The sequence below is a fragment of the Carassius carassius genome, chromosome 19, assembly GCF_963082965.1.
Source record: "Carassius carassius chromosome 19, fCarCar2.1, whole genome shotgun sequence".
Lineage (NCBI taxonomy): Eukaryota > Metazoa > Chordata > Actinopteri > Cypriniformes > Cyprinidae > Carassius > Carassius carassius.
In genome coordinates, this window is record NC_081773.1 from 15,284,716 (window position 1) to 15,356,804 (window position 72,089).

The window sequence follows — 72,089 nt, forward strand, 5'->3', positions numbered from 1 at the left end:
TGTCACTTTGGCCCAGGTCACTCAGGTAATCTCTAGTCACCTTTAGTCTCTGAGACAGTCACACTCAACAACCTTAAGCCTCTGCACTTAAAACAAATCTGTTTCACATACACGTTAATCTCTACTCTTTCACAGCAGCATGCAGTAACAGTGCTCCTTTTATCTAGTAAATGCTGTTCAATTAAATATGCCATTGCTTTGAGTTTGCCATATATATTTTTGTGTTTATAGCATAACATTAAAGATGCATAAAAGAGAGCCACTGATGTGAAATGGTCCAGCTGTAAAGAGCCATGTGATCATCAGTATTTTTTTTGGTGGTGCGGTAAAACTGCAGTAAATTGTTTTCTTAATCGGTCTTGATTCCTGAGTCTTTAAAACAACATTTACTTGAACTTTAAAGTATATCACATATTAAGCCTTGTTTACTGATAATATATAGGAATAGTTTGCACAAAAATTAACATTCTGTCATCGTTTACTCACCCTGGTGTTGTTCCAAACCGGTATGACTTACTTTCTTCTATGGAACATAAAAGAAGGTATTTTGAAGAATATTTCAACAGTTTTTAATACATACAGTGAAAGTCACTGGGATCCAAAACAACACCCCATTACTTATTTATTTAATAAGCAAACATATTGCTCAATGTTAGTTCATGTTACAGTATTTATTTATCTTTGTAAATGTTAGTTAGAATAAATGTTCATATTAGCGCAAGTCCATTAAATAATATCAACAGATACAACTTTTATTTTAAATAATGTATTGGCTGAAATTAACATTAGAGGTATTTTTTATAGTTAGTTCATGTAAACTAATGTAGTTAACTAATTGAAAGGTTACTCAAAAAACCTAAGAAACTTTTGTGTAACTCAAATTAAATTAAAAGTTAATAAACTTAATTTTAACAAAAAAAAAAAAAAGGAAAAACCATACAAGCTAAAACTGATGTGTGCATTTTCATAAAACTGAAATTATACATTGCATCATTTAATGCAATCAATTCTAGATGTTCTTCAAAGCAAGTTCATCTAAGATGCATGCATTTTTTAAAGGCAACTGTATAATACAGAGGTACAGAGGTGGGGACATAATATATGCTTTCAGAGTCTTATCCTCTGATGCTGTTGTGCACAATGCATTCACTACAGTATCATATGCATGGTTAAATCAACATCACCGTGGATATCTCAAGCATATATCATACGTATAGTGTTTTCCTCCAGAATACATTTCTGGTCTGTTTTCAGATCTTTGCTCTATTATCGCTGAACACCGATCAGCAAAATAGCTGTAATTTAGCATTTGAGACTTGATTAAAGCTTTCAGAGGTAAATGATAGGGCCTCATTACGGCTGCCATAAAATAATTACATCCAGAAATGAAAGGAAACTGCAAGATGATGCCTTGATTTGCTGTTATGGTGAATGAATAGGGGTATTCTTGCCACGTGTCAAGGCTCAGCATTAATGTGCTTTAAGAGAACAGGATGTAATGTGATTTGCCCGTGCTTAGGCCGTGCGCTTAGCCATGAGCAGGAAGAGGAAATATAAGACGTAAGAATGTGGCTTAGTTTTTGTGAGCTCATTTTCCAAGCAGGGGTCATGTTTGCATCAACGACCCAATCTGGCTGATTTCATCTTTGACACAGTAATTCATTGATTTAGCCTGATGCCGGTACAAACACACCCACCCAGGTCCATTGTGACTGGGATTTCGCACCTGATGGTAGGTTGTGCATAATTATTGTGCAGCAGTGGCAGACAAAGCACCATGGGAAATGTTAATTAGCCACACAGAAGAGCTACATGTCCATCTGCCCAAGGACGCCCGGTTCGACAGGGATGACAAGCACTGACAGATGCATTGCCATCTCACATGCTCCCTTTGAAATCTATCAGGATAATTTCCGGCACGTTTAGAACTTTGATTAAAAGTTAATGAACTTACAGGACAAGATATGTTAGGCATCTGTAGAATTCCGGCATGGCAAAATATTCTTCATGGTCCAGTAGAGAGAATGCATGCTTGCTGTGAGACAGAGTGCTGACAACGTGTCAGTTGAAGTATGTGATAAGTATCCGCTTGAGCATTGTGCGGTATGGGTGATTGACTTAGCAAAGTGGCTCCTGTGTGTCACAAGGCCGATAAAATGGCACGTGAGGGAATGTCATTTAAATGGGTTATTGGAATGACCTTCAGAGGGAGCACACACGGCTGCTGTAGATAAATTCCGATTTCCTAGCTCTTAATTACAATATGCTAGAGGAAAGATAAACACTTAACAGCCTCTCATGGTTAAGTTGACAATCCCTCAAAGGCCACAAAAGAGAAATTCCATTCTAGATTATAAACCACAAGTCCAAAATCATTAGCTGCACAATATGGACCAACAAGGTTTCTTGGTAATGACAATGGCAAGGATTCTTTGTAATTGCTTGACAATACTGCTCTGGCCTTGAGCAATTGAGAAGTAATTCCTGTTGATCAGCACAGAGCAGATATGGCGAGATGGTAGGAAAGATGCTCTGTGGTTTGAACATGCTGTAAATTTATTTTTCACAATTGCAAGAAAAATTTAAACCATGGCCAAAAATGTTTGTATTATTCTGAACAAAACCCCACAAAATAATAATAATAATAATGTATTATTTTTATTACAACTATAATCTACAATTTATATATCCATCAATCCATCCATCTATCTGGAACTGCATTGGTTCACTTTTAAAAAGAAAAGAAGAGGTTGTGGAGGTTGGTAGAAAAGAGCGTTCTTCAGCATTCTCTCAGGTTTGAAATATCAGGAGAGGGAGACAAAGTGTGGTGGGCACTGTCATTGATCACATGTCTTTGACCTTCACAGTAGCTTAGTTTGGAGATTTCCAAAGTCAAATTGACATTTCATTCTGAAATATGCTCCAGAGTGCTCTTTTCATACATTCAGTTCCAAAACTTTCAGCTTTTTCATTCCAGACACTGAATGTGGAAACTGAAGGACTTTAACAAAGGTTCAGATCACTGCAGCAATGGGAAAAAAATGCTTATAGTTGAATAGGGCATCAGGATTATGTGTGAATATTTGTGGATCAGATTACATAGGCTGCATTGGGCCAGGTTGGGAGTTGCTATTATGTTACAATGAGAGCAGAACACAAATCACTAAGAACATTCCTCTGTGGAGATCTTGTGATGTGAATTTATGATGGATTTCATTTTTTTAATGGTCTGGTTAGTAATTATCTTATGCTACTAATTATTTATTTTTCATAATATTTATACCTGAATTTATGTCTGAGTTAATGTCTGAATTTAAAAAAAAACATGTTTTGCATGATATTAGACAATTAGTTGCTACTGATCATGACAAAAGCATAATAAAATAATTTACTGTATAGCACAGAGGTGTTCAAATTAGTATTACCACTCATGCCAAGAAGAATCCACTTTATAATGCAAGTTCAAACTATTAGTGCATTGCACTTATTATAAATTCAGAAGTGCCTGTCAAAATGCCTGACCTATAAATGACAAAAAAAAAAAAGATTAATTGGGTTTATACTTTGATGAATCAAAAATAATAATGAATGATATTTTTTTTAAAGGCAAATCAATATTAAGGTGAAACGTCCAGCTGTCGTTCTTTCATCAAATGCTGACAACAACAATAGCGAATGATTTCTCATTAACCATGCAGGCATTTAATATTTTTATTAAGAATAAAACTATACATCACTCACTGGCTCTTGATCTTTCACAAAACTGTTATGTTTCTCTCTCATGACTCCTGTTCATGAATTACAAATATTTCTATGGTAGGTTTATTTCTGAACATGAATTACTGTATATGCAGATATCTTAAAATCTTGAGAGAGAGAGAGAGAGAGAGAGAGAGAGAGAGAAAATTATAATTTAACATCATCATTGTTATTGACCAGGGGAAAGGGGTATTGCTATTGAACACATATCAATAGCAGGGCATGTTATTAAATTATGGCTCAGGTTGTTACAGTGGAACATGCCATTAAAACAACCTATCCGACTGTTACCAAGTCCTCTTTCTCTGCTTCAAGGGTTAATACTATCTCAAAAGCAGTTTAAGAACCTTATTCATTTTAAGCTAAACTTTTAAAATCTGGCAGTACATGTCTCCGAACTCACTGTGTCGTGGACACCAATGTGTTAATGATTCAGAAAAGATTAATCACTGTCTGGCCAACTGAGATTTCGTTATGGAGATAAAAGTTAGGATCGTGATTGTTCAGTAGCACTACAGCACACAGTAAGTATATATTAGCACCATTTGTTTGTTTTTTTTGCTTTAAGCATCTGGTTTTGTTTGTACCTGGTGACGTGTGACATCAGACCTAACAACCAGATTATATGGTTTTCAGCTACATTTAAAACTGTATAACAACTATGGAACAATTCATAACACAGCATAAATGTTCAAAAGCTAAATTAATTAATTAAATGAATGGTATAAACAGCTAACAATGACAGCTTACCACAACCTGGCATTTATGGATAATACATTTCTGTTAAAATCCACCAATTTAGTTAGTGGTTTACTGTGTTCACTTGATTACAAAAATATAATTTTGTAAATAATGCTGACCAGGTTGATTTGGGTAAAACCAACATATAAAATCCTTACTAGAGAAAACAAACACTTTTGTAATTGGAGTAGCTTGGTCTACCCAATATGTAAGTGCAACATAACTACACAAATCCTAAACCCCCGTCACTCTACTAGCACACACAAACCCCTCATAGAGAGGGCTGGGTTTATGTGTAACCAGCTCTATGGTTGTTTTCAATTAATTACATATATTGTTCTGATTCGGTAACACGCCTGTCAATCAATACGGTGCCGCGCTTACGTAAAGAAATGGGCGGGTAAAGGCAGCGGCGGACAGAAAAAAAAACAAAAACAATCCATCCAGGCGTCCATCTTGAATACTGTAAGCCAACGGCGACTGACAGCAACGGAGAGGGAAATCGCGATAAATTGAGTTCCGACCACTCTAAAAAGTCAAACGACCGCGAACACCGGGGCAATACATATTAAAGGATTACATTTAGTGACGTTCTCTGCTAATTCCGTCTCATTTTTGGCGTCATATTGGCTGATTAAGTTATTTCGGAGGCTGTAACGTTAACGTTACGTGCTAAGCTTTATTCTGCCGTCGACATGTCTTAGTTTAAAACGACTGTTTGTTTCAACGACATACCTTAACAGTTCTGGAGAAGCTTTGTGAGGTCGTGAATTGCAGGTTTGAATCATTAACACCAGAAGGGAGTGTGGATATAGCGCGTTTGGCCATATTTAAGTCCTCCACTGTCGACTTGAGCTCGCGCGTGCGCGTGACCCCATTTATTTCACTTATCTATGATATGTAGTACATATTTTATATTTAAGCATAAAGCGAAGTGAGCGTGATGTGGAAACACCGTTTAGGGATGTTAATTCCATTTTTATCCCCGTAAATGTGCATGCATTTAATGTACTGCCATATACTTCCAAGGTGATTTGGAGGCATTGCCCTGCTTACAATTTTAGTTCCCTTGCATTAACAATAATATTTTTATCTATATATTTGATGGCGGGTTCTATGCATCGATTGTCCAGTGGTGCTGATCACTGGGTATGGGAGCTGGCCCATTTGCTGAACGAGTTTATTGAACGAGCTCGGTTATTCTAAACGCGCGGCGGGGCAACATTTGTGTAGATACAGTATTCGTACGCATTGGAATTTCCTCGATATTGATATGGGTTTTAAAGCGAACTGCATGGACAGTCATAGATCACTTTTTTTCTAAAAGCTCGACTGCTTTGAATAAACTACCATCAGTGGACACCGCAGTGTAAAGCCATTTCTAAATCGCCGAGGACTATAAGCTGGCATTGGATATTTGCACTGCCATAAATCACTGACTCGGTGACATGGTTGTGTTTCACTGACTGCTGATCAGTGGATCGAGGAGAAACTTGAATGCAAAGAGTTTTGGATTTTTTAGGACAAGAAAAATAGTTTTTGATTGTTTTTTTTTTTTTTTTTTGAAAAATGGGACCTGCAACAAAGCTGGCTTTTGGAGTGTTCCTCATTTCCTGCTCCTCAGGTGGGTGTTAATACGCGTTGACCCCTTTAAATGTAATATGCATATGCAGAGTGTACATTTGTATCATGACATGTTTCTTTCTGTGTGTATGTATGTGCCACCGGAGGCTGTTTCTCGTGTTACTCCGCATTGAGATCGAATTCATCGGTTTCTCGTAAAATAGCTACATAATACCATCTGAATATAATCCGAGCATGTACCATACAGGAGCAGCGTTTGCTGCCAGGATTTTGCAGCTTATTTCCTCAGTAGCTGGTCTCACGAGTCCCCAACATGAAGACTTGTGGTTATTGTTCGGTGGAGTTGAGAAAACTACTGTTAGTGCCAATAATATTAACCAATAACATTTTGCAGGCTGCTGCTGCTCATGTATGCATGCTTTTTTGTAATGCATGTAAACCCCCTCTACTGGTAGCTCTTTTTTTCATAGATGGGGACTGTTACATGTTTCTATATGAGTGATAAAAAATAAAAATTAAAACTTTGATGAGGCTGGCAAGGCCAAAGGTCATATTTGCATGTGAGAAGATTAGATAAGATATGGGTGAGTGCTGGAGTTACATGATCATGAACCTTAATGGTATATTTATTCAGGGATATTTAAGGAGCTGCAAGGCAAACATCGGCTGTTTCTTAACAGACTTTGTGATCAAGGTTTTAATTTTGCTTTTGTTGAAAAGTGCACAAGAGGCACAGTCTGTGCCTGTACTCAGTGTTCCCACTACACCCCTTATCTTGGATCGTACTTGCCTACACATCCCTGCGCTCTTTTGGCTACAGAGACAATTAATCAATACAATGTTATATTTGAGCACATCACTTCGGTATTTATATCAGTCTAAAGGCAGGAGTATTCAGGAGCATCTGGGTAACATAAGAAACCATATCTTTTGGGTCACATTGCACATGCTCTTTCAGAGAGTAATTGGTGTAAACTAATGGGATGAGCATAAACCATTGTAGATCTCTGCACAAAGACACTTTCACCCTTTTTTTGTAGTTGTGTTTTTTAGATACACTGTTTAGATTGTAGTCACTGAGTTGTGTTGTATTGCATCTAAGCTATCACAGATGTTTTACCCAGGCGTGAGTTTATGACTGCTGAGAGAATCAAGGCTGAGCGCTTGCCCAGTCAAATGTAAATTATGCCTTAAACGTCATAAATCTTAAAATAAATCACAACTGGCAACATCTCACCAAAGCACAAAGAAAAATAGGAAGCATAGAGAAGAATTTATTTAAGGGAAATTCTTTAGCTTTTTCAATGCTGAATGACGGAAAAAGATATAGGCCTAGATATAGATATATATTTATTTTAGTTGGTGTTGTATTATTTTGTAATTCTTTTTTATGTCCCTTTGACAAGATAACATGAATTGTATATTTTTTTTATGTTTCCCCCTCTCCAAATTCTAATCTAATCCTTTTAGAAGTGATTAGATTAAACTTTATTTTTTTTTTCAATTAAAGCATTAGAGTGAATAGCCTACGATTTTGTCCATTGATGCATTACAAATCTACACTGTAGTGTAGATAGAAATTAAATAGAAATTTGTAAACCGATACAAGATACATTTATTATTATTGTCATGATTTTGTGAACACTTTGTGAGTGTTATACAGTACCTCAGATGCAATGGATGATATAGAAGTTGGACGTAATGTGCTATATTTGACCTTAGATTGTTGACCGCAAACATCTTAGTTGAACTTACGAACTTTGTTCAGTGGCTTCGCTTGCTGTGTCTGTTTTTGATGTAAATATTTACCAGCTATTAAAAGTACATGCCATGGTCAGCTGTTTTTCATGAGAACTTTGGTGGAACTCGTGTCTTGTCATGCAAGATTAGCATTTAAAGAAAGGAAAAATCAGTTCATGTTCCTCAATCCTCACATAACGAATTATCATTTGGCAATCTGCATTAAAGGGATAGTACACCCAAAAATGAAAATGTGATGTTTATCTGCTTACCCCCAGGGCATCCAAGATGTAGGTGACTTTTTTCAGTAGAACACAAACAAAGATTTTTAACACAAACCGTTGCAGTCTGTCAGTCTTCTAATGGATGTGAATGGGAATCACGGCTAAAACTTACACAAACAAAACCAAATTAAAACCTGCGGTTTTACAATGATGCATATATGCACAGTGTTTTGTGCGTTTGTTATTGTGTTAGTGTTTTAGACTACAGAGTGCAGAATGGAAGTAATGGTGGTTCCTCTTCCAGTGTCTTATTCACTTTAATCTATCAACACAGCTGTTGTGGGTACATTTTATTTCCCTTGTACAACACCCAGACAGCTTTGCTGGGTCATTGTACAAAACCAAAACAAAGAACTTTTTGTGACAATAATATATATTTACTCTAGAAATCTTCTTTTATACAGTCGCAGCAGGGTTGCTGATGGGCAAATCGATTTATGTGCTTTTGGATTATACAGTAGCTTATTGCATCCCTTTTTAGGCTACAGACAGTAGCTCGTACATCACTCGCAGATCGTGCACACACAGAATCATTCAGTAACTTGGCGCAGCACAGAAATGTATTCCCAAAACTTTTCTCGGATTTCTCAAAAAAGAGAAAAAAATAGCTTAGAAAACTGAAAAGTTCTAGCATGTATTTGTTAGGAACTAAAACAGACACACTTCACTATTAGAAGAGAGATGCTGACAGGTTAAATTAATTCACACAAGCAATTGCTCTCACACTAATGCATTCATATAAATATAATCTTTACTGTGCTGCTTTATCTGTATCTGATTTAGAATGAGCAGAAATCCGTGAGAAACATAACGACCAAAAGACAAAAGAACTTATAAAAATGAGCTGTTACAGCAGCAATACCCCCCCCCCCCATGCACATTTTGTATGTCTCTGTTATCGCTTCAGATGTTTGTTCTATTTGACCGTAAGTGCCCTGTGCAGTGGACATCACAGGATATTCCGCCATGATTCCAGTTCGAAGCGAACGTATATATCCCATTCAAAGTGCATTGAAGTGTGCGAGACGCAAATTTAAATAGTATTTATTTACAGAGGTATATCTCACACTAGTGCGTGTGTGAAGACGTTGCGCAGCGCAAATCCGTGAATGAATGTTCTGAAGTGATGTAAACTTCAAAAGAAATCCCCTGCTCAGAGAGTACTGAGCAATGAACACTGTGTAGGGACCATGTCAACGGGAACACAGTTCATGCACGGAGCTCACTTCTAATGACCTGATTATGTGAATCAGGTGTGTTAACAGAGAGAGACATACAAAATGTGCAGAGCAGGGGTCGCGAGGACTGGATTTGAGAACAACTGATCTAGTCGACTCAACTTTCATCACATAAATTTAGACTTTTAAAAATCTGAAGTCATTCAACCCCTACTAAATGGATTCATTTGGATCAACAAAATAAGTTCATAGCCTGAAGTGTATTACATTTTCAGGTTGAATAGTTAGCCTAAGGTCAGTTCACTATTTATTTCTATGCTGCAGCTAATCATATCTATGTATTGTGTGTGCTGTAGTGCTTTTATAGTTTATGATCTGTTATCTGTATGCCTGGAAATCCTGAGGGTTTATTGCGCAGAACTGATGATCAGGAACAGATTGTAACACTTATCGTATTGTATTGTAATTTTAAATAAGCATGTTTTCATGTTTACTTGTACGTGAAGTGTACCAGGGATTTTCCATATTTTCTTAAGACAGCATTATTTGCCAGTTGGTGTGATTTATGAAAGGCTTTAATTATTAAAATATATAGTCTGATGAACTGTGTGTTTTAGAGTGAAGCATAGCCTCTGAGAGGCTTGGTTCACAGTAAATGCTCCTCCACATGAATTCTGCAAGTGCTGTGAGTTTGACTCACTTATAGCATGCATTATAGAGGCAGCACATTCTTGTTGCGCAAGGAAGACCGCATAAACAAGTAGTGTCAGAACTTATGCCTTACTGTACTTGACCTTAGGCTTGCTTAGTTTATTTGGTTTATCTCAGTAAAGTATCTTTACGCAGATGTAATCAGTGTTCTCGGCTCCACCATGTTTCTTTAATGCCAATCGGATGGAAGTTTTCGCCCCAGTATCAAATGTCGGTAGGAACCCATGTGCTCAGTTTGTCACACTGTTATAAAACAATACTTATTCACCCTGTTAAGTAAAGTCACATCGCTAATATTTAAACGGCATACACAGGAGGAGCAGCTCAAAAATGGCAAGTCCTTCAATTAAAAGTTATTTTGTATTGATCTCTGTGATCCTGATGATACAGACACATTATAATTTGATTCTTCCAATATTTTTTATTTTGCCTAAAGCACTAATGTGTGACTGATAGCTTGACCTTGAGTTGCTTTGCAGTGTATTTTGATCCTCGCCAACTGGACTTCCATGACATAGGCAGGTTGCAGCCACTGGTGCCCAAGATGCAGATGCCTCTGTGAATAATTTACAACCACGGTTGGCCACTGCTGACGGAAGGGCTATTTGAAATAAAATGTGCTGCCTTTGTCCTCTAACGGTCTGCTTTGACCTGTGCCATAGTTTTCCTGTTTCTTTGTGACAGATGTTTGTGTGGATAAATCGTGTTCGAGTGTGTGTGTGTATATATCTGTTTCTCACTGTAACTGTAGCTGTGTTTAAGGCTTTTAACTCTAAGAGCTGCTTGGCCTAAATATTCTGTATATGAATGATTTTTCAAAGAATGGCAGATTTAACCTGTCATCCCTGGATGTGTTGTCAAACCCTGAACAAGATTTCCAAGTGTCTTCCAAAATGTTGTTTCATTACGCATCTGTATATGAATTTCAATGTGTTTGCAAACAACTTTGACTTTTAAAGTCACGTTGCCTACTGACAGAGACACAGGAACAAATGCTGATCCAGCTCGTTTTCTTGAATGTGATCGTTCATTTCATGCATCATAGATCTGTGATCTTGTGCACACCAGATCTTTCATAGTCCTGTGGTGGTGTTTGGTTGAGGGGTGGAGGGAAATCAAAGTAGATTAAAAGGATTTGCAGCCAAAAAGTGTGTTAAATATGATTGACAGCTGATAGACTTGACTTATAAATTGTAAACATTGGCGAGTCAGTGGTTTGTCCAGATTTATTTGCACAAATGTAATTCATACAGACAGAGTAGACTTATAGCTTAGTATAAAAATATTAATATTTGAAAGTTTTTGCTGTCAAATCAAAGTCTGTGTGGAAGCCATAAGCTTTATGTTAAACATCACTGGAAAGCTGGTCTTCACTCATCCGGTTGTCAGAGAAGCTGGTAACACCAGATTAACTGACCTCGAAAGCTTTCTAAAGTTTTAGCTAACCTAATTAATGCTTTTTATTGTGTCTGTTTATTCGACTATCTGGATATTAGTGAAAAGAACAAAAATACAAAATAAAGTTCCAGAAGTGAGATAATCCTAACAGTGATTTCTGCTGTGTAGATTAGTGTTGTCAAAATACCCGGTACTTCGGTACCAAGTCGGTACTAAAAAAATGAAAATGTCACGGTACCATGTTTCTGTAAGTACCGTTGGTACCGAGGACCTGTTCAAACCCGGTTCTGGATGCATACAGCGCTATGATTTCCGCGAAGCAGAAATCTCAAATTCCACGCCTGGAATCTCAAAATCCAGTCATGAAAATGAAACTTACATTTTAATATGGACAGTCATGGAATTTGTCAAAGTTAGCATAAATTAATCAAATTAAATCTCCATATGGACCAGTATCTGTAAATGTTAAGCCGCAAAAGTTGGTTGAAATCTGCATCCTGCATGTTCTGCGTGCATGTCTCTGTGTGAATGACTGAATGGTTTGTTTACTACATAGACTGAATCGCATGACGCTTGCAATAATGAGGACATAAATACACAAACAACATCACCAGAACTGTTCTGAGTCACCTCACAAGCATTTTACTGTTTCATTTGAGTAAAACCAGTGTCAATTTAAAGGTATTCACGGAAAACCGTCAAAACAGCCTCTACATTGCGAGTAAATCACTGGCATATGTGAATAAATTTTACTCAGGGTGACTAAATTATTGTGAAATTATAATTATACAAATTATTGTATAATATCGATTGTTAGCCATTGGCTAATAAATTCTTAGATTTTACTCGCTAGTGTGTGTGTGTTCGAGGCTATTATAAGATTGGCGCAGATATATTTTCACTCGCTGAACACTGAGCGCTTCAGAGTTCTCTCTCCATTAGTGTTGTCACAGTACCAAAATTTCAGTATTCGGTACCGATACCAGTGAAAATCCATGGTTCTCGGTACCAATTTCGGTACCAAAGCAAAGCACAAAAATATGCTAATTAAAAAAACCAATGTCATTCTTTATACTTATTTACAATTGTGTTTAAAGTTTTTCTACAAGTTATATAATTATGAAAAACAGTAAACAAGTTTCACCCAAATTTAATTTGTCTTTTAATTTATGAAATTTAAACACATTTTATTTTTGGTAAATAAAGGGGATTTGCTATTCAAATTAAAACATGGAAGAAATATTGTGATTTATTTCTTTAAAAAATAGATTTATAAATTTTTTCAACAGTAGTAGCAGTATCACATACATTTTACTAAATAATAGTAATATTTCTAGCACAATGCCTTTATGTAAAAATTAACTTTTAGGCCTAATGAATGCATATTTGTCATTTTAACTGAACTTAAGACTGGTGGTGATGCTTAAGATATTTTTGGTCATTGAGGGTTTTCTGTAAAAACAATAGTAATAGATCATATTAATTATTATTAAAAGATAATACTACTACTAATTCTACTATCATACTAATGTATATACAATGCACTATGAATTGATTAGCTGCTGGGTTCATGAATATTAATCATGTTGTCTGCAATCGGTCAAACTGATTTGCTGAAATCAAAACAGGGACGGTAAAAGATCAGCGCCAGCCAATGAAATTGCCATTTGCGCATTAGCTCCGCCCACTACCGGAGAAACCGGTATGTCTTCTGCTTGTTCAAAAATAAATATTAATAATTCTAAATGAACTCCATTATTTTGACAGAAGACAACAAAGAATAGTTTACATGTAGCGTGTCGGTTCAGCGTGGTAAGACTCTCGCTCTCTCTCTCTTTGCATGTGTGAGAAACAGCGCTATCAGTAAAGCGACGGTGAGTCGTGCGCCTTCACTAAGAGTTTACAGAGCATCAATTACAGGTGCGCTGTGCGTCCGTTGAGATGTACTGAAAAGTTCAGATCGCTCGATGGAGAGAGAACTCTGAAGCTCAGATGCTGAAATTAATGCAAGCATCATGCGCTTCAGTCTATGTAGTAAACAAACCCGCACGTCTCTGCCATTCATTAATTCACACAGAGACGCGCAGAACACGGATACATATTTCAAACAACTTTTGCGGCTTAACATTTATAGATACTGGTCCATATGGAGATTTGATTTGATTAATTTATGCTTTGACAAATTCCACGACTGTCCATATTAAAATGTAAGTTTCATTTTCATGACTGGATTTTGAGATTCCGTCCTCGTTTTCTGCTTCGCGGAAATCATAGTGCTGAACCGGGTTTGAACGGGACCTCGGTACTACCGGTACTTAAAGAAACCTGGTACCGTCACATTTACATTTTTTTAGTACCGACTTGGTACCGAAGTACCGGGTCTTTTGACAACACTACTCTCCATCAAGCGATCTGTACTTTTCAATTCATCTCAATGGACGCACAGTACACCTGTATTTGCCTCTTTTACTGTCTATGGTATTTGCCAAACTGTAAACTCTGTGTGAAGGAGCACGACTCGCCGTCGCTTTGCTGATAGCTCTGTTTTTCACACATGCAAAGAGAGAGAGCGAGAGTCTTACCACGCTGAATCGACATGCTACATGTAAACTATATTCTTTGTTGTCTTCTCCTGTCAAAATAATGTAGTTAATTTAGAATTATTCATATTTTCGAACAAGCAGAAGATATGCCGGTTTCTCCGGTAGTGGGCGGAGCTAATGCGCAAATGGCAATTTCATTGGCTGGCGCTCATCTATTAACGTCCCTGTTTTGATTTCAGCAAATCAGTTCGACTGAACGCAGATAACGTGATTTAATATTCATGAACCAGTAGCTCATCAATCCATAGTGCATTGTATATTGTTAGTATGGTAGTAGAATTAGTAGTATTATTATCTTTTAATAATAATTATTATGATCTATTACTTTTTTTTTTTACAGAAACCCTCAATGAACAAAAATATCTTAAGCATCACCACCAGTCTTAAGTTCAGATAAATGACAAATATGCATTAATTACAAATTCATTTTTGCATAAAGGCATTGTGCTAGAAATATTACTATTGTGTAAAATGTATGTGATACTGCTACTACTGTTAATTAAAAATTAATCACACAATATTTCTTCCATCTTTTAATTTTAATAGCAAATCCCCTTTATTTACCAAAAATAAAATGTTTAAATTTCATAAATTAAAAGACAAATTAAATTTGGGTGAAACTTTACAGCTCGTACCTGCTAAAAAAGCATCTGTTTTGGTTCTGATTATCATGTTTATCACACTGAAATTATGAAACATATTAGTCTAAACTTCTGAAATATAGTTTTCTGGGACTTGTGTTCTGTGCTTGTATGTTCAGCCAAAGTTCAGAACAATTAGCATGTTTTGCTCAAACTTGCCATGGCATTAGAGCTGGTACACCATTTTTGTAATCAAATGACTACACCATGGGTGGAAACGTGTAGATTAAGAGGCAGTAATATTATAATGAGATCCCTTTGCAACGTCACTAGGGGAGCGAAATCAGAAGCGCTCGTTTTCTCAGACACTTGCAGAAAAAGGCTTACTAAAACAAAGTTACTGGGTTAATCTTTTTCACGTTTTCTTGGTTGTTCGATGCAATGGGGACCTGATTATAGCACTTAAAACCTGGAAAAGTCAGATTTTCATGATACGTTTCATGATATTTCATGATATGTTTCCTGTAAATAATCGTTTGATCTGGATTAATGTATTTTCATAATCGTTGGAGGCCAAAATTGAAATCAAACTTTTTTTTTTTTTTATTAATTGCACAGCCTTACCAGTAAGTGTGTTTGTAATGGTAACGTGCAACGTCTCACACTGCTGAGAGGGCTTTTGTCTGAGCTTCTCACTAGCATAGCCTAAGATGCTCAATTATGCAGTGAAAAGTTCTTTAAAATATGTTTTGTTGGAGTTATTTGAGTGTTTATATCTGATGTTCAGCATTTATATGCAACATTACATATGTATTGATATATTTTATTCATATCATTACATTTAAAGTTTAATCATTTGAACTGTACAAAACTGGTTTTCAATGTGCAGTGTGCACAGACTCTGTAATACTCTGTTTCGAGTGGCAGTGCAATTCCGTTCTTGAATATCTCAGACAAATATTTATTTGAATGTGGTCAGAATAGCAAACATGAAATGTATGGAATCAGATTTGCAACTTCACATTAGTAGATGAGTGTAATCTAGATTTCCAGAGATTGCAAAGCAAAATATTAAAGACTATGAAATCTCTAAAGCTCTGTATCAATAAGACTGACGATTTACAAAATTGTCCATGCAGTTTCTTTTATTCTGACCATTCATGAATTGGTGCATTGACATTTCTACTTTTATTGATGCCAGTTTTGAGGGTGGCCTGAAACAGAGGGCCTCATGCCACCCTCCTCCATTGTTTGGGTCTTGTTTGCTCTTGCCGTTAATCTGCATCTTAAGTAATTAGACTGCTATCTGATTGCAGTTCAATTGTCCTAAACCGCATAAAGGCACTTTGGTTTGTTTACATGGACAATTTTATGTGCTTTAAACCAATAGAATGGCAATTGTATAACTAGCTGATTACCCGACACTTTTTAATGCCAAATGTAATGAGGCTCATTGGTGGCCAGTGCACTATGTGAGTTCATCTAGTCACTATGTGCAAACTTTATTCATTCTGCAGCGAATTCAAACACTTCTCACTGGATCAATCAGCACTGTGCAGTAACAGTGTCACGAAATCAACTTTTGTTCCCGATGAGGGGTGTAAGAAAATATTAATAAATGTGAGTATCGGCAAACAAAATATTGCGATACTGTATCGGTTCTCAAAAACAGAATATCGATATAAAAAATAAAAAAAAGTTTTTATCCCGATTGCTAGATAGGATTCTTCATCTCTGAACTTAAACAGTGACAGGAAATAACTAGCATTAAGGCACACTATCATTAGTGTTAATATAGTTCGCTGCCAGTAAGGGAGAATTGTTCCAGTTCCAGCCTCGGTTTACAAAGCTGAAGTGTGACGTCATTTGGGCTTCTGTGGTAACGTCCACTGCGGGACCGCGTCGCAGGTGGCACCTCGGTTCTGCCGTTTGCCGCATCCTTTGTGAAGAGCCTTCATGTGGGGGACGGTGGGCGGTAGGATCATCGTGCGGCTGCAGCTTTCTCTAGTAATGGGGGCAATTTGTGTAGGTCTCTGTGATTCCACACGGAACATAAATACAAACTGAAAAACCTGTGAAATCCAAGTTGAAATGTTCTCAGAATGTTCAACATCTGTATTAATTTTATTGTTTTACAATAGTTTTGTTTTCTTTATGAATCCTGCAAGAGCTTTATTTTTCATTGATATTAAGCAAATGTAATTTTTTGTTCAGATCAAAATGTTATGACATGTCACAATTGTAAACTTATTAGGGGTGTGGACGGATAGTCGAACATTTGAATATTCGTTCTGCTCTAATTATTCAATAAATAAAAATGATATTCGAATTTCGCTATATTTTTGCTTGCCATAAAAAAATAAATAAATAAAAGTCCGCAATAAAGCCTAATTCGGTCACTTTCTGTGATTCTCCACGGCATATTTGAAGATGTATGCAAGCAAAAAATAATTAATTAATGAATAAGACCTGTGGTCTTCTACAGTACTTCAAATATGCCATGGAGAATCACAGAAAGTGACCGAATTGAAGAACATTGTTGGGGCATCTCTCAAGCAATGAATAAACACTGCTAACTTGGAGAATGCAGTGAAAACTCCTCTTCTCGCGTCCGCCCTAGACCCTCGACAGAAACATCTCAGGTTTCTCGATGAAAACATGAGAGAAGTAAGAAAAAAAAAAACTTTTTTGAACATTATCAGAACATTTTCCTTGATGCGAGTGGTGCAGATGCAGCCGCCGCCACCAACGATGAAGAGGATGCAATGCCCACTCGTCGGAAAAGGCTGAGCCAGTTCTTCAGCGCTGATTACAGAGAGTCCAGCCGAGACGAGTGGGAACAGTTCTTGCTGGAGCCATGTATTCCACCAGATGAGGATCCCATTCAGTGGTGAAACGAAAACACGAAGCGCTTCACAAAACTTATTCGCTTAGCACACCGTTATTTGTGAGTTCCGCCAACGTCTGTGCCATCAGAGCACGTTTCTCTGCGGCCGGCCTTATTGTTAACAGACAAGCCGACTTTCCCCCGATCACGTTTACATGCCAGTGTTTCTTAACAAGAACATGTAAAACAATAGAAAAAAAAAGCAAAAAAGATTTGCTGACAGTTTCAAAGTTAAGTGTAAGCATTCTGTACAATAGCCTAATTGCTGCAGGCTGCTTTACGTTTTTTCTTTGTTCACTTTTTTTTTTATTTTTTTTTTTTATCTGTACTTTTGTTTGTTTGCACGCAATGTTAAAGGTTTTCAGCTACAAAACACGATGTGTAAAGTTCAAGCTTATTGTGTGTAAGCTTGTTAAAAAATGACGGAAACAATAAATGTTGCTGAAAAATAACGTCCGTCTTATTAAACTTAATTTAAATAAAAGAATATTTGAATATTCGTTTTTTGTGAGCTCAAATATTCGAATGTGATATTTGCGGAAAACGTCCATCCCTAAAACTTATACTGTGAACCGTTAAAACCGGGTCTAAAAATATATATGGTCTCGTTATAAAATACATTTTATACATATACATTTAACTGTACATTTAATCCTGCAAGCACTTGAATTTTCCCGCCTTTACTCGTACTGCACAAAAAGTGTTTCAATAACGTTGAATGTTATAGGATATGATTGCAAATGCAGGTCCCAATGTATTCTGGTGAAACCATTTGTATTTATTTTTTGCTAAGGTTTGCATATTGTGATGTGTTCTTAACCCTCTGAAGTCGATTAACGCGGATACCCGTTATGAGTCATTTTCTCCTGATAACCCCGAAAAGAACTTAAATTACACTTTCAATTTTAATCGTACAGATAAGAGCAATACATCAATCGAATCTGTAAAGAGTCTACTTTTTTTTGGATACAGACATAACAAAACATTGTGCACTTATAAAATAAAGATAACAAACAAGGTGTGCTGTCTGAAGCCTTTGTCTGCGCTGATCTTCATTTACAAACACGTCATTAAAATGAACTGTAACTCCGTGAATACTCAACGAAGAGACATGAGAAAGATATCTATAGAAAGCTTGACATGTCTACTTTTAAACTAAACAAGTGCTGTAATCCATATGAAAACAACACGATGTCCGTTTTTCACGTCTCCCTTCATTATATCTAATGTGACCACACCCCCGTGTTGAACGCGCTATTCAGATTCAAACTGAAGCGCGCGGCTTGAATACGCCCACACAGAAGAAAAAGCAGCCAGACTGTTCTTCAAGTTTTTTTATTTTACTGTTTGCTTCGCGATGAGAGGAATAAGACATAATTCACCCCAAAGAGATGTGATGTGGTTGAGGATTTGAGAAATGGATTTCCTCAGAAAAAAAAGAATGAAGCACTTTATTCAGCAGAGATCATAAACATGAGTAAGTCTCTTTTTATTTATTTGTATACTTGTACGAGTTTTCACATAACATGTAAACATTTCACTAGTTAGACTTTTTCCAAATACTTTTTCCAAACTATAATTCCGCTCTATGCTGCTCAGTGCTCCTGTAGTCTACACTGAAGAGATGGAGCGCCCTCTCGCAGCTGTAGACAGTAATGTTTTCTCTTGGTTCTAAATAAATGCGACTGATAGTCTAGTGCGACTTTTGTTTTTTTCCTCATCATGACGTATTTTTGGACTGATGCGACTTATACTCAGGTGCGACTTATAGTCCGAAAAAATACGGTAATTAATAACATTTGCCTTTGCCTTGATTGTGTTATCAAACAGCTAATACTGTGTTGCTTACATTACACAAACCATGTTCCAGCAAATTGACAGGACTGGTATGTGTTTGTGATGGTAGAAAATGGGGCTTTTTCAAACCACATTATTGAAACTGTCTTCGGTGCACTGCAGTTTTAAGGAAAAATACTTAACAATAGTGTTGACTGGTGATTTTGATCATGGTTTGTCTTTATGCCTATTAAAAACACCAGATAGAGACAAGTAAACAACATTTAAAAACTTGATTTTCACCCCAGGGTGGAAACGGATGCATTATAGAAGTATGTTCGTTATTGGTCACAGATATTACTTCCCTATTGTATGTATGTATGTGTGTGTGTATATATATATATATATTACAAATGTACCTGAATCCAAATGTATAATAATGTAGTTATTTGTAATCTGTAATCTCTTTCTATCTATGCTAAGTGTTTAAATGTGTCAGAGATGGAAAATGCAAGCATGAGGAACTTCAAATATGCCATCAGCGGCCCTCTTCTAAACCTTTCAAAAAACGTTTGTTTCTAATGTGGAGGCAAAGTGTTGGTCATCAAGTTTATTTTGTGTAGGAAATCACCATAAGTGGTCCATTAACATTACGGCATACGGTCTGTTCACTCACTGTGTTGGCTGTCATTCATGGGCTGTGTTCAGAGTGTTTTTAAGCTGCCTCTTCTACCAGCTCTATATATTTACCCTGTCGTTTTACCTCGTATAACCCTGCTGACTCAGAGGAGTCTGTGTATCCCAGCGTCTCATATTAAAAACCGAGAGCAGCTCAGCGGAGGGGCAAGAGCTGGTGTCAGGAAGCGCAATTTTAGAATATGGGTCAAAGATTTATCGAGGCTTCTCCTTGTTAGTGTAGAGGGCAGGTGAGTAATCCCCTTATGTTTGCCATTTGTAATTAGTTTTTAATATATTCTTAATGTTTCTCAACAGATGCTGAAGGCATTTGAGCAATTTGGGGTGCTCCATTTGTTATTTAAAATGAGTAAATGTAATTTTTCCTCTGGTGATCATTGATGTGCCTCCTGTGCACCGCCGTTCTTCTCTACCCTGATGTGACAGTAATTCTAGCAGATTTCCTTTTAATCCCAATAACAGTGACTTGTGTCTCTGGAACAAATCCTGAGGATTTATCCCCACTAAGGGCAATTAGCAAATTAATTCCCACCAAAATAATTTTCCTCCAGGATTTAGTTTTTGTAGTGCGATAAACCGTAACAATACCCATTGTTTCCAACAAATTGTTTCATTTTATTAAATTGCTAGTGAATAAAACAAAACTTGTTGCAGGTTTATTTAATTATACATTGTTATATGCACAGCCATTTAGTATAGGCTGATTTACATTTTGTCAAATGTAAAAATTACACAACAGTAACTGTTCAATAACATATATTTTCAAATCAGACACATTAACCTAGTTCAGTTGTAGTAATAGGAAAATCTGTCATCCATGCTTTGACTGAAGATGCCATATGTGGTCACGGAATGCAAAAACTTAATTGTTTTTCTTAAAAGAAGTGGCTTAAGAATTTTTGTGAGCATACCGTGTGTGACGTGAAGAATGTTCCTGTAATTGCTTTATTGCAGTGTACTGTATTGTTTTCTTTTCCATTTAACTGTACCCAGGATGGTGCCGCCACTAAACCTGTGCAACCAGTCCTCAAATACCTGGCCCAAAGCATAAACTGTTCCTTGTGCTACAATATAACATCAGCTCAAGCGTTGCAAAATGTCTGAATCACAAAGGTTCCCGTAGATGCAAGATTGCCCCCAAAAACTAATGTTTCAAACTCTTGACTTTCTCATCTATTCTGTTACGCTCCGTCAAAATGTTTTTGAGTGCAAGAGCACATATTTTGTAAACGTTCAAATGGAGACCAAGTCTGCTCAACCTGCACAAGATTCCTAGTGTCTTTGAACAAGCTTAGCAAGTGAAGTAAAAATCTGATTCTAGGACTGTGACGGTGTGAGATTTTTATCACCGTGGTGGGAATGGACCAACTAAGTCCGGTGGCACTGTGTTGATCTATACATATTTTCCTGCGCTCAAACCTGCCAATCTAAAGGTAATGCTGTGTGTGGAGTTTGAGGTAATGTGTGAATTACCATAGACTTATAGTCTAAATAAAACCGTTTGCAACTGTTACTGTTATTACACTTGTATACAAAACTTTGTATTATGCATGTTACAGAGTGTGTGACATCACGTGCACTACGGCAAGTGGCAGTAGACAACTGCGGAGGCAACAGACCACCGCTTTGACGCGGTTGTCACAGCCCTATCTGATTCCACTGTTTGCTTTGTTTTGTTCATTATATTTTTTTTAGTCTTTTCTTTTAAGTAATGGTGATGTTTTGATTTGAATAATTTCACAACACTCATCACATCACTTCAGTACCATACTCAAACACAATCTGAGTTGTGGTTGTTGCAGGAAGAAGTCGGGAAACCGCCCTCCACCACATCCCGTTTTAGAGCCCCTCTGTGTTAATCAAGTTCACTACTTTACGGTTGTTGTCTTGGTTAACCACACCTCTTTCTAGGGTTTAATTTTTTTTTTTTTTTTTTTTTTAACCATATGGTTGCCTGTGAATTGGCTTCTGAAAACAATATGAAGTCCTATCTGTGGATCTCACTTTTTTGGGTCATATTAAACCACTTTTATATCGGTTATAAACCTCCGATATCTATCATCTTCAATTGATATTCAGCTGCCGATCTGTGACTGTTGGTTGTGGTTTGGGTTGAGTGTAAAGTCTTGTGAGTGATCAATGAAGCTGGTCTCCGCTCTCACTGCAGGCAGTCCATGTCTTAACCAGCCTCCCCTGTGCTTTTCTTTTCCAGGTGCCATTCTCGGCCGATCAGAGACACAAGAGTGTGTGTTCTACAACTACAACCCCAGTTTGGAGAACCGAGGAAATCGCAGTGGTATTGAGTCTTGCGTGGGAGAGAAGGACAAGAGGCTTCATTGCTTCGCAACTTGGCGAAACGTGTCAGGATCGGTTGAAATAGTAAAGCAAGGCTGCTGGCTTGATGACGTCAACTGCTATGACAGGTAATCTCTAGTGGTTTAACGCCTGTTTGACATTACCAAGAAATCAAGATAGTCTGAAACCAATAACTGAAGTGGGGAGGAAAAAAGGCCCATTTCTGTTTAATTGACTGGGAGTTTTCAAAATAGATATGAGGCTTTTTGACCTCTGTCACTGTTAATCAACATCATCTTAAGTGTCAGATTCTGTAGTCACATCATAGATTTCCTTCTGAATATTGATTGTTTTAATTTCACTTATAGAGGCTGTGTTTGAACCTTTCAGCAGCGCACATACGATCAGCATTTATTCTTGACTGTATCGTTGTTTCTCAAGCTGTAACTGTAGTGAAGATGTTTTTGCTGCTGAGATTTTTCACTTGTTTTGACATCTGTAACATTTGTGCAATTATTGTCAAATTAGATAAATGTATTAACTAAAGGACTAAAAATATTGCATTGTGAGGTACACTACCGTTCACAGTATGTGCATTTATTATATAGAAAATATGCATTTCATGGAGCAAAAGTCACAGTAAAGACATTCATAATTTGCCAAATGATTTCAGTTTCAAAAATTATTTTAAGCTCTGTTCTTCAATACCTGAAAAAACAAAACTCAGCTACTGTTTTTAATTTTAAGATGTTTTTTTGAGCAGCAAATCAGCATATTAGAATAATTTCTAATCAATAATTTATCACTGAAGATTTAAAATTATAATATTATTTCACAATATTTCCGTTTTTATGGTAATTTTGTTCAAATAAATTCAGCCTTTGTGAGACTTATTTAAAAAATAAATAAATAAATTTGTACCAACCCCGAATGTTTTATTTTTTATTTTAATTTTTTTATTTTTAAGCTTTATTTAACTTCAAAATTGCCTAAATGGTTTAAATTGTCCGTGGTGAATGCTACGTTCAAACATTACAGAGAGATTATTCCACACATAAATTTAACCAAATACTTCCTTCTCAAGATTTCACAGTATTTCAGATAAAGGCTTGTGTAAACATGTTTCCATGTCGAGGATTGGTTGTGAACCTTGTAACCTCCATCCATGATAGGGGAGATATTAAAAACTGTTTTATCAGCGCGTCTGCCCCTATGCAACAGGTAGCACTGCTGGCAGTTCAGGAAGTGTTTCTCCTGAACAGAGGTGTTTTGATAGCGTGCAAAGGCAGCAGCACTTCTCTTGTCCTAACATGCTGCTGAACCTGTTTACCTCATTTGTTGGAAGGATTTATGTTTTTTTTTTTTTTTTCATGCACATTTCACTGCCATGTCAAGTCCTTAGGTAGCTAAGCAAGCATTGCAAACGCTTAATGGCGCGTGTGCGTCGCAAGCAGGAACGGACTTACTTTTCTGACTAAATGCCTCTGGAATGTCATCATTGCCCTCTTATTTGTTCATTTCCACCCATGTGTATGTATCTTAAGGATTATTGGTGTGCTGCTAAGCTTTGTTTATCTTCTTTAAGCCATCCTTAGTGCTCTGCTTTGATGTGGGCTGCCAGATTTAAAAAAAAAAGTATATTTTTGGCACAGGCTTTTTCCGCCCATGTGTTTTTATCCGTTTGTTTGCACTCTAACCCGAGCAAAATCCAAATAAACCTTGCCGCATGCATATCTTTATAATCTCCAAATGTGATGCCATCTTTGTTTTATTGGCACAAAAAAAAAAAATTTTATGATTCAGAAAAAATAGTGCTGCCGATCTTTTTTTTTTTTTTTTTTTTTTTTTTTTTTTTAAATCAAATTAATTACATCACATATATAATTAATCAAATTTAATTAATCAAATAATGTTCACCTTCGTTGTGTTTTTTCGTGAACTGCTGAAACATTGAAACATGTTGTCCTCTACATGTTTCAGTGGTTGAAAAACTTACTGTTGTATATTGATGTATTCGTATGTAAAAACTGAAATCTGCAAGTGTCCATAAAAGAACAACAGTTGTGAGCTGACAGATCTGCTTGATCTTTATCTTACAGCACTGAGTGTGTTGAGAAGAAGGAGGACCCGGATGTGTTCTTCTGCTGCTGCGAGGGCAACATGTGCAACGAGAAATTCTTCTATAACCCTGACACACAGCCAGTTCAGAGTAAGGCTCCCCTCAGCGACACAAACAGCAAAGTCTTTAAGGGTATTGGAAGTTCTTTAGTTATACCCCTTCCTTTGATGTAATTGTGCTGTCGGTGTGAAACCCTCCTTTATGTCTTTGTCTCCTCATAACCAGTATTTCCTCATAACCTCGTTATCAAAATCATCAATTAGGGCTGGGCGATATGATGATATTTTCATATATTGACGATGTCTCATAAGTATAGCGATGTCAGCAGTTAGGTAACAGACGATTATCAACATTATTGGGGGAAAAAAAGACATATGATAAACCTAGTAAGTTAGAAAAAATATTTTACGTAGCCCCATAGTCACTACAGAGGTCTTTTTGCGTGCAAGAATGAAATAATTAGAAAATCAAAAAGCTATTCCAATTTTCTGAAATCAGCTCAGATGCTTAAGGTCAGGAGTCAAATGACTTGTTATAAAACTACGTTTCGATTCTGCTTCTCGATTTCTGTATGCACATTTATTGTGATTTCAAAAGATTCAACTTCAAGAAGATGAAATAGAAAACAGCGCACAAGTACAGAAGTGAGCTCTGTTTTCACACACACACACACAACACACACAGCGCATGCCTCATATAGATGAACACTGGACTGAGCTCTCTTTCACATTCTACACATTTAAATGAACAAATACACACAGAAACATCCCTTAAAAACAATCGGTTATGTCTTTAGTGAACGTAAAGAGTTAAGAAAACAAGGGTGTATAGGATCCGTGCGTTGACAGCAGCCGCTGCCGTCAGTCATTAATGTTAATCAAACAACAAAAGAAAAGAAAATCCTCACTGATCTTAATCACTTTTGTAACCTTAATTTACATGTTGTTTGGCACTGACTACTGTAATGGCAACGTGCATCTCTGTATGCGATTTATTTTGGAAATGCGTTCCAATATAATTTATCCTTATTTATATAGGTATAGGCCCATTCTATTATGATCTGCAGTTGAAAATGAAAAAAGACATAGTAGCACTGCACGTGTTTCTGAAAATGTATTAAAACAGACTTGAAAAACCACAAACATGACAGGTTTAATTGAAATATGCAAATTCCTTCAGCACATTTCAGTGCGATATTTTTAGTTTTTTTTTATACCATGTAATTGTTAATCGAAATATAATCGAAATTTTCTGCACTATAAGGTGCACTTAAAAGCCTTTAATTTTCTCAAAAATCGACAGTGTGTCTTATAAATCCGGAGCGCTTTATATATGGATCAAGGCACTCTGTCATAATGTTGACATTCCCCTTAGCACAGCTCCATCTAGTGGATGCATAACGCAAACCCAGTCAAACGTTTGACTGCAGTATCTTCTATTCTATGCGCCTTATAATCCGGTGCGCCCTATATATGAAAACAGTTCTAAAATAGGCCATTAATTGAAGGTGTGCCTATAATCCGGTGCGCCTAATAGTGCGGAAAATACGGTAGTTTTTAACCCCTGCATGATTTTAGTCATAAATGATAAATATCGAAATACATTATAGCTTGATTACAAGTTTAAAAACCGCGCTGCTATTGTTATAATTAAGGAAATGAAACTTACCATAGTGAAATGTGTCTATACGGGCGATAATGCCAAAAAGAAAGCAAAACATCAGAAAATAGGCATATTTTATTCAAGACATTATATGACATCAGCATGCGTTTATCATTCTTACAATCACTGCCAGAATGTACAACTTCTAGGGCTACCTAGAATACCTAGATACCATTTTTATTTAGCTTTGAAACTTCTGTAGTAATCAACACCGAATATTCGAGCTTCGGAAGGAGGGGGCTAAACATATTCTTCTATCAACACCGTGTCTACACCGGATGCCGTGCCATGACAAAATGTGTGTAGACACTGTGTAATAAATGCAGGTATCTCTCTGTGTCTGTCTGTCTGTTTCAATTTTTATTATGTCGAGAACCGCTATCCAATCGACTTCTCGCATAGCAGTTGAGTTGAGTGCAGTGTTGCATATGGTGCAATATGGACACCCGTCACGTTCAGAATTAATAAAATTTTAATAAACTACGGAACAGCGCGAGCTGAAAGCATCGTACCTCATGCAGGTAGGGCTTATGTTCCGAAAACGGACACTGCACTTGTGATACAAAACACACAGGTCTGTTAAGAGCAATACTTTTAATATAGACAAATTATTATTAGGCTGGGCTACTAGTTAGTTTTTTTATGACTGCCGTATTCGCAAGTATTTTTCAAGCAAATTAAGTGCACGTTTTTATTACGTGTAAAATTACTGATTAACATGGCAATATACAACACTATACTAAAGGCATGCTACTTACAGAACTTGTTTTTTCAAACTTAATGTGCTGTTGTTATAGGCCAGGCATCTTTGGCACACTGCCTTTGTCTTGTCCTCACTTAATTTAAAGTGCTCCCACACAGCTGAGGTCTTCGGCATTTTTTTCTTCTTTTCCAGATGAAATGAATCATGTCATACACGACGTTCATATTCAAGTGTGAATGAGAACTGTTTCGCAGGGGATGCCAGGTGTTGAAAAAAAAAAAATCTAAATTGAAAATCAAATGCCAACCCACCGAATAATCTAATAATCTGGTCCAGCCCTACCAACTATTCCATGATGAATTAGGGCTGGACGATTATGGCGTAAAATCAAAACCTCGATTAATTGAAAATTTTACCACGATTACGATTAATGAACGATTATTTTGTTTCTGTTTTGTTTTTTTTGCCCTCATAGTTCACTGACAAGGTTTGTACTGTAAATATGATTGACTATTAAAGGTGAGACATTTTTCCTATTGAAAGAGCGATCTGACATCATAGCTCACTATCAGCAGTTATTTTATCTATGTTTGTAACATTTCTTACAGATTATTGCTCGGTGTAAGAAATAAAGATCAGATAAAGATAAATTAGCACAGTACCAGTAAGAGTGATTGCATGTGTGAATTAGTCATACCGTCTCTATTATTGTGAAGCTGTGGGTAGTAAATAGCCTAGTTCCTTCAAAAGTAGAAAAATATGCTATAATAAGTTTTGAGATTCTAAGCTATTTTAGTGATAAATCACAGGACAGCGCTGACAACTAGCGGCTGTCCGCGAGCCCTCTTGATGACGAAAATTACATAATGCGGACGGTGCGCGGATGGTCAAATTATACGTTAAATTATACACGAGATGCGATGACAATATAAGTGTCATTGTTTTTATTAACAGGATTAAAAAAACGAAATAACCGACATGGGAAAATTACGTCGGTTAGAGGTTCTGGATTTCGGTTTTGATTACTTTTCGATTAATCGTCCAGCCCTATGATGAATTTATAATTGGGTTGTATTATTTATCCTCAACAGTTCTCCTCATAAAACTAACTTCATTTCAAACACAAATTTGATAAGAACAGAGTGGAAATTATTAGCAACACCAAAAATAACAGCAAAGCTCTTTTTTCTGTTGGTTTAAACACAAACTAAGAAAAGTAAAACCAAACATGGTGGCAATAATTAAGACCAAACTGAACATTGCATGTCAGCAATGTTGTCTCAGCGGGGGCGGGGCGTGGTGGAGGTGGAACTAAGGTAGACAATATTATTGGATATCGCATTATTTTTAGAGCTGATTATCGATGAGACATTTTTGACATATCGCCCAGCCCTATCATCAATTACCTCAAAGAACCTCTTGGATGTTTTTCTTGACTGTTCATGTCAAAAATCATAACAGGCTCACTGCTTTTTCCTCTCCATTGTATTGTTGTTTTTGTTGTTGTTGTTTATGCGTTTCCTTTCCTGAATTATTTGTATAGCAACTTTTATGCATATTTGTTATGTAACTGTTCAGTGCATGTAGTGTCTGTACATCAGTGTTGTGTGCATGTTATTTATGAACTTAAATCTTTAATGAAAAACTTTAATTTAAACATGCACATTAGGAAGACCACTTTCAGTGTATGCACTTTCTCTATTACTGAGTGTTATGATATTTAACATCCTTTATGCATTTAGCAAAACATCATAACATATCAATGTTATGATGTTTGTATTAAATAAACTGGGTGTTTAGGTACTGGTTTTCTAAAGTGTTATGGTGTAAATTTTTATTATTATTATTATACATTTTTATACATTATTATTTCCTGGTGGAATATTGCAGCTGAAATTGGTTCTGCTTGTTTTCAGTATCCTTCTAAGAAAGTGACATTGATAAGGTATAGTTTCTGTGAGCTATTGAGTTTGATAGTATCTCACGGGTGTGCAATTTAGCTTTTGAATAGATGTTCCTGTTAGATCATTGTGCCTTCTTTCTATAGTTTTACCTTGAATTTAACAATTGATTCAGAAATATCAAACTACAGATTGATTTTAAGCAAAAAATGTTAGGGACTTGGAGTTTTTCATTCATTTTGTTCAGATAATTCTGTATTTCTTCTTATCTTGACCCAGCCACCAAATCACTACTGACAAAAGCTCTGTTAATTACTCTGTACATTGGCTTGTATTCAATATCTTTTTTTAAATAATCATGGAATAGCTGTAAAAGTTATCAGAATGTTTGCTAGGTGTTTTAGATGCTTTTTTTTCTTTTTTTTATTGTTATAATTCTTACCTTTAAGTAAACCATACGATCCCATCAGTTTTGTTGTACATAAAAATGGAAGACAACTTTATACTTTACAAAAAGTAGGCCTACTACTATTTTGTTTCGCATCGTTAAGCCATATTGTAAGGCTGAATCAGCTGTAATGATGAATTTGTATTAGTGTTTGGGAACGGAGTGATTGAATAAATAGCAGTACTTCAGAAATGTCACTCTTCTGAAATGTCTTTGCATAACATTACAGATTTTGAACCATCTTCATCCGCTGCAGTAGATCCTCAAAATAAATTAACTGAACATGAGCATGGCTTCTGAACCGCCATCTATATTGAGCGATTCTGTAATTTGCTAACTCAGAGCTGTTTGGCCTTTAAATGAAACGTTTAGAAGATCGTGGCGCATATCATATAGAAGACATCGGTTAGCTTTGCTGTCTTTGGGCTTTCAACAGCGTAACGTTCTCTCGCAGCCCCAGAGATGACTGTGTCTTTTAGATTACCGAAGCTGATCTGGTTGCTTTATCTCTTCTGAGTAAACACTGACAGCAACATCCTCTTAACTAAATGAGGGATGGAGGCATGTTGCCGAATACAGACCCAGCAGTTCTAATCTACTGGCCCAGTGCTCTCAGCTCCCTGCAGGGGGGTAGTTGTACATTTCAGCAATCGTGATTTATTATCTGCCTGCGATCTCTTGAAAACATGGCCCAATTTAGTTGCGTACTGGTTGCGCTCTGCCTGATGAGTTTTGATACTACAACTGTCGGTATCATTTGAAAATGCGGTGGGTAGAAGAGTCTTCAGTACTTCAGTAGCAGAGGAGGTGGGTGGGGGGATGGGGTCCTCACTCATGCTTATGTAATGGGTCTATTTCCAGCACTGACTCACTCCATATGGAACGATCTTGATATGAAATGCAAAAACCCACAGGGACATGAAGAGTTGCACAAAGCACACTGGAGTTTCTCAGAATTCGCTTTCTGCGAGCATGGAGCTGTATGCTATTTGTGACCTTGTGACCAGGTACTTTCATGCCCCACGGCTGCGTGTGACCGTTTTGCCTGCTGAGTGGGGGAAGGGTGGAGTAAGGTCGGATGAGAGTTGGTTTGTTGGGGGTGGATATGTTTTTTTTTTTCCATGTGCTTGTGGATTAATCCAGAGTCCTTAACCCAATTCCAAGTCCATATTTGGCACGAGAGAGAAAAAATGGCATCATGAATGAGATCTCTCTCTGCTGGACCGAAGCTAATACTGGTACAGCTGAAGTTCGACCGGGTGGGTCGCACACATGGCCCTGTGGTCAGTCCGGGTGAATGGGAAATGCTCTGCCATAACATACGAGCAAGGGATCGCTGCATCTCTGGCCAGCAGCCATGGCCCAATCCAATCTCTGGCACTAGATGCAGAGAAACCGAGGGTCACCGTGTGCACACTGACTAAGCATGCATGCTATTCTCCCTCAAACACACACCCGTGCAGTTCCGTTGAACCGCTCTTAACAGGAATTTGCATAGTAGCATGTGCATTGGAATAGAGCTGTTTGCATAAGGCAGGATCTGTCAGCAGCCTTCAGGGAATCAAACCAACCTTATTTAAAGGCTGCTGTGAAAGAAATGCAATTAGCAAGTTCAAAAGGTGTGGGACATAAAATAAGTATGCAGTGAGAGATTTTCCACATACACCTTGTATCTCGTTAATGCAATGTATAGAAGGTGTGTGCTAGACTCCTCTTGAGGGAATTGGGAGCAAACTCTCATTTGAGGTTCTGCTTTGTAATGCTAATGCGAGCTGAAGTCATTCTGTCAAATGCTGATGTCATCTCTTTTCACATTCATGTCACTTTTTAAGCCAATAGAGATCGTAATAATGTGATTTTAATAGTGTGAAATTACAATATTTCTGGACTGATAATTAAGAGCTTGTTGTGCCTGATAAAATTAACCTCGCGGTGGAGAACACGCGTTCGGAGCGCACAGACGTGCCTGGCTACTAGCTCTTATTCGCTTGATTTGGTCATGGGCCTACGCTACAATATTTCTAGACTGCCCTCTACTGGATAAGATGGCAAAGAATAAAATAAAAATCAAACGGTCTAATCATAGACTGTAAATAATGCGCTACATTCTCTATTATGGATATTTCACATCATGTTCGAATGCATATTCGAATATCGAATAAAAAGATACAGCCCTAATATATATATATATATATATATATGAGAAGAGTTTGGTTTCAGAACATGAAAACTTTCATATGCATATGTGAGAAATCCTTCAAAATGTTTACTTATTTGTTTGATTTATTTACAATAATAAATAAAACAAATAATAAAACAAGTTATTATTTTTTTCTTTAAAAGGTACAGTAAATATTTTTTAACCACTCCTGACTTTCTATTCATCTGAGAAAAATACAAAAATATTTAGCAGTTCAACTGTTTTCAACATTAATAATGAGAAATGTTACGTTTGTACCAAATAAGCATATTAGAATGATTTCTGAAGGATAATTTCATGTCATGCATGCATGATTGCTGAAAATGTAGTTTTGCCATCACAGGAATTAATTATATATTCAAATATATTAAAAGAGATTTTTTTTTTAAATTATAAGTTGTAATATTATTTCACAGCAGTACTGTTTTTACTGTATTTTGTTCCACTAAATGCAGCTTTAGTGAGCAAAGAGACTTCGTAAAAAATATTACCAACCCCAAACTTTTGAGGAATATTGTATTGTGCACCTAATAAAAAGTGCTGATCAGTACTGAACTCTCTCATTCTTCTTCTCTCCCTAGCAACATCTAACCCCTTCACCCAGAAGCCACCACTGTTCAGTACCCTTCTGTGCTCCATTGTGCCCATCATGGGCATCACGGCCATTGTCCTCCTCTCCTTCTGGATGTATCGACATCACAAGCTGGCGTATCCACCTGTACTGGTGCCTACCCAGGTAAATTGATATCTCGACTGTATGATGCATGTATTTTGATTCACTTTTAGTAAAATAAGAGAAGTATTCCCATATTTTGAAGTGAAACATTAATATCACATGCAGCACAGTCATCTGCTCTTATCACTGTAGCTCTTGAGTTTCAATGTATCAGAACATTTCCATGCCACTAGAAACGGTGCTACTGTGAGCTGTTATTTCCCCCGTGCATCACCTGCAGTTGATGTGAATGACAGTGATTTCAGGGATCTAGTGTGCTCAATGTCACACTTACTAAAGTTCAAACATGCTGTCAGCTGAAATCAAACTAGATCTGTCAGGACACAGTTGTGTTTCAGTGCCCTCCTCTCCCACCAGAAAGACAATATAACAGAGCTGACATAACACAAGACATGAGCAATCAGGTGACCTTTACCCCTGTGTTTGACTAGTGTTGAGATTCACATCTTCTTCTGAATTACACAATAGATCTTTATAGATTTAGCTAGTCAAGTCAAAATCTGAACTGCTGGGTCAGAGTGAAACAAAATCATTTTATCTTTAGCAGCTCAGAGCAAATGCATTTATGTGTGCTGGGCTTATATGGTCTGTGTGGTAACACAAAGGGTTACCTTAGTGTAAGGGTGTGCGGTATGACAAATTTTTTACTGTGGGTGAGAAAATTGTATCGACCACCTGCTTTTGAAAAAATATTGTGGTATCGTGCTACTGTGCACATTCTGTCAGATGCAGTTCTGGGACCTTCCAATTAGAGGTCTACACAGTGCAGCCGAGACCCGTCGACCCGGGACCCGTACGGGTTCGGGTCTATATTTTAAATGATCAGCCAGGTCCGGGTCGGGTCTGAGTTTATTACCTCGGGTCCCGGGTCTGTTTAAGATTGTGTGTAATACCCGTGCGATCGGAGACATCGGACTCGGAGAACACCTGGCCGTGATCAAACACTGCTTGTGTTTTTTGTAACTTGCAACTTGTAACATTAGGAAAAGTAAAGAGTGAGCCAAAAAAATGCGATATCTCTCTCTCTCTCTCTCTCTCTCTCTCTCTCTCTCTCTCTCTCTCTCTCTCTCTCTCTCTCTCTCTCTCTCTCTCTCTCTCTCTCTGCCGTTAGAAGCAGAGTTAATGCAAGTGCACACATGGTGATAATGCTTGCAGACTTGACACACTAATATTTAATATATTTCAAATCAGCAACAAAATCTGAGGTGAACTGTCACATGAATGTTTTCAATGGCGCTCAAATTGCGTTAAAGCATATTTTAGATTGATCCAGCTAGCACGCATGTGCAGTCTCGAGCGCATTTCATGTTTCTATGGCAACCATTGAGGGACACTTCGACCGCCAAACCACGCTTTACATTTTCTCCCATTTTTATAATAATATAAATTAACCGTTTAATCTTAAAGTTTTATTGGTTAGATTCAGACTTGACGCAGAGCAGAGAGCACAGAGATGTTAGCAAATAACGTCAGCGACCATGGCACTGAACGAGTAATCGTTAAAAAGGGCAAACAGTCGACATTATTATGCAAGTTAACTCGAGTCAGAATGTACATGTGCACAGTTGCATTTGTGATCCGTCACCGTGACATCAAGTGGACTTTTGAAGCTGAAATAATGTGTGGATTAAGCTTGGACTTGGAATAACGAGAGGAATAACATTGATAACTTTCTTGTCAGAGGATTGTAATGCATCACAGGCGGTCAGGTACATGGAAGAGAGACTACGGCTCTTTAAATTAGGTAAAACAAAAAAATGTATTTTTTGCAACAGGTTTATTGACTTGTAATAGCAATTTAAGGTGGAATATGTGACTCTCGGGTCCAGTCGGGCCTGTGTCTTCCCGGCGGGTTCGGGTCCAGCTTTCAAATAATAGACAGGCCCAGGTTGGGTCCGGGTAGGCATTTCTCGGATCTACACGGCTCCGGGTCCAGCTTTTGAAATATTAGATGGGTCCTATTAGATAGTATAAGATAATATTAGACCTCTAATTCCAATATACTATATATTTACATCAAATGTTAACTCAACGTTACGGGATACTGCACTTATTTGATATCACAAAAGTACATTATTTGCATGCATTTTAAAGCCTTGCTGGTTAAACAGTACATTCATGTGATGTTCTCACATGAGATTTTTTTGAGCGCAGACATACGGAGGTTTGCACGCACTAAAAAGCCTTTCAAATAGCAACTGATTCCTGAACTACGTTTTCTTCATTAATTAACTAAGTTATACTTTTAAAAACACACAAAGTGTACATAAACGTACATAAAATGAATGAAAATGACCTGAGAAATACAGTATATCTAAAGAAAGCTTGAAGTGTCAACAAATATTCTTTGATAAAATAATCCATATGAAACCAAAACGAGGTACAGTCTTTCCCGTCTGAGCTCACCTATAATGTGCCCGTGCACATTGCACGCTATAAGATAATCATCTACGCGAACCCAGACTTGAGATGTGTGCACATGTAAATGTCAACACCACCTTCATATACAAAGAAAGATTCAAGTTCGTCTCGTCTACTTTTCGTTTTTGGAAGAAGACATTCTTTGAGGAATAATCCTTGAATTGTGGTGCCGACGCAGCTTAATGCAGCAGATGATCTCATTCTAATGAGTCATTTATTTTCACTTATATTAGAGTTACTGTGACATAATAATAATAATAATGATTCATTACATTTATATAGCGCTTTTCTAGGTACTCAAAGCGCTTTACATAGTCTGGGGGTATCTCCTCATCCACCACCAGTGTGCAGCATGCACCTGGTCACACCAGGTGGTCACACCTCTACTCTTTTCGAAAGACATCCTGGGATTTTTAATGACCACAGAGAGTCAGGACCTCGGTTTAACGTCTCATCCAAAGGACTAAACTTGTACACATTCACTTGTTGAAATTTTCCCAAACTATAATGCCAGACTAAAATATTTTGAGTGCAACATTTTGAAATATCATTCATATGAATTGAAATATGACCGTTCGTTGCATCTAAATGTTGTAGGACTCGTCTGCAGTTTAGCTCACATTCTCCAGTGGTTTATTAAAGGGCATACTGATACATGATTTTTACTTCATAATTTTTAACACTCAATTTGTAACTTAAGTAATGTAATTTTAATGGCATAAGTAAATGTAATCAAATAACATAAATTTAAAATGTAATGCATTACTTTACTGCGTTACCAGGAAAGATAATTAAATTACAGTAACATGTTATATCCAACCCAAAATCATCGGCCTAAATATCTGCCATTCTTTTCTAAATATATATTTTGTTACCTTGTAAGGCTTTGTTTTTAAAATAGGGAAATTAGTTTGGCTGTACTGCTCAGACCAAATAGTAAAATCCACATGACAAAGAATCGTGATAAAATTCCTAAAAATAAAAAAATGTGATATTTTTGTCATATCTACTTCCCCTACCTTAGTGTCAGGTGAGCATTTGGAATTCCCCGATTGAGTTTCAGTGTTATGTAGGCCAGATCTGACAGATGAACCACCCCAAAGCGCTGCTGATATAGAGTATCATGATCAGCCCAAACTTGTTTTTGATATGTAGGGAACTTTATTAGCTCTTAATACAGTTGTCAGAAGGCCTCAGGGACTACTACAACACTATGTAGTAGTTAATTCTATTCTACATTAATATAAAACTGTATTTGCACCTTCTCTAATGGTATATCAACTAGAAAAATGGTAGACAGGTTGTTGGGCAGGAGATATGAAAACATGGGGGGTTTGGTGAAAAAGAAAGTCGTTTTGGAGCAAGAGAACATTTTATTTTGTTATTATTTATTTTTATTTATATTATAGTTATTATTGTTTTGAAAGGAATTAATACTTTCATTTAGCAGGGACACATTAAACTGGTCAAAAGTGACGTTTTGTTCTGTTTTGAACTTGCTCTTCATCAAAGTATCTTGAAAAATTAAAGAAAAGGGGGGAAAATGCATTAGAATGGTTTCTGAAGGATCATGTAACTCTGGAGACTAGAGTAAATGCTGCTGAAAATTTAGCTTTGCCATTACATTATACCATAAATTAAAATATAAAACAGTAATTTTAAATTGTAATTATATTACTGTTTTAACTGTATTTTTTACAGTACGATAAATGCAGTCTTAGTGAGCAAAATAATTGTACTGGCCCCAATCCTTTAAATGGTAGTTTATATGCTAATGTACTTTGTTTGGATTGATAAATTCTCTCCAATTTTGGCTCTAGCTGTTCCTCTACTGTGTCACAAACATTGCACGATTGCCAGAAATGATTTTGTAACATGTTGACAGGATATGTGGCATTTCACAAGGTGCCACAAAGAAATCTGCTAGTTTTGAAATGCTTAGAAATGTAATTTCATTCGACTAAGACATTTGAGTGCAGAAAAAGGCTTTAGTTGTTTCTTCTTCAATGATGAAACCATTACTGGCCAAAAGCTTGCTCATTTTCAGAGGAGCTATTATTACAGGGTGGTTGATACATTTGTGATATAACCTTTCTTTCTAGTGTGCAGTGCTAAGCTAGATGAGCTAAACAACTTATTTGTACAGCTCAAGCTAAATATAAGTAACGTGAGAGCTGCCTGACTTTGTATTTATTACGGTTTGCTCTTTTTATTTGGTTAAAGCCTCGCCTCCGCTCTTGTCTTCCTGTAACTTAAGCAGTTTGTTCTTTTAGTAACTGATATGATCTTTATAAACATTTACACTGCTAGCCGGAAATACATGAAACATCTCATTTAGATCGGCCAATCTTTAACTGTGCTTGGTGGCCTGATGGTGGTTGCTGTGTGCATTTGCATTGGGCACTTTATCAACATAGATGAGAATAATTTTATGATGCCCTTAGCAACTGTTAGCAACATTATTTTGTATAGCTCTGATTGAAATGTTTCCCCATCAATTCTCAGGCCGTTTTAAAGCATGTAGTTAAAAATAATGTCGTCTTTTGAAACATTTGGCTCCCAGCCTCCACTTATATAGAGTCTCATATCATTTAGAAAGCAGAGAGTAGCTTCTTGATTATTTAACGGTTTTCTACGAGGACCCAAGACCTAACATGCCCCTCAGGAGAGAGAGCACAGTGTGCTTTAACTGCATTAATGCTTGCCTTCACTGTGAGGATGGGAATTTTTTGTTTCTGGAAGAAAAGGGCTTTCAGGCTGCAGCACGCATGCAGAATTTCCTTATGTATGTATGTATGTGTGTGTGTGTATGTGTCTGTGTGTCTGTGTGTCTGTGTGTCTGTGTGTCTGTGTGTCTGTGTGTGTGTGTGTGTGCGTGTGTGCGTGTGTGCGCGTGTGCGCGTGTGTGCGTGTGTGTGTGTGTATCATTATATTATATTATATTATATTATATTATATTATATTATATTATATTATATTATATTATATTATATTATATTATATTATATTATATTATATTATATTATATTATATTATATTATATTAGCTCTTATGCATGTGCCTAAACTCATTCCACATCTAGCTTTATTTAAATCACCGTTTTTATTTTTACTCACTTTTTTATTCTTTGTGTTTCTGTTTATTGCATTAGACAGGAAATGTTTTGGTATATAGAGAGGGAAGATGTGCAAACTGCTGCGCCACAGCTCTGAAAACACTATTTTCTTATTGTTATTTTGTTCCGGTTCCTGTGCTGGTTGTCTAACATGAGTACAATACTATATAGTATCTATGAATAGGAATGCAGATCGTTTTTACTTACTGTATGGTAACAATTTATGCCCGATTTTCTTGCAATTTTTGCTTTGAACGCTGTACTTTGAATTGTTGTGTTTTCTTTTTAAATATTCTGAATTAATCCTAGTTGAGAATTTTATTTGGTAAAGTCTCTCAGAAACTTGTACAAGTCTGGCAGTTGCTGTAACATACAGATTTGGCCTCAGGTATAAATGGCAACTGTTGAGTGGTGTCCTTGGGGCTGAATGTTCATTCTTTGCGGTTAAATTCACTTACACAATGTTAAAATCACAGACAAGCTAAAATAAAAAAAACATAAGGCAAGATGTTTAATCGGAAAAAAAGTATTTCACCTTGAGAAAAAAAAAAGATTAAAGTATATATAAAAAACAAAGTAGTGTTCCTATCTTTTGAGTAGACATAAATGTTAAATCTTTTGGACAGACGTAATTGGGTTAACCTGTAAAATTGTATTGTGTTGGCCAGCAAGTGAAAGTTCCTACAGAAATAGTTACACACATTTATTTCCTCTTTAAGAGATCGTTAAATTCCCCATCACATCTTTCCATCTCATATACGTTAAACTAAAACTAACACTTGATTTCCTCTTTCCTTCCTCAACTAGCACGCCTTTCATATAATGATAGAGGTAAGAGAAGCCTGATTCGTTCATCTATTTTATTTTTTATTTTTTTTCAAGATTATGTTGGAACCTCATTTTAAACCTTTTTTTTTTTTCATTGCTATCAAAAGCTCCCCTTTGTTTTTGTTAGCACATTTTCCTATAATATCCCACTGATTTTATTTTGCGATTACCCCTGCACATTGCCTCATCAATCTGTGATGTTCTGACTTTCAGTGCACGGATAACAAAAACGAAATCCTCTCTGATTCAGGGGATTTAGGCATAGATCCCTTAATTTAGATGCATGGAAAAATGGCAGTACTAAGGTTAAAAATGCACGTCTCCAAGCATGCAGCAAATGTATGCAATGAAGAATGTTATGAATGTGGGAATGGGGAACAGCTTAAAGTGCTTTTATTGTACTTGACCTATAAAAAATTTGCCATAATATTGAAAGATTCATGGCAAAGTGTCATATTGCATCAGTGTCATCCCTTGGACATTCTACATTTCAGCACACACAAAATAGACATGACAAATTAGTGGTTTGATACCTTTGAAAGATGTGAGGCTGTGGGTCTCTGCAGCACTCATTTGAAGTTTTGGCCAGAGAGACAAAGCTCTTAAAAACTGGAATGAACTAATATTATTCCCTGATGAGTCCTGAGCAGTATTTACATTTGCTTGAATGTGCTTCTTGACAGATGTTCGTCAACGAGCTAAATAAATCTACAACAGCAAAATAGAAAAATTCCTTGCTAGTTTTAAAGAGGTCATATGAAGCGATTTAAAAATGTCCTTTCTCTCTGGAGTGTTACAAGCTCTTGGTGCATAACGAAGATCTGTAAAGTTGCGAAAACTAAAGTCTCAAATCCAAAGAGATATAATAGTTAAGACTTGTCCACACCCCCCTAAAACGGCTCGTTCTGACACGCCCCCACGTCTACGTCACTATGTAGGAAGATTTGCATAACACTGCCCAAATGTTCAAGCAAAGTAAGAAGGCGTAACTTTTATTCTCTCTGTTGCCACCACTGCCATGTAATGGAGACGCTGTGTGTTTCGTTTGTGAAAGTGAAACTACTTGTTTAGCCTTCCAAAAGAGGACACGACTAGAAATTAGTGGTTAAGTTGTATGTCAACACTGTTCCAGAACAGTCCAATTCAAATATTCAGATGTGTGCTATGCATTTTATGGAGGATGAGGACTGTTTCTTGAACCAGTAGCCTGCAATGCGTCTGTTGCACAAAGGCTGCAAAAATAGAACACTCTATTAATAGACTTCATATTATCACATAAATGACATTGTGCAAGTCCAGAACAGAGAGTTGCAATAATTCAAAAAAACTTTCGGTTGCTGATCGCTTAAAGGCCAAAGTATTTTTCGGCTGCCCGCGCACAATCGGCATTGTTATTTTCAACATCAAGAGGGCTTGCGGACAGCCGTGCACCCCATGGTACTGTGCATGTATTGAGCTCATCTGTCCTTGCTCATCTACAGTTGAGTATACTTTTGAAAGCTGTGCAGACACGGCTGTGCGTGAGATGGAAAGGAATGCTGAATGTGAAGTGTACCCGGGCCTTGAGTTGGGGGCAGCTCCTTAAGTTCGGCCATCCTACACACACGTGACTGACTGCTCGCTTGCACCAACAGGAGAAGGAGGGGTCAGTGTTACTCTCTACACTGCACTCAGCCTGAGGGATTCCTACTCTTTCAGTCTCAGAGGAGACATGGAAAACAGTGCATACCACAGGAACGGTATAATGAAAAATATAAGTGGTTTAGAAAACGTGACATTTTCATATCGCGGTATACCTTGAAACCGGTAATCGGCCCATGTCTAGTGCATTATTTGGAAAATAATGTGTTTTTTAACCTCAAACGGCATAAACACATTACATTACAACAAATACACCAACTAATTTTGTTTTTAGAAGCATCATATGACCCCTTTTAAAGGGTCATGTTATGTAAAACTGGATTTTTCCCTCCCAGCAAGTAATAGAGTGGTATAGTGATTATACAGTGGTTTTTTTTCTCAGAAATAATTTTCCAGATCACACTAACGGTTAAAGCAGCCTGTTTTCTTGGGGCTAGAAAAAAAAACTGAAAATGGTCAGGAAAAACTGAATTAAGACCAGGACATTTAACTTTTAGACCAGGAAACCTTCACTAACATTGTGAGTGGATCTCAGGGGGAAATAAAATGCTGCAGAAGTGTAAGATATTGCCATTTTAAAACCTTTTTAAATCGCTTTGTGTTCCCAGAGGGTGTTTGAGCAGTAATGTTGGGCAGCCAAGACCAAGTAAAGGAAATCAACTGGTCATTCAGTGTTTCTGGAGCCAAAGATTGTTGCCTGATTCCTCTTGAGATTTAGTCCATCCTGAAGGTTTAATACAAAACATCACATTGATGCTTTTATCCACCTGTGTGCCAGTACTGATAAGAAACACTCTGACACTAAGAAGTCCATTTAGCTCTGCAAGGATTTAGCTCTGTATTACATTGTATATATGCTGCCTATGCTTCCATTTGTTACAGCAAACTGTTGTGTATTGCTTTGGTCTAAATGTGCCTTCCAAATGAATTACTGTATGTAAATAATTCACGAGAGATCAAAAGCCCACAAATATATATATATATATTTTTAAGTTAATTTATTCAATGAATTAAAAACTATACAGACATGAATCAATATAAAATGTCCATCAATGAATACATCTGAATTGAAGGTATTTGACATATCACAAAATATGGAAAGCCAAGTCCTTTAATTTTTTATTTTTTTTCTTTTCAAACCAGTTATTCAGAGTATAGGCTGAGAAATGAGAATTAAGGGCATCAGTGGTATGAAGAAATACTTGTAATGAATGGAAAGTCATATGCAAATCAATTCTCTCCACTGGACTTGTACCACTGTTCTCTTTATTTTCAGGCACTGAATAAACCAAACAACTCCAGTAACCTGCACTCTGACATACTATATTTGCCACAGGCGTCTGGGTAGACGGATAGCCCTCTTAAATTACCTGTGTTGTTTTTCTTTTTCTCTATTTTAAAAAAGGAATGCTTTAAAAATGTCAGTCTGTGCCTCCATCCACGGCTGCTGCCCCAAGGGCAAACACTTCCCGTTAGACCTTTTGTCTTCATGTTTATGACTGGTGTCTGCTTAGTGACTGACGTTTAGGCAAATGGAAAAGTAAACATGACCCTGACCCGTGTGGGTGTATAGGTGTGTAAAGTCAGGGTCAGGCTGAAGTTTTTTTATTTTTTACTTTTTATTTTTATGTCCCCCTCAGGAACTCAGTCCCCCCTGTACGTCCATTCTCCCTCATTTCGCATCAACTCTTTCGGTTTGTGTAACAGCAAAGCATTGCCATCTCCGAAGTACACGCTTTCTCGCCTGCGCCCTCACTGTTTCATGTTTTTCTTCTCTGCGTGATGGATGTTGTGTTCTTTAACCTTGTCTCCTCCCACCCACAGTCATGCGATGTACTTTTCTCCAGTATTTGTTTCCTTGAGGACTTGGAAAAAGTTAGTTAACAACCCAGATCCATATGCTAAGGAGTCTCAGTTCAGAGACAATACCCCCCGCCCCCCCATGTTCGGTTGGTGGAAATGTAGGCCACATATAAAAACATGCCTGTTCTGCATTTGTCCTACTTTTGCCTGAACTCCAAACCACAATCCAGCAGGTGCTTTGTGGACAGTCCTTCTTCATCCTACCTACTTATTGGGCATTTGTTTCAGAAGGAGGCCAAACAAAGCTCTTTTTCTCTATTCGAGTACTTATGACTAACAAACGGAAGTAGGTTGTTACAGAGTTTAAAGGGGGAATTCACAAGACACCTGTGAAGAATATATTCGGGTAATTTGTCTTCCAGCTATATTTAGCTTCTTTTTACTTTTATTTGATTAAAGAAAAAATTGTGAAATTTGTGGATTCACTGTTGTGGATTCACTTTTTGCGTTGAGTATTAGGAAAGTTGTTTGCCAAGTACAGCAAGCATACCAGCAGTGGTTGGATCTGTGCCTACAGATGCCATCTATATCACTTTCTTGCACTGATTCACTTGAATAATTGGGATTAGTTTATTTGATAAGCGGGAAACAGTCTATTGTGTTTTGCTGACAAAGGGTAATTGGTCAGGAAAGGTCATGTTGGGTGTAAGACAAGGTTTGAGCACACTCTTATGCATTTAGATGAACTACTAAATGGTCTCTGCTTACATGAGGCATGTTCAGAAAGGTTCAAGCCTTCAAGGTGTAATGGCATGCCAGTGTCTTTAACAGCACCCACAAACTAGGTCAGCTGCTTATCAAATCTGTGGTCCATTTACAGAAACTATGGATTATGTTTAACAAGCTCTGAACTGCAACTCCCATAAGTCCCTTCTGTCCAAGCTTTATGCAGTTCAGCTGCATGACATGGTCCACCTTTACCCCATTTAACACATCACCCCAACCAGTATTAGAAGGTTTTTTTCGTTTGTTTGTTTGTTTTCATGTAGGGTATGGTATCTGTCACAATAGTATTTGTAATAGCCATATGAGAACCTCAGTGTTCTCACGAAGTGTTACAATCTTAATGCAATGAACAGTTCTTCTGCTGGGCTTGCATTCTTTTCACTTTCCTTCTCCTGTAACAATGGGTGCGATCCATAGTAAAGTGCAAATTTTACATAAAAACAAATACTAAAAAATAGTAAAAATGCTTTTTAAAGTGAAGATGTTTATAAAGTTATAAAAGATTTCTGTTTCAAATAAATAATTTTCTATTCATTCAAGAATCCTGAATAAATGTATTAGTTTTCACAAAAATATTAAGTACCACAACTATTATGAACTTTGATAACAATAATAATTGTTTCTTGAGCACCAAATCAGCATATTGAATTGATTTCTGAAGGATCATGTGACACAAGATTGCTGAAAATACAGCTTTATCATCAAATAAATAAAATATATATTTTAAAAACATTCAAATAGAAAACTCTTATTTTAGATATTGTAATAATATTTTAAATATTAGGTTTTACTGTCATTTTAAAAAATTGCCCAGTCTTGGTGAGCAGAAGAGACTACTTCAAAACATTTAAGAAAACTAACCAACCCTAAACTTTTAAACGGTAGTGTCTATAACACAGGATTCCAAAATGAGAATTTCATCCATTAAGTCATTTTGGATGTTATAAGCCTTTATTGGTCGAACACATTTTCTCAGGTGCATAGATCAGAGTTTATTGTGTAGCAGAAGAAAAAGAATCTTTGCATGTGCTTGTGTACCCATTCCCCTTCGTTTGCATGTATATGAATGTAAGTATATGAAATTGAATATGAAATATAGCATGAACCAACCGTTAACTCCTTTAAAGTGGGAGTTACAACATACTATATCAGTGGCACCAGCAATCAACGTAATGGAGAGGTTTTATTTAAAGAGTCACTGGTTGATCCAGGGTCTTCTTTCCAGACGGTGTCCTTCTGTAATGGCCACTTTGAATGGTCCTTCTTTGTGCACGCATCTTGTTAAAATAACCTTATGGTGGTTAGTGATGGCACTGCATAGGTTGTTCAGAAATCAGCACAGCCAGCTTGTGATTCAAAGAGTCGCTGTGAAACAAGCTGGGTGACGATGGTCTCCATAGTGATGAAATCTTCAGCAGTTATTACACCTACAGATGCTTCATTCAGCCAACCCAATGGCTCACACTTCCTTATTTATTGTCTTGCAGGACCCTGGACCTCTGCCGCCATCTCCCACCCTGGTCCAGAAACCTCTGCAGTTGTTGGAAATCAAAGCTAGGGGGCGCTTTGGCTGTGTGTGGAAGGCTCAGCTGCTCAATGACTATGTGGCAGTGAAGATTTTCCCCATTCAGGTACCACACGGACCCAAGGCCAGAGAATCAGCTCCAAAAGCTGATGAGATAGTCTAACCTGCTTAAACAATTACACAGCCAAACGTGGAGCTGAGCCATGCGTCGGCCTGTGAAGTGCATATACGATGACATTAGCACGTAATGTGATTTAAACAAAACTGAATTTGAGAGTATTGTAGAATATTTCTAATTTATGATACTTGACCGCAAAGATGATGCAATCTTACCAAACAGAATGTGAAAAGGAAACTATACATCTTCTATATCCAAACCTATCCTGTAAAATCTTTGTTTAATATTTATATAGTTAAATAAACATAAATTATATAATTAATTTATCAAATAAATATTGTAGCTTTTTTTAATTAACTATAACTTTAAACGGAATATGAACAGAACAGTGTTCAGATGTAATGGCAAAATTTGCATCCTTTGTAGAAACAGAGCTATCAGAAGCTTCCTCGCTCCACAGCTTAGAGTTTGGTGTGAGGGAAATCGATAGTCTCATCCATCAATCAATCTTGTTATAATTTGCTCTGGTAAATTACTGCTTACTTACATAATCTGAGTTGTCAGCTAAAGCTCTGTAACTTGTATCAGTTGTTTTAACGGTCAGTTAGCAGCCCTAATGCTGTCAACTTACTGGTGGATCAGTGTTTTTGATGGAGCGCAGTGTTTTTTAAGGGACTGCCCATCATGCCGGTGTGCTGTAATAACTATGTTCTTTCTGTCTTTCTCAGGACAAGCTGTCATGGCAGAATGAGTATGACATTTACAATCTCCCTGGCATGAGGCATGAAAACATTCTGCAGTTCATCGGGGCAGAGAAGAGAGGAAGTAACCTGGACATTGAGCTGTGGCTCATCACAGCTTACCATGAGAAGGTGTGGAGATGTATGAGAGCTGGACAGTATTGGTGGAACCATTCTAGATCCATTTTAGTTTCTCAAATTTTACAAATAAATTTCTGCTATCACAATCAGCAGGGATTATGTGCTCTATTATTTTTCAAATGTTGCTAATAAACTTTAAATAAATAATTAAAAAGAGTTTTTAAAGGAATTTTGAACATCATACTGGAGACTTTAATTGTGCATTATAAAACTATTGATTCCAGCTGCTGAACACTGAGAAATAAACATGAATAAGAAACAGTGATAAAAAATGAGAATGAGAATTGGCTGCTTTTTGAATGCTACTGATGTAGTAAAATGCGGCTATCCATAAATGTAAAAATAATTTTTTGATATGTTCTTAAGGGACATTTTTTATTTGTCATGTTAATGCCTAGTAGGATGCAATTATGCGAAAGAAATAATTTTCATCAAAAGATTATTCTAGATTTTTGAGTAAATATGTGACAAGGTAGCACCCAAAGTGTAATTGCTGAGTTTATACTTTTCTTCCCTTTTATTGTGAATTGAAAAGGTTTGTTTTTTCGCACTGCAGGCTGATATACAGCCATGATTGATCCGCATGTCTGTGTGCAGGGCTCCCTGACGGACTACCTAAAGGCAAACGTAGTGACGTGGAATGAGCTGTGTCACATTGCTCAAACCATGGCTAGGGGCCTGGCTTACTTGCACTCGGACTTTCCCGGACACAGAGACGGCCACAAACCAGCCATCGCACACAGGTTAGAAACTCTTTAACAATGATTATGGTCACTGGATATATTAAAGAGAAAACACTGCATGACTTATTTTCTTGTGTGTGAAAACCTTTTTATTGGGTGAATTTTTTAATATATTTTTTTGTCCATGCAGTGAAAGTCAGTCTTGACTTTCATTGTATAGACAAAAACAGCTGAAACCATATTGAAAGGATCTTTGTGAGCATGTTTATTAATTTATTATTTATATATTAATTTATATCTTAATTAAATTCATTTAATTTTGTTAAGGAAAACTATGATGAAAAATATTCGTTGAGCTTTTTTCCCATGACTAAGACGAGACAAAGATGAGACGACAATAAGGTCAATAAACAATAACTGACTATATCAACATGCGATTTTGTTGATAAAATAAGACGAGACTAAAATGTAATAAAAATAAAAAAATCTTGACCAAAAACCTATTATTATTTACGTCAAAAATGGAGACAAAATGTTATTGCAGACTGCTATTATACACTACGCAAGCTTTTATGTGTGTGTACGGTTGCCAGATATCAAGAGTTTAAATCCCTGAATCAGAGTTTCGCTGTTACAAGGATACATTTTCTGTCTTGGAGCTTTGCTTATTTTAAGCAATCTGGCTCCTCATTACAGAAGCACCGCCACCGATGATCTGAAAACAGCGACAAATAAGCTGGAATTTAGCGACCTAAATTAAAGTGTCACTCAGCTACTCTGTGCTCTGTCATGAAATCTCCACTGTATGTATGTATGTACTTTTTGCGGTCGTGGTTGCTGAATAAATGCACTTACTCAACCACTTTTCTTTTAATAGAGAAATAGGCTATTGCAATTTGGAATTAGTGGAATTCACTGTTATAATGTTTTTCATTTGTTTTATCAGTTTTCATAAAGAATTGCATAATGTTTTCATTAAAGATAGAGAGCGTGCATAAATCTTTGGTATTAATATATATAATAAAAAGCCTATAATTCAGTCAATAGAGTAGATGAGGTAAAATAATCCATGTAGGCCTGTGAGTCCACATTCTATTAATTTGTGTTTAATGGTGAAAATTGACTAAACATGATAATTAACATGTACAATTTTAATACAAGCCTTTTATATTTACTTAAAATTGTATCATATGTGCACAGAGATATTAAGAGCAAGAACGTGCTGCTGAAGTCTAACCTGACAGTCTGTATTGCTGACTTTGGTCTGGCTTTGAGGTTTGAGGCAGGAAAGTCAGCTGGGGACACACATGGCCAGGTAAGTGTTGAAAGACGTGGGCTGATGATGTCATTGTTTCAGGAAATATACGGATTTGCTGTCCACAAAAAAAAAGAAAGAAAAAGTGTTTAAATATGAATATGGTTCTATGGAGGTGTATCAGAGGCTGGATCTCAAAACCTAATGTGCTGCATACATAAAAGACTTGTCACGACACCAAAATGTGTAGTCGATACCATATCAGCTGTAAAATTCCTTTTTAAGTACCTCAACAAAAATGTAAATGTTATTGAGCACAACAAGTATTTTGTGCAAAAAGTTAAATGGTAATATAAATGCCTACAAATTCAAACAAAACCATGGCATGTAGCCTTCAAGGGTTTTTTTAATTAATCATATCTTGACATTTTTCTAAAACATAATTCAAGTAAACAGGCGGTAATAAAATCATGAACAAATAGAACAAAAACAGTAGAACAAGGATGCAAATTAAATGGAAGTTTTGCACATTTTAGAAGTATTCAGGTAAACATTCAGTCATTTATTTAAATACAAAAGAAATCAAATATAAAATTCAACATTTTGTTTTGTTATTAGGCTATAAATCACAGCTGGATGGGCCATCCATTTTTAAACCATGAATTAATTGACTGCAGTGCTAGCAGAAAGATTGTAGAACGACTTGTAGTAATACTTTTTTTTATCGTATACACTTGATACCGAAGTGCTGGTAGTTCCCCACTACATATACAGCAATTTATTACTGGCATGTTCAAGTGTTTAGTGTATATCTAGATCATTGAAACATACTTTATTGTAATAGTTTTCTGGCAGTTGGTCCCTTGCCCATAATTCACTACTCATCAAGAAATACTATTTGCACGTACATGTTATGCTAACCAGACGGGGGTCTCTCTGTGTGGTCCAGGTGGGAACCAGACGTTACATGGCCCCAGAGGTGTTGGAAGGGGCCATCAACTTCCAGCGCGATTCTTTCCTCAGGATAGACATGTATGCGGTGGGACTGGTGCTGTGGGAGCTGGCGGCCCGTTGCACTGCGTCTGATGGTACGAATGCATGAGCTGCTGTTCCTTTTAGACCATCTTGACATCAAACTGTGCAGTTACATCAGTTGTTTTATAGTACAAATTTGATTGACACTTGAGTTTAATCTGGTCTGGCAGCACTCCCTGATAACACAAACACATTTCCGGTATGTTTTCGTGTCACTTGAGCTCCTGAATAAGCCTGTCACTGTAAGTGCAGTAAGTACACTATTATCGATTATTGGTGTCTGGTCTAATGGAACAATATTGATCAGGTGTGGACAGTGAAGCAGACCTCAGGGACTATTGTGACAGGGCCATCATGTGTGACAACCTCATTGAGTGCACTGCATGATGGGATTGAATGGATGACAGAGTGTGATGGCAGATCAGGTGGTTAAACGGCATTCTGTCTAGCTACGTTTTCTCATAAGTGTCTTCTCCCTCATTTGCTTGCCGTTGTTATTTTTTAATGTTGAAAAATGTTATCCCATCTTGGGTTAATTTTTATCAGTTTTATCAGCAATTATTCAGTTCATTTTTGATGCGCATGGCAAAATATGTATTTTTTTTATTATACAGAACTCTAACCCAGGGGTTAAGAACCACTAAAGGTACACACAAAAATGAAAATGATCCTAATTTCCTCACCCTTATGTTGTCCAAAGCCTGAAAGACTTTTTCTTCTGTGAAATGTAAAAAGATACAAAAAAATGGTTTGGTTCCCAACTTTCTTCAAAATATCTTCTTTAGTGTTCTATAGTGGAAATAATGTCATACAGGTTTGACACAACGTGACGGAGTAAATTATGGCACAATTTAACATTTTTCCCCCGAAAAAAGTATTTGAAATTATTTTTATACTGCTCAAAATTATTAAAAACTAGGGCTGATCATCAAAAAATGAAACCATAATAATTAGGTAAATGTTAAAAATGATAACCACATTTACCTAATGTCTAAAGTTAACATAAATTTAGACATTCTTTTAAAAAAAAACCCTTTTTGTCCTGTTGTTTTTCTTGCCAATTTTCTTTGTACCCCTTTTACCTGTGGAGTCTCTGGACCTTAGTTTGAAAGCATCTGTTAACACTCAATGGTAGAACTTCCTGAGCAGATGTTGGTTTATTGTTTCTTAAGGTCCAGTGGACGAGTACATGCTTCCGTTTGAGGAGGAGGTGGGCCAACACCCCACTCTAGAGGACATGCAGGAGGTGGTGGTCCACAAAAAGCTTCGGCCCACTCTCAGGGAGTGCTGGCAGAAACATCTGGTACGTAATCGTCATTAAACCCCACCGCTACTCTGAAGCTTTTAATCAAGTGAAAATTATCCTTGATATAAAACACGTTCATTTGTCTCTCAGGGTCTGGCCATGCTGTGTGAGACTATAGAGGAGTGTTGGGACCATGAGGCAGAGGCGCGTCTCTCCGCGGGATGCGTTGAGGAACGCGTGATCCAAATGCAGCGGCAGACCAGCATCTCTGCCCCGGAGGAAATAGTCACCGTTGTAACAATGGTGACCAACGTGGACTATCCCCCTAAGGAGTCCAGCCTATGACTAGAGGATATCAGCATGTGAATTGCGGGCTGACCGAACAGAAAAGACGCATCGGGGATGGTGATGGACTGCTGTTCGGACGGCTTGCATCAGACGTGCTGGATAATCGTCCTGTACCTACGGCTGGAGCAAATGCAGACAATGGTTTAATACAGGTTTACCTGGAGCCAGCTACGTTATTGTATGTGTTGTGTATATATAAACTAGTACCACGTGGCGCTCTGGTAAGGACGGATGGATTAGAAGTCCGACATCAAAAACGGACCTCTTTGTTGTCGCTTCTCTGCTCGGAGAATAAACTTTCCCATTCAAGGAGTAAATGAGACTCCTCCTCCGCACGGCGCTCGTGTCATTTCAGTATAAAAAAGGGCAACGTCCGTGTAAACAAAGACGCATTTAATGTGTTCGTATGAATGACCATTGTAATGCCAATAAGAAACAGCTTTTTGAATGTGTAGTGTGACGCTGCTGTACAGATATCAACAGAAAGGGTGACGATACAACCCAAATCAACACGCGTTTCCTCTGAAAGCTTTCAGAGTTTCTGTCAGATAACCACCAACCTCTCGACAAGGTATACCTCAGTTTCTCATCCTAATAATAAGTTTGTTTTTTAACACTATATGATTTATATAAAAAAAGAGGCTTTTCGATGACGGAAGCTTTTTAAATACGGGGAAAACTTTTTTTATGACAGATTATGCCAAGAAACGATGGCCATTCATAAACCAGTGTTCTGCCTTCTTTCTTTTAGTTGTTCTCTGTGTTGCCCTGCTGTTTAAAATGTGATTCTTTTGTTTGTTTTTTTTAGCATTGTGATCGTTTGTTTGTTAAAACAAATGTTGACCTTTATCGAGACCTGTTGAGAAGAAAAAATCCCTGAAAATATGAATTTTGTGAACATAATACAGAAGCACTTACCAATATAGGTTTGCGGTGTCCTCACAACATTGACTGACGTATGTGCATGCCTTGTTTTCTTTTCTTTTTCATTTTTAATTTTCTTAGCTTTTCAAACCTTTATCATGTGGAGCTTGTGCATGAGATCCCATTAGCAGTCATGGAACCCCATCATTATTGGTTAATATGAAGTCTTTCCTCTCTTCAGGGCGTCACTCTTTTTGTTTCATTTCCATTTGGAATCATCCAATCTTGGTCTTCTATGGTCTTCTTGCTGGCCGCTTCTGTTCCGCTGCGTTTGAACCAGTCTGCTCATGAAGCCCGACCTCACGAGTGACGCATCAAACTGGTTTCAGATCAGCAGCCGGGCGACCTTCTACACACTTCTTCAAGAACTGTATCTCAGTATGTCTCAGGAAGCGTTTCCCTTTGCTTTGAGCCCTCTGGTGCCATTCTGGTGACCCTTGTTGTATTATGTATGCAAGGGCCCTTAATATAACACCCTGTTAGTGTGGTCATATTATGTGCAATAACATCCTAAGCAGGGACTGTTTCACAGCTCACAGGCCACTTCCAGTGTGGTAAAAATCCAAGCGCCTAGCAGTTTGCTTGGACCATGATGTACATCAAACTAAAGTCGACGTCAGGCTATGCATATGTTATGATGCACGGTTGTCTGAGAGTATTAAGCTAATAATATGCTGTAATGGGGACCGAACACATGCAGTAACTCTCTGCCAACAGAGTCTTTCAAAAGAACAGCTTCTCTGCTGCTGTTCTTTGGCTTCGTTCACACTGCACTTGAATTCAATTTTATTTTTAATTATTTTGCGAGAAATCTGCTTAATTTGTTCGGGCATTGTAGTCACCATCCATTCCAGAAAACAAAAATATTTTTAAAATCTGAACAGACTGTTCACACTGAAACTGATATTAATCTGACTTCAAACCACGCATTTATTTCTAATATATATAAAATGAGGATTTTTTTTCCCCTTTAAACTACAAACTACAAATCTGATTTGTATCGGATAATAAATTGGATTTCTGCTGCTTGTCTGAACAAGTACTGAAATATGATTCAGTGGCTCATTTTGGTTGGTTTTGCTTTCAATTTTATAGTTACATGGCACCCCAAAAGAGTGAAAAAAAATGAATTGAGATTTTAACTGACAATTCAAAAATAGAAACGCATTTCTAAAAATCTTCATGTGATCTGTATCAGCTTTGTAAAAATTGTCTGATTTCATGTGCTTATTCCCCCATTCAGACTACAAATAACTAAACTAATCTGAATCAGATACTAAATCATATGCTGCCTGTCTGAACAAATAATCCAGAAAATGACAAATTAATTGAGCTCTGATCTGATCATTCAGACTCAACACATTTGTAAAAACCTGATTTTAATCTGATTTCAAACCACATGGTTGTGGTTTGAATCCAGTTTGTAAACAATGCATTTCATGTTTGTGTTTTTTGTTGTTGTTGTTGTTGTTTTTTCATCCATTCAGACTACGAACATCTGAACTGATTTGAGTCTGATACAAAATCTGATTTCTGATGCCTGTCTGTGAACAAGTGAAGTATGATTCAGTGGTTCATTTTGCTTTCACAATTCTTTTACAGTGTGATGCATTTGACAATGTTCAGGTCCATACAACCGTATGCAATCAAGCCCTTTCAATGAAAGCTCTGTATCTCTCTACTGTAGCATTCTCAGCCTGCTTATTCTGTTTTACTTCATCTGATGGTAAATTAATACAGGGCCCTGTGCCATCTTTTAAAGGCCCTTTGTTGGACTCTAGATGCAAAGGTCATTGCATTTAAGGTCAGTTGGTTATAACATCAAGCTGAAGCACCTGGTTCATTTGCAGGATGAGCGCTCTGGTCTGAGAACATCTCGTGTGGTATTTGTGATTCACTTTTGACTAAACGCTACAGAAGTTTCAATAAGCTGACTGCTGCTGGCCTGTAGAGCGTTTTCACCAGGTGCTGTCCTGTTCCCTGTCGGTTTTTGGTTTTCTAGTTGAGCAATCTGGGGGGAAGGTTAAATAAAATGGAAAGGCAAACTTTAAAAGCCCTGTGTTTAGTAGAAGACTCCGATGATAATGCACCATATGTACATATTAATGTTGTTTTAGATTGTGAAAATAGCATGCTTTTTTTTTGTCTCAAAGAAAAAAAACCTTTATGGATATTATTATTATTATTATTATTATTAAATATTTTAATGTTAATTTTGTACATCTGTATTTTAGTTTTATTAATTTATATCATGGCCCAACTTTGAGAAGTGATGCTATTTTAAAAACTGGTCAGATAAAACACTATCAATCCTTTACCTCAGACTTCCACTCACATCGTTCAAAAGATTGAACAAACAGTGTAGCACGACAGACAACATGGTGCAGTATTGCTCCCGGATTTCAACCAGCAGCTTCTCTCTCATCTTTTCTCTCTTACACCCTTTTTCGGTCTTCGGTGACCATGTTTCTTCAACTACACCACTGGGTGAATGTCTCCACGTTACCAAAACACTCTATTTTAGGTGCAAGCAACTGTATTACGGTTGTGCTGGACATGCCATTTTCATCCACCTTTCTCTTGAGTATTTAACGCATTCAGGGCCTGATCAGACATAATTGTTACATAATGTACAGATGAAATTTTATGATACCATTCCCCTCAAATAAAGTATAGTGACTGCTCTCGAATGTGTACGGTGTCTCACTTAACTTGCCTATAAAAATACTTGCATGCATATTTTCTCAAAGCTGGTATGAGTACTGTCCAGCCTGATCGGAATTTGGTGAATAGCGGTTATATGCGAACACACCACTAGATGTCAGCATTTTGCCTAATACTGTTTTACCCATTTTGACTAAGATATTAACTATTCCCCTCAATTTAAAATGTTTGAGCTCAGTAACATTATTTTTAATACTAATATTAGGTAAATTAACCCAAAATTTTAAATAGTAGTGTATGTGTCTTCCAGCTATTCAAATACCATATGTGACCCTGGACCACAAAACCAGTCATAAGGGTCCATTTTTGAATGAAGGCTTTCTGAATAAAGGAGCTTTCCATGTATTGGTATGTTAGGATAGGACAATAATTTGGCTGAGATACAACTATTTAAAAATCTGGAATCAGAGGGTGCAAAGAAAAAAAAAATCTAAATACGCAGAACTTCATTTGGATAACTTTAAAGGTGATTTTCTTAGTAATGCATATTACTACTCAAATATTACGTTTCAAAATATTCACAGTAGGAAATTTACAAAACATCCTCATGGAACATGATCTTTACTTAATATCCTAATGTTTTTTGGCAGGAAAGAAAAATAGATAATTTTGTCCCATACAATGGAGCCTACTGTTGGCTGTTGCTACAAATATACCTGTGCTACTTATGGCTAGTTTTGTGGTACAGGGTCACATATTATTATTATTATGACAGTTCCAAATTTATTAAGATTTACTTTTTGCATTTTTGCCTTTTATTATGATAGGACAGATTAGAACGGACAGGAAGTGAAGTGGGAGAGAGAGGGATCGGGAAAGGGCCTTGAGTCAGGAACTTGGGACACACCCACAAGGCTCTCGGTGCCTACATACATCCCGATTAATAATAATTATTATTATTATTATTTTAAATAACAATAATGATAATTTGCAGGGTTTTTTTTAATTGCTGTCATTGTCCAAGTCTTTGTCCACATGTCCAAGTCTTCTTTGAAAATGGACGGGCGCTCCAGCGGAACGTCAGCAGCAGTTCTGCAGTCCATCAGGGACTGAACACCCACCACTACAGGTTATATATGAAATGAAGTGGACTGGTTGTCCGGCGTCTCAACTCACTGTTTCTCTGTGAGCTGTTGAACTGAAGCACCTGGTCTCAGGCTGCTGTATATGTCCTTGAATAATAGTGTGGGAGTTGACACATCATTCTATGTGCTTTATGTATTTTATGTAACACACTGATATGTGCTTCAATGATTTTACCATAACAAAAAGAAGAAAAACTATAATGTATCCACTAGGTGAGATGTGTTCATGCCTTAAGGTCTGAGAATAAGTACAAAAGCAGGGCTGCCATTTTGAGATTATTTATATACTATTAATGTTTTAAATTTGCTTTATAGTTATATTTAATATATTTTAATATTATTATTTTTTATTTTTAAGTGTGAGATTGATCTATGGTAACTTTAAGTCAAATGTAGTTCCGTTTTCTGAATGTATTAAGAACATCAAGTTACTGGTTCAGCATCTCATCCTTTGAGATTGAGTGATTGATAATAACCTGATCAGAGAAAGTCATTATCCATAGAGGAGAAAATTAACATCTACAATGAGCTCCTCTTGGGAAAAACACTAGAATCATTTGGCAGCTCCCCAAACAAAGAAGTCACAAAGCCAGTGTTCTCTATACACATCTGCCACCTGCATCTCCAGAGGCCACAGGAGGTTTCACATGATGCACCTGAGGATTTTAACTTTAGACAAATGCAAACATCAGTGTTGTTATTTTTAGAACAGAACATAAGAAATAAGAAAAAAAAAATGAGATGACACACACACACACACACCCACACCCACTGGCCACTTTATTTAGTACACCTTACTAGTACCAGGTTGGACCCCCTTTTGCCTTTATTTTTTGTGGCATAGATTCAACAAGGTGTTGGAAACATTCCTCGGAGATTTTGGTCCATACTGACATGACAGCATCACACAGTTGCTGCAGGTTTGTTCCCCCACATCCCAAAGGAGCTCTATTGGGTTGAGATCTGGTGACTGTGGAGGCCATTTGAGTAAAGTGAACTCCTTGTCATGCTCAAGAAACCAGTCTGAGATGATTTGAGCTTTGTGACATTATCCTGCTGGAAGTAGCCATCAGAAGATGGGCACACTGTAGTCATAAAGGGATGAACATGGTCAGCAACAATACTCGGCTAGGTTGTGGCATTTAAACAATGCTGAACTGGTAATAAGGGGCTCAAAGTGTGCCAGGAATATATCCCCCACACCATTATACCACCACCACCAGCCTGAACCACTGAAACAAGGCAGGATGGATCCATGTTTTCCTGTTTTTTACACCAAATTCTGACCCTACCATCTGAATGTTGCAGCAGAAATCAAGACTCATCAGACCAACTAACGTTTTTCCAATCCTCTATCGTCAAAATGTGGTGAGCCTGTGTGAACTGTAGCCTCTGTTTCCTGTTCTTAGCTGACAGGAGCTGCACCCGGTGTGATCTTCTGCTGCTGTAGCCCATCTGCTTCAGGGTTCAACGTGTTGTGTGTTCAGAGATGGTATTCTGTATAACTTGGCTGTAACAAGTTATTTGAGTTCTGTTGCCTTTCTTTCATCTCTATCCAGTCTGCCCATTCTCCTCTGACATCAACAAGGCATTTTCGCCTACACAACTGCTGCTCACTGGGCATTTTCTCTTTTTCAGACCATTCTCTGTAAACCCTAGAGAGGGTTGTGCTTGAAAAACCCAGTAGATCAGCAGTTTTTTCAAATACTTAGACCAGCCCGTCTGACACCAACAACAATTCCACATTCCACATTCCCCTTTCTTCCCCATTCTGATGCTCGGTTTGAACTTCAGCAAATAATCTTTACCACATCTAGATGCCTAAATGCATTGAGTTGCTGCCATGTGAATGGCTGATTAGCAATTTGTGTTACCAAGCAATTGAACAGGTGTATCTAATAAAGTGGCCTGTGAGTGTGTATGTGTTCATATATATATATATATATATATATATATATATATATATATATATATATATATATATATATATATATATATATATATATATATATATATATATATATATATACACACACACCGTATTTTCCGGACTATAAGTCACACTTTTTTTCATAGTTTGGCTGGTCCTGTGACTTATAGTCAGGTGCGACTTATTTATCTTATTAATATTAGCGTAGATGCCATTCTTCTAATGATGTAGCAAGTGCATCGGGTGTTATGGGAAGTGTTCCCGGTTCTGGTTTTCTAATTAACGCATTTGGATATTAGAAGCATATTAGTGTGTTATGTGTAAGACAGGTTAAAGAGATGGGTCTTTAATCTAGATTTAAACTGTAAGAGTGTGTCTGCCTCCCCAACAATGTTAGGTAGGTTATTCCAGAGTTTAGGTGCCAAATAGGAAAAGGATCTGCCGCCCGCAGTTGATTTTGATATTCTACTGTAGGTATTATCAAATTGCCTGAGTTTTGAGAACACAGTGGACATGGAGGATTATAATGTAACAAGAGCTCATTCAAATACTGAGGTGCTAAACCATTCAGGGCTTTATAAGTAATAAGCATTATTTTAAAATCTATACGATGTTTGATAGGGAGCCAGTGCAGTGTTTACAGGAACGGGCTAATATGGTCATACTTCCTGGTTCTAGTAAGAACTCTTGCTGCTGCATTTTGGACTAGCTGTAGTTTGTTTACTAAGAATGCATAACAACCACCCAATAAAGTTACAATAATCTAACCTTGAGGTCATAAATGCATGGATTAACATTTCTGCATTTGACATTGACAGCATAGGCCGTAATTAAGATGATTTTTGAGATGGAAAAATGCTGTTTTACAAATGCTAGAAATGTGGCTTTCTAAGGAAAGATTGCTATCAAATAGCACACCTAGGTTCCTAACTGATGACGAAGAATTGATGGAGCAGCCATCAAGTCTTAGACAGTGTTCTAGGTTATTACATGCATAGTTTTTAGGTCCTATAATTAACCCCTCTGTTTTTTTTTTCTTCAGAATTTAGCAGTAAGAAATTACTCGTCATCCAATTTTTTATCAACTATGCATTCCATTCGTTTTTCAAATTGGTGTGTTTCACTGGGCCACAAAGAAATATAGAGTTGAGTATCATCAGCATAACAGTGAAAGCTAACACCATGTTTCCTGATGATATCTCCCAAGGGTGACATGTAAAGCGTGAAGAGTAGCTGCCCTAGTACTGAGTGTCATGATCCGGGTTCTTCCTTTCTCTGTCCCCCTCTTGTGGTCATCCTACACACTCTTTCTCTACACCATCACTTTAACTTCATTAGTCCCAGCTGTTCCAACTTACCCAATCCTTCCACCTGTTATTTCTACCTCCGCTTTCTCTAACCCTTTTGTCAGTTTATTCTTAGCGATCAATGCTGAAGATGCCTCTCTTACCTGCTGTATCTAGTGTTGTCCTGTCCTGTCTCGTCCTGAGCGGCTTGTCTGGAAGTCATTCCCCTTCACGCTCCTTACTGTGCTCTACCAACTCAGACACTGTGGTCCTGAACGGACGCGGTATCCAGCCTAAGGTACCCACGCTCTCTGCAGGCTTTGCCTCTCGCCGTACCCTCTGTCGGAATCTCCCACTGCACCTGGCTCGGCTGCCGCTCATCCCGAATCCCAGTAACCTGTTTACTTTTGTTAAAGCTCAGGGTTTACGAGCGAAGATTTCTGTTTGACTGATACCTCTGTATGGCCTCAACTGGGGATGTCGTTGGACGGTGGAAGGAATACTTCGAGGATCTCCTCAATCCCGCTGTCACGTCTTCCATTGAGGAAGCAGAGGCTGAGGGCTCAGATGTGGACTCGTCCATCACCCAAGCTGAAGTCACCGAGGTAGTCAAGAAACTCCTCGGTGGCAAGGCACCGGGGGTGGATGAGATCTGCCCTGAGTACCTCAAGTCTCTGGATGTTGTGGGGCTGTCTTGGCTGACATGCCTCTGCAGCATCGCGTGGCAGTCGGGACGGTGCCTCTGGGATGGCAGACCGGGGTGGTGGTCCCTCTTTTTAAGAAGGGGACCGGAGGGTGTGTTCCAACTACAGGGGGATCACACTTCTCAGCCTCCCTGGGAAAGTCTATGCCAGGGTATTGGAGAGGAGAATCCGGCCGATAGTAGAACCTCGGATTCAGGAGGAACAGTGTGGTTTTCGTCCAGGCCGTGGAACACTGGACCAGCTCTATACCCTCTACAGGGTGCTGGAGGGTTCATGGGAGTTTGCCCAACCAGTCCACATGTGCTTTGTGGATTTGGAGAAGGCATTCGACTGTGTCCCTCGCGGCGGCCTGTGGAGGGTGCTCCGGGAGTATGGGGTCCGGGGCCCTTTGCTAAGGGCTATCCGGTCCCTGTACGACCGGAGCAGGAGCTTGGTTCGTATTGCCAGCAGTAAGTCAGACTTGTTCCCGGTGCGTGTTGGACTCCGGCAGGGCTGCCCTTTGTCGCCGGTTCTGTTCATGATTTTTATGGACAGAATTTCTAGGCGCAGCCAGGGGCCGGAGGGGGTCAGGTTTGGTGACGACACGATTTCGTCTCTGCTCTTTGCGGATGATGTTGTCGTGTTGGCCTCATCAAGCCAGGACCTTCAGCATGCACTGGGACGGTTTGCAGCCGAGTGTGAAGCGGCTGGGATGAGAATCAGCACCTCCAAATCTGAGGCCATGGTCCTCAGTCGGAAAAGGGTGGCTTGCCCACTTCAGGTTGATGGAGAGTTCCTGCCTCAAGTGGAGGAGTTTAAGTATCTTGGGGTCTTGTTCACGAGTGAGGGAAGGATGGAAAGGGAGATTGACAGACAGATCGGTGCAGCTTCTGCAGTAATGCGGTCGATGTACCGGTCTGTCGTGGTGAAGAAAAGAGCTGAGCCGCAAGGCGAAGCTCTCGATTTACTGGTCAATCTACGTTCCTACTCTCACCTATGGTCATGAGCTTTGGGTCATGACCGAAAGGACAAGATCCCGGATACAGGCGGCCGAAATGAGCTTTCTCCGCAGGGTGGCTGGGCGATCCCTTAGAGATAGGGTGAGAAGCTCAGTCACCCGGGAGGAGCTCAGAGTAGAGCCACTGCTCCTCCACATTGAGAGGGGTCAGCTGAGGTGGCTCGGGCATCTGTTCCGGATGCCTCCTGGACGCCTTCCCGGGAAGGTGTTCCGGGCGCGTCCCACTGGGAGGAGACCCCGGGGTAGACCTAGGACACGCTGGAGAGACTATGTCTCCCGGCTGGCCTGGGAACGCCTCGGTGTCCCCCCAGAAGAGCTGGAGGAAGTGTCTAGGGAGAGGGAAGTCTGGGGTTCTCTGCTTAGACTGCTGCCCCCGCGACCCGGCCCCGGATAAGCGGAAGAAGATGGATGGATGGATGGATGATACCTCTGTCTCCGGAGTGGATTTATGTTTCCCATTTGATTCTTTGACTGTCTCATTTACATTAAAAGACCGTGATTGAGAGTCGCGCCTTTTGGTCCTCTTTCTCTTCCATAACAGAATAAACTGACGAGTTATGGACCAGGCGAGCAGCAATACCTTTCAAGTGGCGTTCGAGCTCCAGGGTGCTATGTTGGGCAGACACGAGCAGGAGATATCCACCACTCGCCAGGCTGTCGACTCCCTTGCCAACCAGATGGCTGACCTCTCTCATCGGGTGCGTCAGATTCGTCATGAGCCACCCACCACTGAGATCCGTGAGGTGCCTGAACCGCGAATCAACAATCCCCTTGTCTACTCCGGTGAGCCAACTCAATGCCGCTCCTTTCTCACACAGTGCGAGGTAGTCTTTTTGTTACAGCCCGCTACTTATGCTCAGGATGCCCATCCCGGTTTACGGGGCTCTCTCGCGTGTATTCGTCAACGTTTTTGGTGGCCTACTATGGAGCGCGATACGCGCCGTTTCATCGTCTCCTGTGTAACCTGCACTCAGACTAAGACCGGTAACTCTCCCCTGGCGGGTTTACTTCGTCCTCTCCCCGTACCGTCTCGACCCTGATCTCATATTGCTCTTGATTTTATTACGGGGCTTCCTTCGTCGGGTGGCAATACGGTAATCCTTACGGTTGTTGATCGCTTCTCTAAATCTGCTCGTTTCATCCCGCTCACTAAACTTCCTTCTGCCAAAGACACAGCCCAGATTATGGTAGATCATGTCTTTAAGATACATGGTCTACCCACTGACGTGGTTTCAGATAGGGGTCCGCAATTCTCCGCCTTTTTCTGGAGGGAGTTTTGTCATCTCATTGGGGCAACGGCCAGCCTCTCGTCAGGGTTTCACCCACAAACCAATGGGCAGGTCGAGCGTGCCAATCAAGTTGTCGCTCGTATGCTCCGCAGCCTTGCTCATCGTTGTCCCGCTTCATGGTCTGAGCAGCTGGCCTGGGCAGAATATGCGCACAATTCCCTCCCATCCTCTGCTACGGGTCTTTCGCCTTTCCATTGTTGCCTCGGCTATCAACCTCCTTTATTCTCGTCTCAGGAGGTAGCGTCCAATTTGCCGTCTGTTCAAGCCTATATCGATCGATGTAGGCGCACTTGGAGGAGGGTGAGAACTGCACTTCGTCGCTCTAACGCCCGCATGCGCATCACTGCCAATAGGCACCGAATTAAGAGTCCACGTTACGTTTGTGGCCAGCGAGTGTGGCTTTCCACCGCTAATTTAGCATTACAGTCCAAGTCCCGTAAGCTGGCGCCCCGTTTTATCGGGCCTTTTCGGATTATTAAGATCATTAATCCTGTTGCGATCATTAATCCTGTTCCGAGGTCACCGTGGCCACCAGATCCAGTCTGTGTCCAGATCAGAGGGTCACTGCAGTCAACCGGATCCAGTACGTATCCAGACCAGATGGTGGATCAGCACCTAGAAAGGACCTCTACATCCCTGAAAGACATGGGAGACCAGGACAACTAGAGCCCCAGATACAGATCCCCTGTAAAGACTTTGTCTCAGAGGACCACCAGGACAAGATCACAGGAAACAGATGATTCTTCTGCACAATCTGACTTTGCTGCAGCCTGGAATTGAACTACTGGTTTCGTCTGGTCAGAGGAGAACTGGCCCCCCAACTGAGCCTGGTTTCTCCCAAGGTTTTTTTCTCCATTCTGTCACCGATGGAGTTTCGGTTCCTTGCCGCTGTCGCCTCTGGCTTGCTTAGTTGGGGACACTTCATCTACAGCGATATCGTTGACTTGATTGCAAAGAAATGCACAGACACTATTTAACTGAACAGAGATGACATAACTGAATCCAATGATGAACTGCCTTTAACAATCATTTTTGCATTATTGACACTGTTTTCCTAATGAATGTTGTTCAGTTGCTTTGACACAATGTATTTTGTTTAAAGCGCTATATAAATAAAGGTGACTTTGACTTTTGACTTTGTTGCGGTACGGCTTCGCCTTCCATCCCATCTCCGTCGCGTTCATCCAGTTTTCCATGTTTCACATATTAAGCCCGTCGTTCGCGCGCCCTCTCGTCCGGTCTGTCCTCCTGTTCAAATTAATGATTCCCCTGTCTACAGGGTTCGTCGCATCCTTGACACGCGTCGCCGGGGTCGTGGTCACCAGTACTTTTCAATTGGGTGGGGTATGGGCCGGAGGAGAGAAGCTGGGTCCCCTCCCGGGACATCTTGGACCCTTCGCTCATTGATGATTTCCTTCGGTCTCGCCTGTCCTCCTCCTCGGGAGCGCCAGGAGGCGCTTGTTGAGGAAGGGGGTACTGTCATGATCCGGGTTCTTCCTTTCTCTGTCCCCGTCTTGTGGTCATCCTACACACTCTTTCTCTACACCATCACTTTAACTTCATTAGTCCCAGCTGTTCCCACTTACCCTATCCTTCCACCTGTTTCCCCTTTTCCCTGATTCCTCCTGCTATTTCTACCTCTGCTTTCTCTAACCCTTTTGTCAGTTTATTTCTAGCGATCAATGCTGAAGACGCATCTCTTACCTGCTGTACCTAGTGTTGTCCTGTCCTGTCTCGTCCTGAGCCGCTTGTCTGGAAGTCATTCCCCTTCACGCTCCTTACTGTGCTATACCAATTCAGACGCTGTGGTCCTGAACGGACGCAGTATCCAGCCTACGGTACCCACGCTCTCTGCAGGCTTTGCCTCTCGCCGTACCCTCTGTCGGAATCTCCCACTGCACCTGGCTCGGCTGCCACTCATCCCGAATCCCAGTAACCTATTTACTTTTGTTAAAGCTCAGGGTTTACGAGCGAAGATTTCTGTTACCTCTGTCTCCGGAGTGGATTTATGTTTCCCATTTGATTCTTTGACTGTCTCATTTACAATAAAAGACCATGATTGAGAGTCTCGCCTTTTGGTCCTCTTTCTCTTCCATAACACTGAGCCTTGAGGTACTCCAGACTGCACTTGTGATCGATATGATACCTCTTCATTCACTGCTACGAATTGATGGCGGTCATATAAGTACAATTTAAACCATGCTAATGCACTTCCATTAATGCCAACAAAGTGTTCTATTCTATGCAAAAATAATTTGTGGTCAATAGTGTCAAACGCAGCACTAAGATCCAATAGCACTAATAGAGAGATACAACCACGATCAGATGATAAGAGCAGGTCATTTGTAGCTTTAAGGAGAGCAGTCTCAGTACTATGATACGGTCTAAATCCTGACTGGAAATCCTTACAGATACCATTTTTCTCTAGAAGGGATATGATTGTGAGGATACTATCTTTTCTAGTATCTTGGACAGAAAAGTGAGATAATTAAAGGGTCTATAATTAACTAGTTATTTGGGGTCAAGTTGTGTTTTTTTAATCAGGGGCTTATTAACAGCCAGTTCGAAGACAACGAATGTTGCAGTTTTATCTCTAATAGTATCGATTTTAGAAGTAAAGTAGTTCATAAAGTCATTACTGCTGTGATGTTGGGAAATGTCAACACTTGTTGAGGCTTTATTATTTGTTAATTTAGCCACTGTATTAAATAAATACCTCGGGTTATGTTTGTTTTCTTCTAAAAGAGAATAAAAGTAATCGGACCTAGCAGTTTTTAATGCTTTTCTGTAGGATAGGTTACTTTCCCGCAAAGCAATACGAAGTACCTCTAGTTTTGTTTTCCTCCAGCTGCACTCCATTTTCCAGGCTGATCTCTTTAGGGTGTGAGTATGCTCATTATACCATGGTGTCAGACTGTTTTCCTTAACCTTCCTTAAGCGTAGAGGAGCAACTGTATTTAAAATGCTAGAAAAGAGAGAGTCCATTGTTTTTGTTCTGAGTTGTTCTGAGGTTTTGGATATGATAAGGAATTCGGATACATCAGGAAGATAACTTACAAAGCAGTCTGTTGTGGTAGAAGTTATGGTTCTACCATACTTGTAACAAGAAGTAGAATTTACAATTTTGGCTATATGAAGTTTGCACAAAACTAAATATTGATCTGAGATATCATCACTTAGCTGCATAATTTCAACACCATCAATATCAATTCCATGTGACATTATTCCATATTAAATCTAGAGTATGATTTCAACAATGAGTAGGTCCTGAGACATGATGTCTAACCCCAATAGAGTTCAGAATGTCTATAACCAACTATTAAAACTTTATCTGCAGCCAGAACTAACTCGGATGTAAAATCACCAAACTCTTTAGTAAAGTCTGTATGGTGCCCTGGTGGCCTGTATACAGTAACCAGTACAAACATCATAGGGGATTTATCATTAACATTTGTTTCTCTGCATAATGTTATATGAAGCACCATTACTTCAAATGAATTATACTTGAAGCCTGCCCTCTGAGAAATCCTAAAAACATTGTTATAAATTGAAGCAACACCTCCCTCTTTGCCTTTTGGATGTGGCTCATGTTTATAACAGTAATCTTGGGGGGTGGACTCATTTAAAATAATGTAATCATCAGGTTTTAGCCAGGTTTCTGTCAAAAAGAGCACATCTAGATTATAATCAGTGATCATATTATTTACAACAAATGTTTTCATAGAAAGGGATCTGATATTCAATAAGCCAAGCTTTATCATTTGTTTATCTGTATTGCATCTGTTTTTTATTTGTTGAACCTCAATTAAATTATTACTCTTAAATTGGTTTGGACGTTTTTTTTATTTTCTAGTTCGGGGAACAGACACAGTCTCTATAGTGTGATATGTAGGTGAAAGAGTCTCCATGTGCTGAGAATTAACTGACCTCTGTGACGTGAGGCAGCTAGCAGACGGTCGGTTTAGCCAGTTTGTCTACTTCCTGACCTGGGCCCCAGTTAGTCAAGTATAAACTCTAAGACTATGTGCCATATTTCTAGAGAGAAGAGTGGCAGGTCAGGTCTGCCCCAAAAGCTCGTCCAATTGTCTATGAAACCTATGTTATTCTGCGGGCACCACTTGGACATCCAGCCATTGAGTGATGGCAATCTGCTATGCATCTCATCACCACAGAGGGGACCAGAGCATATTACAGTGTCTGACACCGTGCTTGCAAGCTCACACACCTCTTTAATGTTATTTTTATTGACCTCCGACTGGCGAAGTCGAACCTCATTAGCGCCGGCATTAATAACAATCATACTGTATGTACGTTTAGCATTAGCCAGTACTAACAGACTGTGAGTCAGAAGCACAGGCATTGTAGTCATCTCTCCCAGGATCAGGAAACAGTCCTCCATAAAATGTGCTGCTCACATCTGAATATTTGGGTTAAACTGTTCTCGAAAAGTGTTGTAAATACAACTTAACCACTGATTTTAAGTTGTGTCCTCTTTTGGAAGACCAAACAAAGTATTTTCACTTTCATAAAAAAACTGATTGGAAATCATGTATTTGACCGTTTATGGCACTCCCATTTTCCTGTTTTTACATTCCCAGACAGCAACATAGTGTTGGCCCAGATCAGGCCCACATCTGGCCCGCATGGATTTCACGTAGGCCAGCTGTGGGCCGGATCTGGGCCGAAACGGTTTGCTGTCTGGTTTAGAAGGGGCATTTTGCTTGTCAGAAATACATGTTCGGTTTTAATGTTAATTTAAGTTGGGGAAGAAATTAAATGAATGCCAAAACTCAGAATTGTATTCACGTACCCCTCTCCATCAACATGTTTGATTCCACTCTTTGACAAACTTTTTTTTCTTCTTATTTTCAAATCTCATATCACATCGGGTAGGGCTTATATTGCCCCAATACGTGGCATCCATTTAATCATTTGAATTCAAATTAAAAATTAAACTCAGTACGTTATTTTTGCACAGCCCACTGTTTTATAATGTTCAACATTTAAAATAAGTAATATAAACAGCAGAAAATACTGCTATTTTAACAGAGTAAGTAGAATCTGTAGTCATTTGTACTTAGTGTAAATAGCATTATCACTAGTGTAAAGATTAATAAATGCTGTGTGTTCATTATTAGTTCGTTATCTAATGTTAGCCTAACTAATGAACTCTTTTCAAAATTTTGTCAAATTGTTCAAAACAATTTGCCTTCAGTGTGACTACAATTTTCATAGTCATGAAAATAAAGAAAACTCTTTGAATGAGGTGTGTCCAAACTTTTGGTCTGTACTGTATATATTATATATATCCATTTAAAAGTCTCCATTCACACATAAAATGTATTTATTTGTCTTGGGCAGAACAGATAACTGTCTGAAAAGCCAAATGTTAATTCCACAACAACATTTTGGAATTTGGATCTATTGCAATCCAACTGTCCAAACCACTAGACTATTACTACAACTAGATCTGGAAATGTACTTAAAACAACGTGCATAAATTCATATCATGACAGGATACAACATATACCATGATCCCCCTAAAAATCTTGAGCAAATTTATTTTACCTGACAATCATTTAAGCACAGTCCACCGCTGAATATGTATAAGGCTGTCTCCAGTTTTTATAAAGGAAATTTTATATCCAGTCTAGAAGGCATATTTCTGTGTTTGGTGTATAAATGTGAAAAAAAGTAAAACTGTCTCCTCTCCACCAGCAAAATGGAAAATTATAACCCCTAAACCTCATAAAGTGTTGCAGTACAGATGAATATAATAGACCCACTTGAACCTTGAATAGAAGTGGTGAATTACTTTTCTCCCTTTACACTTTCAGACTGAAATGTCAATATCACTATTCAACTCAGACTAAATGTCAGCAGTATAAACCTCTATACTCATACAACACTGCGAGACACATGGCCACATTCCTGTCACCATTATTTTGCGGCATGAAACTTCACATCCAGAACTCCCAGGACTCGGCAGAGAAGATCCAGGACCCGGTGTACCCAGAGAACAGGACCCTGAGGGAATAGAAGAGCAAAATATGCAGTACAGTAATGAGAAACATCATAACTGCCGCCCCATAGAGAGGCTGAAACACCTTCGGACTAAACACAAGTTTCAAAAACACAGATATTCCAGTTGAAGTTTTGGAGAAGAAAAGGGTAATTTACGAAAGGAAGATGACCATTTGTGACAAATTGGAAAAGCCTTTGTAGCCTGTGATGCTATTTGTCATTTGTCAGTGATTAGTATGACTAAAGCAAACAATATTCCTTTATTTGTAAACCATCACACATGCATACAGGGGATCAATTTTTTCATTAGTGAAATGTGAATCATTCCAGAATGAGTTAGACTTTCTATGAAGTCTAAATTTTGTATTTCACTGATGGTTGCAATTATATGTTTTTCCTTCCATTTCATAGTTAAAAATGTATGTTCAAATTCATTGATGTAGCCCTAGTGATACCAGTCAATTTATGTTATGAAATGGGCACAAATGCAGTATTACAGTGGTGGACCAATCATATCACTGCTGTTTTGCAGTTATGCTGCTTAATATTTTTTGTCAAAACTGTACAAAAAAATAAATTAAAATAAATGTATGCTGGTTTAGGTGTGTTGTGAATCATGGCAGCTGGTTAAGCTGGTCCTTAGTTGGTCCATCCCTAAACTGGTTTAAGATGCTAGCTAAGCTAGCTCCTGCTCAGGAGCAGCTCATAAACAGCTTTAACCAGCTCATGACCAACTGGGCAAGCTTAAATCAGCTACCATGCTTCAAAACATACCTAACCAGCATATGTTGTTTGTTTCTGTATTAGTATTACCTGGTGACCTAGTCATTTGTAAAAATTGCAGAGGTTGTCTGTGATTTTAATTCCGTGCGAATCGGCCATGTCTGTAATTTGTAAAGTAAAGATTCCCCCACAAATGACCTACCATACTTTGCTGAAAACCGAGGTCCTGTGATAATGTGCGAATCGGCATATCTGTGATTTGGCCAGCATTTGGCGGGTCGTATTTCATTTTTTGAGGTTTTTTTTTTTTCTGTGCACCTTTTTATCCATCTTTGCGAAGAATGGAGCTGTGTTGGAGTGTTTTGATAGTATTTTGGGTGCTGTCATATCGATATAGCCTACTACACCATACAACTATAAAATTTGCAGAAAGAGAAAGCTGAAAAGGTTTCTAGGTTAATGTGTTACAAATAAATCAAGCATGAAGCAAGCTTGAGATATTATTTTAACCAGGTGAAATGTAAATGATACGGTGCCCGGGAGATGTCATGGTTGGTTCGCTTAGTTTTGTTGTGGCCATGACATAATAACTCGGGGTTGCTCGTGGGAATGTGATCAGATGTTGTGGCCACGAGATCATTTAGTTGAGGTAATGACATCCATTTCATGCGTAAACAAATCTGCATGACCATAGTAACCCGGGATTATCCGAGATGGATTCATTAATATTTTATTCTAAATTAAGAAATTATTATATTATTTATTAGAGAAATTATTACGTAAATTAATATATTATATTAACCATAGGCCTTGGCTACCGGACTGTATTATGTGCAATAGTCAGCATTCAAATGAAGTTTATCATGAATAAAAAAAAATATCCAACCTGCAGTCTTATAAATCCATTAACTGATCGTTTTTTTCCGTCATATTTGTATATTATTATAATAATAATAATAATTATTATTATTATTATTAGCTTATTATTATAGGTTATATTTGTTTATTCATTTTCCCTTCATTTCAATCTCTTTACTTAACGTTCTGAACATTTTTGTATAGCCTACTGTAAATGCTAAATAAAGCTTTGATTTTGCTGACTGGAATGCAGTTGGAATGCAGTTTAAATTTCATATATTTCATTTTATTTTGTCTAATTAATAGACCAGAACTATAAATACTATAGTGTTTTGTTGAGGAATTAATCATTCATGTAGTTTCATTTGTAAATGAAAACAAAACATGAATAATTTCAAAATCATGGTCCCCAGATAATACTAATCCTGTGCGAATTTGCTGCTGACCTTTGATGATCTAGTTGATACATACTAATAAGCAAAAATGACTTTAGATAAACTAACAGTTCAGTGTTGAACCTTCTTCTCCTGTGTTCTACTGCACAGATGCAAATTTACTTTTCTTTTAGCCTCAGGTTTATTAATAACACTTTATGGTGTGAAAGGGCTTTTACATTTGCTATAAATAGAACTTCTTATATTAAAAACAATCAATGCTCATATTTAAAAAATAACACGAAAGTAACGAAGAAGTAATGTAACATTACTTTCCATAAAAAGTTTTTAAGAGAATAACGCAATATTGTATTGCATTACTTTTAAAAGTAACTTTCCCCAACACTGTTGGTGACTAATTTGTGCAAAAATTTTACTATTCCTATGTTTTAGTATGTAGCCTCACTGAAGGTTAGGTTTAGGGATAGGGCTGGGGACGGACCCTTATGTTTTTTGTTTGTTTGTTTTTACTAGTAGGCCTATGTTTCCGTGTGAATGTCTTTACCTCCTCATAAAACAGTAACATTTTCTCATAAGACTGGACTGGCTCATATAGACAGTTCGACAATAAATAAGATCGAGGGATGCATGTTCCCCCACACAAATGCATATAAACTGTCGATCAATAGGCCTAGCCTATGGGATTTTCAATCTAAACATCCGTTGGCCCAAAATCTTGAAAATTTGGTTCAGTTTTGGATTGTAGCAGGCCATCTTTGGCTACGTCTCATATGCAAACACATTACACACACCACTGGGGATGTGTAACAGACTGTCTACAAATGTATAATATGACAGCTCTGTGACGCACGCACGTGCTCCTCGTGCCCGCGTGTCGTAACACCGTGTGCGCGTGTGTTGCCGGAGGTGCGCGCGCAGCCACAACCGCGCGCTCCCGCTCACGCTCTTTGGCAGTGTCGCGCGGACTGTGGGGATCATGTCCGCCATGTTTTCTCACCAGCCGAGAAAAAAAAGCCCTTGAAAAAACACCAGAACTCGCTCAGAGATGCCTTTAACCGCCGGGTTTCGATCGGAGGGACGTCACTGAGCGCGGCCGCGGAGAGAACCGTCGGCTCGTGTGTGTATTTGTACCGAATGATCCGTGTTTAGTGTGTTTGTGATCGCTGAAAACAATGAGTAAACTCTCGTTCCGCGCGCGAGCGCTAGACGCCGCCAAACCGCTGCCGATCTACCGCAATAAAGACCTCCCGGACCTCACCGACTGCGTCTCCATCAACCGAGCGGTTCCGCAGATGCCAACTGGGATGGAAAAGGAAGAGGAGTCGGTATGTAAATTATTTTAATTTCATAATTTTTCATGAGGTTCAGGTGCATAGCAGGGTGTTGGTATTCACGTTTCTCTTACATACGTTTTAGTACGTAATTCCGCTCTCTGCTCGAAGGGATCCGCAAGCAGCGTTCTAAGGCTCTAGGTTACGTATAGAATTTACGACAGTTGCGTAGTCGTGGGAAATCTTTTACACTAATGGCGTGAGCAAGTTTATATACGTGAGACATTTGCTAGTGGCTAATGCATGTTGACGTCAGCCTTTTTGCGTAAATGCGTTAGAGATTTACGTATGTTACTACAGGAATACACGAGTTGAACGGCGTGCTTCTGAAACCTGAATCTATTTGATTATCTTGTTATGATGTTTAGTTTCTGCAGCACCGGGCCCTAGTCATAACTATCTCCCACATTTCAGTGTCTTATAATACAGTGGTGTATTAATATGAGAATCATTCAGTATTATTGTGTATATATAGAAGTACCATGATATTACCATGTGTTACCATGGCACACATTTCTATCCTGTAATGAAAAGTCAAATGTTAAAATAGTATTTAATTGAACTATTTAATTAATCAAAATATTATTAGTTATTGTTGGTTTAAAATCTGTTTCTAATTTTTAAAAATGTAATGTTTTGTTGTTGTCGTTTTTGTTATTATTATTGTACATAAATCTGTGTGTGTGAGTATATAACATCGCTTGGAGTTACATAATGAAATATATTTTATTATTAAGAGTTTAAAATGTATTGTATTATTACTATTATTATTACTACTACTTTAAAATTTTCTTAAAAAATATATTATATATATTTTTTACTTAATTGGAACTGTCCAAGTCCTAGTAACCAACAGGCAAAAAGCCATGTTGATGTTGTTACATTATGTCAAGTAAACCATAAAACGGAAACAACCCCCTAATCTCTGTTGACACATCTGTCATGACATCTTCGGCTGTTTTGAAAGATGTGCAGCAGATCAAGATTTCTTCAGTTTGATTCATTTTATTTGTTAGTGAAGTGAGTTTTATTAGAGCACAAGTATGACCTGCCATGTTGGCATCTTGATCAAGGAAGATCAAGAGCTTGTGTTGGACACACAGTACAGATCAGGGTACATGTTAACTTGTTATGTGTGCCACAGATTGCATTTGCTCCCCTCACCTACCTGATAATGAACTGCTCACCTTTCTATTATTGAACCATCTACCACAGTGGGTCTTATGAAACCAAAATTCATTGGAATGACTTGGAGTTCATTTGTATGCTTGCGAGCTGTGTAAGCCATTGCAGCGGGTTTCATCACGTTGCTGTTCTCAGCTGCATTAGAAGTCATACTTGCCCAACTCTTATTTGCTCTGTGTGAGTTTTGAACCTTTTCTTATTGCTGAGTCCAGCTACATCAGTTTCAGCTTAATGAACTGGTCTCACTTTGCTAATGGAAATACATTGTGTTATGTATGATGAGGTGACAAAATCTATATTGTTTTTGCATATAAGGTGTAACCTTATCACAAATTTGAGTTGTCCCACTCAGTGAATGAAGAATTAGGTTTACTCATCTTCTCTTTCTCTCTCTCTCTCTCTCTCTCTCTCTCTCTCTCTCTCTCTCTCTCTCACACGGTGTGTTACAGGAGCACCATCTCCAGAGGGCCATCTCTGCCCAGCAGGTGTTCAGGGAGAAGAAGGAGAGTATGGTCATCCCTGTGCCAGAGGCTGAGAGTAACATCACGTATTATGATCGCCTTTACAAAGGAGAGTTTCGCATCCCCAAACAGCTCATCCACATTCAGCGTGAGTGACCCTCAGTTTCAAACTCAAGATCCTTCTGGATCTTTCATTTCTTGATTTAAATAAACAAGTAAAGTGTGATTTGAATTTGAATCTCAATCTGTTACTCCAAACTAGCTCTGGGTCTGGATAACGAGCTGCCTGACTATGATATGGACTCAGAGGATGAGACTTTACTGAACCGACTCAACCGAAAAATGGAGCTCAAACCTGTCCAGTTTGAGATCATGATGGATCGGTTAGAGAAGGCAAGCACCAACCAGGTAATAACTCAGTGCTTCTTATCTGGTTTTGCTGCAGGTAGTGCTTGCTTTTTTCAACGAAATTTATTACTAAAGATT

General features: G+C 38.2%; 2 protein-coding genes across 6 annotated transcripts in view; both read left to right on the forward strand.

Moving 5' to 3' along the window:
* Nucleotides 1-4,923: 4,923 nt before the first annotated feature.
* Nucleotides 4,924-51,544, forward strand: acvr2aa (activin A receptor type 2Aa). Of its 5 annotated transcripts, XR_009422424.1 has the most exons (13): nt 4,924-6,124; nt 22,151-22,361; nt 24,333-24,484; nt 31,848-32,002; nt 38,346-38,369; nt 44,084-44,227; nt 44,968-45,111; nt 45,718-45,863; nt 47,004-47,118; nt 48,008-48,146; nt 49,266-49,396; nt 49,490-50,258; nt 50,793-51,544. XR_009422424.1 is itself a non-coding variant. In XM_059499951.1 (12 exons), exons 1-12 carry the CDS (start codon nt 6,070-6,072, stop codon nt 49,682-49,684), a joined length of 1,611 nt encoding a protein of 536 aa, XP_059355934.1. In that variant the 5' UTR covers nt 4,924-6,069; the 3' UTR covers nt 49,685-51,544. The 5 variants fall into 5 exon arrangements, 4 of the variants coding, with proteins under 4 accessions (XP_059355934.1, XP_059355936.1, XP_059355937.1 ...); XM_059499951.1 differs by having other exon boundaries at nt 49,490-51,544; XM_059499953.1 differs by having other exon boundaries at nt 24,333-24,442; nt 49,490-51,544.
* A 17,985-nt stretch (nt 51,545-69,529) lies between these two features.
* The window catches only part of LOC132095161 (enhancer of polycomb homolog 2-like), a 15,146-nt gene continuing 12,586 nt past the window's right edge, over nt 69,530-72,089 (forward strand). The window contains exons 1-3 of the mRNA XM_059499955.1: nt 69,530-69,951; nt 71,592-71,751; nt 71,866-72,011. Coding sequence (XP_059355938.1) covers nt 69,799-69,951; nt 71,592-71,751; nt 71,866-72,011 — 459 coding nt within the window. The 5' untranslated portion in view covers nt 69,530-69,798. The remainder of the gene's footprint in view (nt 69,952-71,591; nt 71,752-71,865; nt 72,012-72,089) is intronic.

Excerpts from the sequence above, each read along its gene's own strand:
- acvr2aa (XM_059499951.1), top strand. The coding sequence starts at position 6,070 with ATGGGACCTGCAACAAAGCTGGCTTTTGGAGTGTTCCTCATTTCCTGC. Across the intron at positions 22,362-24,332 it reads GACGTCAACTGCTATGACAG|CACTGAGTGTGTTGAGAAGA; the intron begins GTAATCTCTAGT and ends TTTATCTTACAG. Across the intron at positions 45,864-47,003 it reads AAACCAGCCATCGCACACAG|AGATATTAAGAGCAAGAACG; the intron begins GTTAGAAACTCT and ends ATATGTGCACAG.